Consider the following 72089-nt stretch of genomic DNA (forward strand, 5'->3'; position numbering starts at 1 on the left):
GGACAGCTCCAAATTATTGCGACATACATCACCAACTGTGAATAACCACAGGGATATACAAGCGTCAGAGAGTCTCTATGGACTCGATGGGCTGAACAGCTTCTATCGGCGCTTGAGTGACGCCACACATTGATGCTGCCCCTCTTCCTGTCTCTGGGACAGAGTGGCTGATGGTGAAACTCGGAAGATGGACGAGGGAGATCCAGTGGATGTACTGTACCTGGACATTCAGAAAGCTTTTGATAAAGTCCCACACAAGAGGTTAGTGAGTAAAATTAGGGCGCACGGGATTGGGGGCAAAGTACTAGATTGGATAGAGAATTGGTTGGCTAATAGGAAACAAAGGGTAGTGATTAACGGCTCCATTTCGAAATGGCAGGCAGTGACCAGTGGGGTACCGCAGGGATCCGTGCTGGGACCGCAGCTTTTTACAATATATGTAAATGATATAGAAGATGGTATCAGCAATAACATTAGCAAATTTGCTGATGACACAAAGCTAGGTGGTAGGGTGAAATGTGATGAGGATGTTAGGGGATTACAGGGTGACCTGGACAAGTTAGGTGAGTGGGCAGATGCATGGCAGATGCAGTTTAATGTGGATAAATGTCTGGTTATCCACTTTGGTGGCAAGAACAGGAAGGCAGATTACTACCTCAATGGTATCAAATTAGGTAAAGGGGCTGTTCAGAGAGATCTGGGTGTTCTTGTCCACCAGTCAATGAAGGCAAGCATGCAGGTACAGCAGGTCGTGAAGAAGGCTAATAGCATGCTGGCCTTCATAACAAGAGGGATTGAGTATAGAAGCAAAGAGGTGCTTCTGCAGCTGTACAGGGCCCTGGTGAGACCAAACCTGGAGTACTGTGTGCAGTTCTGGTCTCCAAATTTGAGGAAAGACATTCTGGCTATTGAGGGAGTGCAGCGTAGGTTCACGAGGTCAATTCCTGGAATGGCAGGATTGCCTTACACGGAAAGACTGAAGCGACTGGGCTTGTATACCCTTGAGTTTAGAAGACTGAGAGGGGATCTGATTGAAACGTATAGGCTTATGAAAGGACTGGACACTCTGGCAGGAGGGAACATATTTCCGTTGATGGGGGAGTGCCGAACCAGAGGACACAACTTAAAAATACAGGGTAGACCATTTAAGACAGAGATGAGGAGAAACTACTTCACCCAGAGAGTGGTGGCTGTGTGGAATGCTCTGCCCCAGAGGGCAGTGGAGGCCCAGTCTCTGGATTCTTTTAAGAAAGAATTGGATAGAGCTCTTAAAGATAGTGGAGTCAAGGGGTATGGAGATAAGGCTGGAACAGGATACTAATTAGGAATGATCAGCCATGATCATATTGAATGGCGGTGCAGGCTCGAAGGGCAGAATGGCCTACTCCTGCATCTATTGTCTATTGTCTATTGTCTATTGAAACAAAGTCTCATTGTTAACTCTATTTTCTGCGTTAAACTGTCTGCAGCCCCGCAGCTCAGGGACGTGGGGATGGCTCTCAGTGAGTGAGACTTTCACTCGGATTGTCTTTATCTGGGAAAGTTGGGGCTCAGATATTCACTGCTGCCCGATTGCAGCAAAGAAGCCGATGTTACTGTTACAAAAACCTTTCTGCAGGATTGCTGTGTGAAGATGGATTTTGAACAGCAAACAGGCTGCACAAAAATGCCCTCACATGAATTTACTTGAGGGTAGAGAGTCCGGAGTCCATTTGTGTCTTACCCACCAGCTCAACATCTTTTATCGCTCCTCAGATAAATGATATTTGCAGGAAGCTCCCAATCAAACTTGCTGATTCCCAGCACTTGATGGAACTGACTGTGCCGATGAGAGCGAGCTTTAGAGTGTAACCGCGCTTGCCTCTCCTCACACTGCTTGCCGGTGGAGGGAAATAGCTGAATACTCTGCCGATGGAGACAACTTAGTGCAAACGGAAGGGATAAACAGCACTGTCCCGTGAACAAGGAGATGGAATGACAAGGCGATATTCTTAAAATACTTGGATGCTTAGAAATCCGAGAACAAATTGGGATATAGTTGGACCTGACCGAATCTCAGCTGGTTTGGTGTTGGCAATGTAAGAGTGTCTAGGGCACGATCTTCGCCTAGCAGCTTGTGTTACTACTGGCATGGGAGAATGTCTGACTTCAAATCGCCATCGAGCCTTGGTTGTTTGGTTTCACTTCTTCCCGGTCGACTGATCAACTGTTTGATAAAAGGATGTAAATCATTAAGTTGCACCCTTTGAAATACCTTTGAGTTTCGGGGTCAGAAGTGTCATTGTAGTGGGCATGGCACAGTACCACATGTGGTGAAAGTCAAACAAGTGTTAGAGGATGTTCACCCACAGAACCCCACTCTGAGTAAATCCACCATCTAGATATTCACACAGTTCTGGGGGTGAAACTTCAGGAAGTAGGGACGTGAAATGATTGAAACCAGCGCTGAACAGGTTGATGAGAATGGTGCTGTGTACGAGGAATGTCAACAATAAAGGTCATTTGGAAAGTTGGGACAGGTCTCCTTGGAGAGCAGAAGGCCAAAAGCTGGCCTGGTTAAACCTTTCCAAGATATGAGTGGGTTAGACAGAGGGAATAAGGAAGGGGGAATGCTCCCTACGCCTGAAAGGATCGAGAACGATTCGGCAGAGTTTTAAAGACATTAGTAAAAGAAGAAAAATGTACATGAGGAGAAATGTTTTCACAAAGGGAATGGTTAGAGTCTGACATTGGCAAAGACACAGTTTCAATCGAGTTGTTGAAAAACTAATTCAATGCTCATGTCGAAAGTAAAATGTGTAGAGTTACAGGGAGAAGGCAAGTGAATGATACGAAAAGAGAATCACATTTATCTCTGTAGAGAGCCAGCGCAGCTAAGGTGTTTTGTTACACGTTTGTGATTCTGACTGGAATCACAGTTCGACCAACAGGATGGAGGGAGTTAAACAACGGTGATATTGGCAAAGCCGGGACACATGACACAACAGAATGTTATCCAGCACGTACATGTCACAGGGAGGATGGCGCTGTCTGAAAATCCTGCAGAGTGTCCTGCGGATCAGACACAGGAAATTTCACTATTCGAACTGAATCAGCCCTATGAAGGATAACCAAGGAGCCGGCGGATCCAGCTTCAGAACTCAGTTACTAAAGAAGCTGAGGGTCGAGTCCCCCCACTGCAGTTTCTGTGGCTGTGGCGTGTTCAAATAAAAAGCAGAACCGGGAGTTTGCTTTGTGGAGACAGGCGCCAGTGTCCATCTTGTCATGATCGTGTTTGCGTCCCATACGGTAAATCGTGGGCTCAAGCTGCTTTAGGTTGTAGGCAAGTTGAGGTTTTAACAAATTGGGTATGACTCCTACAGAGTTAACTGTGGTGTGGGAGAGTGCAGATTTTCTCAAAATGTCTGTGCTGTCATGGTAGTGTTCGCCTCCCGCACGGAAAACCGCAAGCAGCTCTACAGCTGCTTTATGTTCCAGGCAGGTTGAGTATTTACAAGAACCGAATGGAGACTGTTATTACATTGCTGTTGTGAAAAAAAAGTCCTGTCGCAGCCGTTACGCTGCAGGGAAAGTCGTCCCACCTTATTCCACCTCGCCCTACGGTCCAAACATTGACGACATCCTCGTCTATATTTGGTCATCAATTTCACGTGTTTTTCTTTACCTTTTCAAGATGTTAATTACGCTGGACAACAACGAGCGATTGGAAACAGAAAGGTGAAACGTAGAATTGCTTCAACTTTCAGTGCTGGATGCCACTGAGCTGCAGTACAGCGACCTCAGCTGGTTTCTGTAGTGTAGTGCTCATCCTGTTCACCGAACAAGCGCGAAGTCCCCAGTTCGAAACTGGGCAGAAACTATTTTGTTCTTCAACTGCAGACTTTCACATGTACAAGAACGGAGCTTTCTTGCTTGCTTTCCCATCTGCAAACCTGCCTTCGAATTTGCTTGAACGAATCTACTCTCGGAGTGAAATGTAAGGCAACTCCATTTAATTACTGTGCAAAGCATTATAAAGTTTTATTCCAACCTGGTTCTGATCATATGCCATTCTGTTTGAGAGTGTATTTGCCGCGTTCTGATCCTTCCACGAAAAGCCGTACCGCATTTGCATTCCATGCGCAGGCGGCCCGGTTCAAAGGCAGGGAAGAAGCTGATGCGCTGGTGTCACAGCGCACCACGAATTCCTGAACTTGTCTGTCAAACGTCCCCCAAAGTCGTCTCTGAAAGGCTTCATTTGGAAGCTGTCTGTCGTTATTCAACGCGCGAGAGTTGGCACCGGAGGTCCTGAATCATGTTTTGGAGCAGTTCGCACGTTAGTGGCTCATTCAATCAGCAACAGCAATGAAAAAAACATACACTCTCAGAGGAACCTCCGGACCTGTGCTGTCATCGCGTCGCTAGTATTAAGGTGCGCCCCGAGACCTAAGCCATGTTGGAACTGAAACGGAGGAATCGACAGAGAGGCTACAGAATGACATCGCATCCATTTGGTTTTCTTTAAATCACTCTAGAGCAGGGAAATGTAAACGGGGAGGGCGAGTGGAGAAGTGAGGCAATTGAAGCTCTGGTGAAACTCCTTCTTTGTGATTCACTCCGCAAACAGAGACGTGAAGGTGACTCAGGCGTGAGAGCTCTTCACATCGAGAACAAAAAGCAATCAAGGGCAGTTAGCACCTCTTCCGGAGTGGGGGTGGGGTGAGGTAATTACCTTTTGAGTTCTGTTACTATGTTCAGAAACTGCCTTTTAGATTGAGGTGAACAGAAACTCCATTTCTAACAAGCACCATGGAATTTAGCAAAATGTATTGAGTCGCTTCTCGTCGATTCCCGCACAGGTTTCCGACTCACTTGGTATCCATGTGGCTCATGTCCAGGAGTGAACATCTCTGCAGCAAATTGCACGGTTAAGGTAAAAGGCACGGAAAGTGTCATCTCGAACAGGCTCCGAGGGCAGAGCATCCTCACAATGTGATCTGTCGCTCTCGGAATGTAATGCGACTTCCGGTTTTAGGGTAGAGAACTTTCTTTGGGACCCTTATTCTGCAAAACAGACACAGTGACTGAATAAATGCTGCACGGTATGATTTGGAACACGGCCTGCTCAGCTTTGTGCATTTTCCCTGTAGTCCGGTGTGTTTCGTGTTCCGTGTAAACATGAAAGTCGCCCTGTTTCGAGCAATGGGATGAAATCATTTAGCAAAGCAAGAATCGAAATTGCAGGAATGTCAAGCAGCTCATGGTTATTTGACCAAATCATAAGCGAACATATATTGTCACGCACTCACAGATACATATGTAGCTGAAAAGAGTCCGAGAAGATAGACTCAGCTTACCATTGATTTTTGTCTGGATTGATGGGCTATCATTATCTGCTGCGACATTGACATTGTCGCCGGGCACATCCCAGCAGCTGTGCGAGTCGGAGAGGGATCATGGAACCCTTTTCATGTGACATTGCATCTGTTCAAGAAGGCTCATAGCATGCTGGCCTTCATAACAAGAGGAATTGAGTATAGAAGCAAAGAGGTGCTTCTGCAGCTGTACAGGGCCCTGGTGAGACCACACCTGGAGTACTGTGTACAGTTCTGGTCTCCAAATTTGAGGAAAGACATTCTGGCTATTGAGGGAGTGCAGCGTAGGTTCACGAGGTCAATTCCTGGAATGGCAGGATTGCCTTACACGGAAAGACTGAAGCGACTGGGCTTGTATACCCTTGAGTTTAGAAGACTGAGAGGGGATCTGATTGAAACGTATAGGATTATGAAAGGATTGGACACTCTGGCAGGAGGAAACATATTTCCGCTCATGGGGGAGTGCCGAACCAGAGGACACAACTTAAAAATACGGGGTAGACCATTTAGGACAGAGATGAGGAGAAACTACTTCACCCAGAGAGTGGTGGCTGTGTGGAATGCTCTTCCCCAGAGGGCAGTGGAGGCCCAGTCTCTGGATTCATTTAAGAAAGAATTGGATAGAGCTCTTAAAGATAGTGGAGTCAAGGGTTATGGAGATAAGGATGGAACAGGATACTGATTGGGAATGATCAGCCATGATCATATTGAATGGTGGTGCAGGCTCGAAGAGCTGAATGGCCTAATCCTGCATCTATTGTCTATTGTTGTTATGCAGGAGCACAATTGGAAATACAAGAAAATGGGCAGCATGGCCATCTGGTAGTTTGCCCGAGCGGTCTAAGACGCTGGGTCTAAATTCCAGTCTTGAACGGGGCGTGGGTTTGAATCCTGCCACTGCCATTTCTGCTGTTTAACCCCAACGCTGCAGTTTGTTAAAATGCTGTTTCGGTCACCACTGCATTGATGCTGAAATCAAAAGTAAAATGGGTTTGCTTCCCCGCGAATTAACTGTGGTCTGGTATAGTACCACGTGTAAAATCGCAAACATCTCTGCCATTCCAGGCAATTTGTGCTTTTACTGGAACCGAATGGAGACTGTTATTTCATCTCTGTTGTTAAACAAAGTCCTGCGGTGACTCGACGACTCGACTCGTCGTTATTTGGTTTTCTGGCCAATGGGAAAATCGATCCAATGAATTTCGGTGTCATATGTTATTGAATTTCTCCCATTTCCTTCATTTCCGTCCTGGAGACATCGGAAGGAAAAAGGTAATCTCATCGAGACTGTGATTGGTGAAATTCACTTTTTATGGCCCCTTCTTATTATGTTTTTTCTTTCTCTCTTTTCAGCATTGTCTGGGAAGTGTTGGTGCACTAAGGCTGCAGTATGTTTGAAAGAGTAGTTTGGAATTGCCCTGTTGTTAGTTGTGAGATTACTTTATGACTCATGCCCTCGGACTGTCTCACATTTAGCATTCATGCATCTCTCTGTCTGAAAATGCATTCGGCATGCCAGTTTTGTTTGTGTTCCGTGTTAAATGCTTACTGTTTTGCGATTCGCTCAGTACATTACGAGTTAACATGGTTTCTGAGGTAACTTCCAGCAGCAAAAATCCTCAACTGAGGGTCTGGGAAAATTTCACGGAGTATGGTCAGTCGGAGCAAAATTAAGGAAGTGGTTCATTTCTGCAGTGTTTCACAATACTACCTTTCCCGTGAGCAGTCGAACAGACTAAACGATTGTGCCACAGACTGCGACGGCAAGCTCTGCTAAAAAGTAATCCTTTAAAGCCGGTGTAAGCAACACAACGTTATTGGGGTACACCGCGTGGAAACAGATACTTCGGTGTATCTCGTCCATGCTCACCACATAGCCAAAGTTAAACAAGTCCCGTTCCCCAGCATTTGGCCCCAATCCCGCTAAACCCATCCTGTCCAGAAACTCATCCGATTACCTTTGCAATTTTCTGAGTGTAATCGCCTCCTCCACTTCCTCTGGGAGCTCATTCCAAACACGCACAACCTTCTGTGTGGGAAATGTGCCTCAGGTCCTTTGTCAATTTCAGCCCACTCACCTTAAACCGATGCTCTCGATTTTTCAACTCACCCCAACTTGGGTAAAACACATAAATACTCAGTTTACAACCCTTCCATAAGATCATGTCGCAGCCGTTATGCTGCGGGGAAAGTCGTCCCAGCTTATTCCACCTCGCCCTACGGTCCAAACAGTGACGACATCCTTGTCTATATTTTGTCATCAATTTCACGTGTTTTTTTTTAACGTTTTCAAGATGTTATTTACGCTGGACAATAACAAGCTATTGGAAACAGAAAGGTGAAACGTAGAATTGCTTCAACTTTCAGTGCTGAATGCCACTGAGCTGCACTGCTGTAGCCGCCGCTGGTTTCTGTAGTGTAGTGGTCATCACGTTCGCCTAATACGCGAAAGGTCCCCAGTTCGAAACTGGGCAGAAATTGCTTTGTTCTTCAACTGCAGCCTTTTACATGGACAAGAACGGAGCTTTCTTGCTTGCTTTCCCATCTGCAAACCTGCCTTCGAATTTTCTTGAATAAATCTGCTCTCGTAGTGAAATGTAATGCAACTCCACTTAATTACTGTGCAAAGCATTATAACGTTTTTCTCTAACCTGGTTCTGATCATATGCCATTCTGTTTGAGAGTGTAGTTACCGCGTTCTGATCCTTCCACGAAAAGCAGTACTGCATTTGCATTCCTTGCGCAGGCGGCCCGGTTCAAAGGCAGGGAAGAAGCTGATGCGCTGATGTCACAGCGCACCACGGATTCCTGAACTTGTCTGTCTGTCAAACGTCCCCCAAAGTCGTCTCTGAAAGGCTTCATTTGAAAGCTGTCTGTCGTTATTCAACGCGCGAGAGTTGGCACCGGAGGTCCTGAATCATATTTTGGAGCAGTTCGCACGTCAGTGGCTCATTCAATCAGCAACAGCAATGAAATAATTTACACTCTCAGAGGAACCTTTGGACTTTCACCAGAGCTGCAACTGCCTCACTTCCCCACTCGCCCTCCCCGTTTACATTTTCCTGCTCGTCAGTGATTTAAAGAAATCCAAATGGATGCGATGTCATTCTGTAGCCTCTCTGTCGATTCCTCCGTTTCAGTTCCAACATGGCTTAGATCTTGGGGCGCACCTTAATACTAGCGACGCTATGAAAGCACCCTTTGTACCTCAGTGTGGTAACAGGCCAAAAATGACCCTCTAAAGAGTAACCCACCCAAACACTTTTCCCGATCATATATCTTCATATTTATTTCTGACTAATACACATATCCCTGAAGACAACGTGCGGTTTAGCATGGCCAGCTCACCTAACCTGCATATGTTTGGATTGTGGGAGGACACCACAGCAAAGTCACATGGACTTGGGGAGAACGTGCAAAGTCCCCACAGTCACCCGAGGAAGGAATCAAACCAATGTCCCTGGCGCTGTGAGGCAGCATTGTTAACCACTGAGGTACCATGTAATCTTATGCAATAAGTAAAATCAGTGAAAGATACGAAAAAATAAGTTTCAAATGAACACTCTCCGATATTGTCAAAGCATGTCAATCTTACATTCAATACGAATAGGTGTGTGGAGACAAAAACAAATCCCGGCAATTCATGTATATACAATAATTAAAAATTTAATTTGATCAAAGGTCATAACAATATTTAGACGAATTGCAATTTTTAATAACAAATGTAGGTAATTAGCTGAATAATGAACACTTGTAAGTGGCATATATTTACTTAACGCTGAAGAAAGCGACTTGTTTTCCCCCTTGTTACACAGCAGAATAACAATGTGTGTGTGTGTGTGTGTGTTCGAAATGTTTGAATCAAGCTCTTTCTAACGAAATAACTGATGACTTACGATCACTTAGCCTTGTCACCTTTAAAACCACAACATTCTCAAATATTTTCCAAGAATTTACAATCAGAACAACTAGTTAATTCCTTTTCATAGGAACCCAAAGAGAATAAGTAGCGGACACTGTGAATTAGTGAGTCAATGCAAGAATTCAACTGAAGACAATATCCCTTCTTTCCAAAAATGTTCAAAATTTAAAAAATCAAAGTTCATTGCCATTGTTGAATGAAAGAATAAAGAGATGCTAATTCTTTTTCATTTGATTTTGCTGCATGAAATATCCGTAAGTCGTACTATGATTACAAACACAATAAATGTGAGCATTGAAGTCAAATGTAATTAATTGAATTCAACTATGTTTCAACAGGTAAAATAAAAATTGATACTTACAATGATTGACAGATTGTGCACTGCAATATCTTTACAGTGGTTCATGTACTGTGCCGTAAATCCACATTTGCGCAACCTACTAGATTGAACAAGTATTATTTTTATTATAAATCAGCAACAATTGAATTATCAAAGTCTGTCAATACATTAATGAATAATGAAAAATCTCTTTTTGCAAGTGATTGAGCAATGTCTGGAAATGAACTGGAATTAATTCAGTGAAAAGTAATTACATTTTCCTGAATTTTAAGGCTGAGATTATCGTGATCATTCAAATGAGCAAACATCAGAGATTTGCAATGACGTTGGATGGGAAGTTATTGGTTCCTTTGTGGGGTAGGTGACCTGAAAAATAAAGGTATTTTCAGACTGTACTATTAGTACTAAGACATAATGAATTAAATCTAAATGTGAATCTCACTATACTTGTTCAAAAGACTTTTTTTAAAAAAAATAATTGTGCCATTATTGTAATGGCAATGACTTGATAATGAATGCTGTCTTTTGAAGAATTAAAATGATTCAATATTTCAAAAGCACTTTGCTGTGATGTTGATTGGATATTTATTAACATCAGTAAACTGAGGTATAAAACATTGTACCTAGATTTATGGATTGAAGAAACATGTGCCATTCAGTGATTATTGAGCAAAATTCTTCTTTTTTAAGTAAAAAATGTACGTAATACAAGAATTGTGAATTTCCACACACCGGATTCCTTGTAGAGATATGTTACATCAATTGATATGATCAATATTATGATCAATGTTTCAAGACTTGTGTCAGAATTAGGAAGAGAATTAGTAGATCATGAAAGTGAGCTTGAAACTGAACAATGTAGTCAATGATATGTGGCATATATGTAATTTTAATAATATTGTCATTTTCGTACAATGATGAACAATGTTGGAATAGAAATGACAAAAAAATCAACATGGTCAAAGCAGTTCTTTTCTTACAATGAAATGAAAACAATAATCATTTTGTAGCATACATGATTTGAAATAGCAGTTTTTTTAATGTGACATATACAGTAAAGACTAACCCTTTTGCAAAAATGTAGGAACTTCACAAATTTAAAATGCAGTATTTGTTCAATTTGTAATAAAAATGGTTATAATTTGAGTTGTCTCTTGTACACACACAACAAAAAAGGAGCTTAAAGATTGTTAGATTGACAAAAATTTGCTTCCCAACGTTATTGTAGTAGAGTCAATATCCGTGATAAAGTAGAATTATTCGTTTAAACAATATAAATCAACATTAACGACTGAGCTGAAATATAGCAAATCAATTGCATTAACTGCATAGAATAGCAAATAAATGCTTACTGTTATCATTTGTCCCAGGAACAATAAGATACTCACTCAGGTTATTCCACTGAATAGTAATCAGCTGATGATGAATATCTTTGTGTCACTTTGTGTGCACTGTTTTGTGTGAACATTGATTTCAATAAATTTAGATATTTACATGAATTAGGAACAGACTGATAACTGGGTGTGAAAGATCTTATTTAAGATGAGACAATTTTTGTGTATTCACTAGCTTTGCTGAACAAAACACTGTTAAGTCATCATGCAATAAACTGGATGAGAGAGAAATATGCAAATTCAATTTTCAAATGAATGCACTCGGATATTTTCACAACATTTAAATCTTACATTCAATATAAATAGATGAATGGAAAACTAAAAACAAATTTCAGACAACTCATAAACAGATCAATAACTAAAAATTGATATATAGTAGGAAGTGGCATTTGTTTATTTAACTGAAGAAGGACTTAATTTTTTTTCTCATATTTATACCTTTGAAGCATCAAGTTCTATGTGCAGTCTGAACTCAGTTCTTCAGAACAAAAGAAAATCAAGGAATATCTTTACTTTGCATATTTCATCTTTGAGTGCAACATTATCAAATATTTTGCAAAGAATATTGATTGAGTGGAATTAGATACATTCTGTTATTAGCGGACTGAAGAAAATATATAGCAGATACAGTGATTATTGGAATGAACAACAAATGAAAACATATCTAATGTTGAATTGAAAGGCAATTCATTCGATTCTTAGATATTTTCTTCTCAACAGTCAGAGCTGCTCTGGCACAGCTCTGTGCAAGATGGGAATTGAAATTGTATCCTCTGGTCTGGTAACAGAGACACGACCAGAGTTGCACAAGATTCCTTCATAACATTCCCAACCAGGCTGGGCAGGGCTCAAAACTAATCAGATGTTTATTGTGATAATTGGATTGGAATTAAATGGTTGGATACTGTGTGCAATCTTCTGAAAATTCAGTAGTAATTTACAATAATGATGGGAGTTAACAAATGTCTTAATTTAACATGATTTTTATGATCACTTGTGGAACGACAACTTGACAGAATTGTGTGATTACTGTGCATTATAAATAAAAATGAATATAATTATTCTATATGTTCATAAGTTCCACATTTTCTGAAATGCAAATTACAATGTTTTTGATCTACATGTAAATTGGAACAAACTGATGAATTGGTCAATCAATGTGTCTATTCAGCTGAAGACAACTTTCATTCTTTCTGAAATATACGATTTCTAAGAAGTCACCATTTCCTGTGGTTGTTTAATGAAAGAAGAGAGAAGCCAACCCTTTTTTGTGTGCTTCAAAAAATTCATGGGGATTTCAATGATTTTGCACGTGAAAAATATTCAATTGTTATTGTGATTAAAAACACAATAAATGTTAACATTGAAGTGATTTCCAATCAAATCACTTCAAAAGTGTTTCCAAGTTTAAAATAAAAAGCAATATTCAGAATGATTGAGTGATTGTGCATTGCAATGTCCTTGCAGTAGTTATTATATGAAAACATAGTTCCACATGTACACCCCTTACCGAATTGAACAATTATTAGGTTTTGGCAACAAATCGATTTGAAATATTTTATTAATGAATTTAAGAATAATGAGGTATCTCCTCTTACTATTCCACTGAGTAACGTTAAGAAACGAAGAGGAATATTGCAGTGTAAATTAACTGGTGTTCTCTGAATTTCAATGGCTGAGAAGACTGTGACCTTTCAAATGAGCAAAAGTCAGATATTTACAAATGATGTTGCAATGGCAATTATTGGTCTTTTGTGGGTGTATTGGCCTTATCAAACAAGTTTTAATATTGTAGCACTCACACTAAGAAATATGGAAGATATTAAAAGCATTTTGTACTTGTTATAAAGCCTAAGTTAAAAGTATTGCGTAATTATTGTAATTGATAATTGTTTCTAAATCCTGATAGATAAATTGACTTAATATTTTGAATGCACTTTGCTCTGATGTCGATTGTATATTCATTAAGATTAATAAACTGAAAATTAAAATATAAAACGTGGCTTTAATAATTAAAAAATCTCAGCAACAATTGAACATCGTTCAACTTTTTTTTGGTTGGTTCATGTCTATTTTGTTAATGTAACTTTTATCATGATAAATGTTTAGATAAATGTCAGAGCTAGGAAGAAAATAATGAGGATGGGAAAGTGAGTATCATCATGAACTGAACATCGAGTTAATGACATTTGGTACAGGAAGTCATTCTGTAGCAAAAAACTAACAATTGTGTGATTATTTTTCATTGACAACTAATGTTGGAAGAAAATAAAACTACCTCAAAATGAAATTAAAATAAATATCATTTTGGAGGTCACATGATTTGAAAACGGAAATTGTCACTTAATGTGACATTTGAGCTGAAGAATCGTTCTTCCCCCCGCCACCTCCACGTGTAGTCCTGTCAATAATTTAAAATTTAGTATAAGTTGAACTAAATAACAAATGGATGTTCCTCCATTGTTTTCTTGAAAACAAAAATTAAGAAAATTAACATGAAAATGATATCGCTCTGCAAGGAATAATTTCACAGATAATAAGTGTTTATATTGAATTAAAATGTCACCATAGCAGTCGGAGTGATTTCCCCTGACAGGGAATGAAGACTGAGGAGATAGGCCGAACTCAGGCAAGTGGAAGATGTTTATTCATGCTGCAATCAGTTAATGCAGGGATCATCCCGCGAGGCCAATCTAGGAAGGGAGGTCCATGACACACTGTAACGTGCACAGTAAAAAACAGTATTTTTACACACCTTCTGTATTACAATGTCCACATGTAATGTGGTTACAGTCCTTCCCTCATGATACAGACACCCGATCCTGTAGAACACCTAATCTTGGATGAACATCGCTATGGATAGCCCGAGCTTCTTATTGCTTCATGGTGTTTTACAGGTGCTATAATCTCCAGGCCATGGGATCTCTGTGCATTTTATTTCCTCACATTACAAAATTAATTGCTGCAGTCCTTTGGGCCTCTCACTCTGCCTTATTCACGATTCTCAAGAATATGTAATTAGAAACTTTTTAAATGTTCCGAGATACTTTAAAATAGTAACTATTTCTGACAATCAAACCCTGTCTGTTTCCCTGACAGCCGCTGTGGAAGTTAGCTGGGCTCTATCCTGCAGTTGGTGTTTATTCATTCACTGGGACAATCATTCTTTCATTAATGAAAGTCAGGGTTGGTTATTTTTCTGTGTGCCTGCATTCTCTTATCACTATCTGGAATATGACTGTCTGGAATGGCATGCTTATGGACTTGGAGTAGGATTGTACAAAATGTTCTTTTTTAAACTTAAGACTGAAACAGACTGTTCGTCTTATTTATCTCCCCTCCACCATTTTGTGTTTTAATTCCAAGGCAGGCTGCTCGGGGCTTCCCTACAGCAGCAAATCAATAAGGATTTCAGCATTAAAATAAAAATCAACATTCGCAACTGTTAGGAAACAGTACCATGCAATATGCTTACGTCACTGCGACTTAATTCCACACTTAAAGCCGACTATACTGATTTGATCAATGATTACATATTAGATATAAGTAACAATTAGTGTTAAAACTAGTCACTGTAAACTTAAAATGATTAGAAATGTCATATTACAATCCGCAACATGTAGAATTGGAGTCTAAAACAATCAGACGTATCTTCATTTGTAAGGCTGAATATGAATCCAATGCTTTCTGTGAACATTCAAATGAGAAGATATCAGATATTTCCAGTCAGTGTTGGATGAGGAATCATTGCTTGGTTTGTGGTTGTGTTGACCTGGAATAAAAGATAATTTTTTCTTTGTAAAATTGGCACTACGAAATAATGATTTAAATTGAAATGTGAATCTCACGATATTTGCTACAAAACCTAAATTAAATTACTGTGTAATTGTTGGACGAACAATGAATTGGTAATCTATTTTAGAACACTGACACATTAAGTGATTCAATATTTCCAAACGGGTTTGCTGTGATGTGGTACTAAGCACATATGCTCTTAATTAAAAATTAAAATCATGGCAATTGAAAGAAAGATAAATACACATACCATGCGCTTATTGTAAATTCATGCAAAATTCAACTGCGGAATATGTTTAAAGCAGTTTTTCCTGAAATGAAAAGATAACTAGAATGATTAGCAGCAGGATGTAATCGCAAAAAAAAATCATTCAATGTGACTATTCAGCTGCAGGCAGCTCCCCTTCCTTACACACATGTATAACTTCCAACAATTCAAAATTTACTCTGATAAAGAAAAGAACATACGCATGTAAATTCTTTTTTCTTATTGACAAAAAGGTCACAAATTTGAAATTTTTTAGCTTTAAAATATTTAACTATTACTGTGATCAGAAATACAATAAATCTTCGTGTTGAAGAAAAATCTAATCAAATCAAATCAAAATACACATCGATATTCACAATAATTGGGAGAGTGAACACAACAATATCTTTCCATCAGTTAATGTACTGAGCCATAATTCCACTGTAATATCCCTTACTGGATTGATCAATTATTAGATATTAATAATAACTAAATTATTAATATGCTATAATTAAACTGAATATTAATGAGAAATCTCATTAATGTTTGAACGAGCAATGTGTCAACATAAAGATTAATTATTAGTGAAATGTCTAAGATATCTCTTCATCGATGAGGCTGAGATTACTTTGATTGTTGAAACGAGTAGCATTCAGATATTTATAATGAGCATTAGCTGCAAATCAATGCTTTTTGGTGTAGACCTGAAAGATTTTGTTATTGTAGTATAGGCAGTAAGAAATTATGATGTGCATCTCACCTTGCTGAATATTTTCAAGTTTTCTAACAGGTTTCTGGTCCAATCTTCAGTTTAACAAGGGTAATGTTGGGTCAGAACATCAATAACTGCAAACATTTTAAACACATCTCCATCAAAGTTGCTAATCTGAAAATTCAGAACAAATATCAAAAAATTACCTCTGTAAATTTAATTGACTATATTTTTAGATTATAGTCAAGTTCATTATCTACTTATTTTCTTCGTATTTCTGACACCAGTGGCTAAACATTGATTAGATTAAATGTCATATGAGATAGACATTAGCTTTCTCTCAAAGATCTGTGCAGCACAGGAATGGGCCATTTGGCCCATAACGTTGTGCTGAACATAATGTAAAAGAAACTCATCCCTTCTGCCTACCCTTGGTCCATACCCTTCCAAATTATCGAAATGAACATTAAAGAGCCTTAATGTATCTGCTTCCACCACCAACCCTCGAAGTTCATTCCAGACACCAATCACTCCCTGTGTACAAAACAAATTGCCCCTAACATGCCCCTTGAACTTTCCCTCCTAACCTTAAACACATGTCACATAGTTTTTGACGCTTCAACTCTGGGAAAAACTTTCTGACCGTCAACCCTATCTACGTATCTCATGATTGTACAGACTTCTATCAAATCTTCCCCCAGTCTCCACCACTTCACAAAAAAGCAATCTGAAATTTTCTCGCCTCTCCAAATCCAGGCAGCATCCTGGTAAACGCCCTCTGTACCCTCTCCAAATCCTCCATACCCTTCCTGGAACATGGCAAACAAAAGTGAATACAATACTTTAAGTATGCCTTAACCAAAATGTTAAAATGTTACAACATGACTTCGTGACTCTTGTAACCAGTTCCCTTACCAATAATGGCAAGCATGCCATTTGCCTTCCTAACCACCTAATTACTTGCATGGTCACTTTCAGGGAGCCATGGTCTTGAACGCCAAGATCCCTTTGAATAATAAAGCTGTTAGGGTCCTGCCATTAACTATCTACTTTTTTTAACATTTGAGTTTCCAAAGTGAAACACCTCACACTTGTCTGGATTAAGTTTCACCTTTAATTACTCTGCCCATATCTGCAATTTATCTTTTTCCTGCTGCATTATTTGACAACACTCAACATTGTCCCCATCTGCACTGAACGTTATATCATCTGCAAACTTATTAACTCACCCAATTAGATTTTAATCTATGTCACTTCTATATAATTGCATCACAAACAGAAGGGTTCCAGTACAGATCCCTGTGGAAAAAAGACAGAAAATGAGGGAAATGCAGAATTCTTGAAGAAATGAGGTTTTTTCAATGACAGAATAATTCTGATGAATAATCTTCTAAAGTGCGATTTTTTAAAAAAAATAAACCCAATATTTTAATTCTGAGTTTATTGATCTTAACGAATATCCAGTACAAACTGCTTTGAAAATATTGTATCATTTTAAGTGTCGCGTTCTCACATTAAATATTATTTAATTGTCATTTCAATTATCACACCATCATGAGATTTACATTTTCGTTCAATCCATTATTATTAGAGCCAGTATCATAATGAAATATTGACATTCTTTTCAGGTCAACACACCTGCAATCAACCAAAGTTCTCTCACCCAACACTCATTTTAACTCTCTCATTCTCTTTCATTTGAATTCTCGTATTAATGGAAGGATCATTAATCAGTCTTATCAATTTAGGAATTGCTAACTATTTTTCACATAAATATTTCATTTTTTTTTCCAACATATTGCACAATTACATCGCAATAAGAGTTTTCTCATCATTCTTAAATTTGTTATCAGCCATTTTAAAACTAATTATTACCAAAATCTAACCGGTAATCATTGTTGAAATCCAAAATCTCTAGCTGTATATGTGGAACTATGTCTCAGTACATCAACTGATACAAACAATATTGCACTCTACAATCTCTTAATCTTAGCAAAAATAATTTTAAGTGTGGAATCTTAGCTGGATTAAATTGGTTGTAAGAAAAAATGCAGTCTGAAGAAAGGTCACTGGGCCCAACTCTCTCCACAGATGCTGCCAGACCTGCTGAGTTATTTTCCAGCAATTACTGAGTTTGTTTGTGATTTCCAGCATCCACACATTTGTTTACATTCTTGTATTGATTGTATTTCACTTCAATTCTAACATTGCTACATTTCTGATTATTACAATAAGAGCTAAGTATTTTTCATGTTTAGCATTATTTAAATTTCACGTGTTCCTTGTGTAAATAAACCAGAATTAACAAATGTTTGTTCTATGCTTTTACAATAAATCTTGAATTCTTAGAAATCACATTTTTTTGAAAATGAGGGAAGTTGTTTTTCGCTGAGTAGTCACATTGAATGACTAATGCTTTATTTCCAATTCATGTGCATTAAAAAGCAGGTTAATTTTAATTTATGCAGATGAATAACTGCTTCAAACAAATTGACTTACTTGATTATCATGAGATTTGTGCTTATTTAAGAACATTGTTGCTTCGTTCCATCATTATTAGAAATTACTAATCCTTTTTATCGGTCCATTACACACTGGAACTGTCTATTACAATCCTAGTCCAATTATAACAATAAATATCTGAGCAGTTTTACTTGTGAATAAACACAGTAAGTATGTGATTATAGTCCTGCCCTTCCTGCATGGGAATATTATGGAGGGCTCTGGTTATGTGTACTAGTAGACCAGGAGCCATGGGTTCAATTCCCACCTTCAACAGAGATGTGTCAAAACACCTCAGAGTTGATTAGAAAATATCTAAGTGTCGACTGAATTGCTTTTCAACCAACACTGTCTCAACTTGTAACTGTTGTTCATTATAGTGATCACAACATCTTGAATTTATTTGCTTCACATCACTGATTAAAGACTGAATGTTATTACGCTGCTTCTAAATACCTCTCAACTTTTAATAACTTTGCAGTCTTAAAGATTCTACAGTGTAAATAATATTTAAGGTAAGGGGGAAAGATTTAAAAGGGGTCTGAGGGGCAACTTTTCCACACAGTGTGTTTCACATATTGGGATGAGCTGTGAGAGGAAGGGCAGTGGCTGGTACAATTACAACATCTAAAAGACTTTTGGACAGTTTATTGGATAGAAAACGTCCAAAGGGGTATGGGACAAACACAGTGAAATGGGACTGGTTTAGTTTAGGAAACCTGGCCGGAATGCCAAGTTAGGCTGAATGGCCTGTTTCCGTGCTGTATCAATCTAGCATTCTACAACTCAAACTTCACTGTGATTGGTAAAGGAAAGAACAAACGGGTGTTAATTCTATTTTGTATCCATAAAAAAGTGACATGAATTTTAAATAATTTTGCTCTTATTGTGATTAGAAATACAATGAATGTGAGCATTGAAGTGAAATATAATTTAATCAATTCAACTGTGTTTCCATGGTTAAAATAAAAATTGAACATTCACAATCATTGTGAGTTTGTACATTGCAATATCTTCACATTACTTCATGTACTGAGCCATTATTACACATTTATACCCCCTACTGAACTGAACATTAATTAGATATTAGCAACACTTAGATTTTCGAAAATCTATCAGTACACTTGTAAGAAGGAGAAATTTAATTTTGCTACATGACTGTGCAATGTGCGGATATGAACAGGAATTATTTGCATAATCTCGTGACTATTTAATGTTAATAAATAATTTACTTCTCAGGTACTGAAGCAGTCCAAGACCAAGTACAACAAGATCTGGACAATATCCAGGCTTGGGCTTACAGGTGGCAAGTAACACACATGCCACACAAATGCAGGCTATCACATATAAGACATAACCTAACCACCATCCCTTGACACTCGATGGTGTTACCATGACTGAACACCCACTATCAACATTATCCTGTGGATAATCATTGATCAGGAACTGAATTGGTCTCACCACATAAACACAGTGGCTACAAGAGTAATTTAACTCCTGGCTCCTGAAATCCTGTCCAAACGCTACCAGGCACAAGTCAGGAGTGTGATGGAATACTCCCCACTTGCCTGGATGAGTGCAGCCCTATAACAACACTCAAGAAACTTGATACCATCCGGAATAAAGCAGCCCGCTTGATTGGCACTGCTGCTGCTGAGCATCAGTGATGGTGAGGGTGGATGATTGTGGATGTCCTAGCTACAATCTCTGCCTCTTCTTATTAACAAAGATAAAAGAATCTTACATTGCTCAACTTTCTCATCAAAACCGAGTACAGTATTCACCCCAGCCCTCTTTTATACCAACCAGCAGCATTTCCACCACCAATAGCAGCTTCTCTTAAAATATTTTGTCAGTAACTTGTAATTAACTGGTTACTACAATTACAACTGAAAATGTGTTGCTGGAAAAGCACAGGTCAGGCAGCATCAAAGGAGCAGGTGAATCGACGCTTCGGGCATAAGCCCTTCTTCAGGAAGGTCCTGAAGAAGCAGTGAATCACATTTTGAAATGATCTTTCTGAACATAATATAGATCAGGTTAAAACTGAAGTAGGTGTCTTACACAACTTGCTGCAAGAACACAGACAGTAGAATCTGAGGTGATCATGAGGATGTGGAGGTGAATGTGGGAGACAAGCTGCGACTGTATTGGAGTAGTCACTGTGAGAGGGAACAAATGCTGGATGGAGGGTTTCAGCAGCTGATGGACTGACACTCAGGTGAGCCATCGGAAACTGAGCAAGTGACCACCATCTAATAGGACAGAGAAACTGATCCATCAGCCTGAAACTGACTGACCACGTGGCTGTCAGTGACTCCAACACAAGTGAATGGAAACATTGCTCAGAGCCTGTTTCTGTAACATTCAACACAACCAGGAAATGGAAAGTGAATAATGAGCTGAAAACAAGGCCACTGCTCTGTTAGAGTCAAAACCATTCAATGTTCAGTTATTGAACATTATTGACTCTCAGACTATTCTAACCTGCAGAATCACAGTAAAAGGGGAAAGTAAACAACATTCTTGGCAAAGACAGAATGAACCAACTGCTTGTATAAAAAACAGCTCAGAACAAAGGGGCTGAATCCTCCACAAACTGACAAACACAGGTACCATCAGATTTATAGATAGAGATTGGAATTCGTGAGAAAAACCCTTCCCTGCTGATGGTGTGTGGTAGACACCATTCTCAGTGAAAACTGCCACTTATTTCCTTTGAAAGGAATCTCTATTTTCCCTCAGAAAAAGCAGGTGTGTCGCGCACTTACAGACTGACTTACAGACAAAGGAAACCTAATCTGAGACTCGCAGGTTAATTAAGCTATTAGTGACAGTCCATTGCACGCAACAAGAGCTTCGACCACAACAGATTCTAGTGAAACCAACAATGCAATGAAAAAGGTGAATTCAAAATTTATAATCATACAGATTCTCTCAATCAAATAATCCCAGTCAACTTCCAAACATTTTAAAACTATTAATACCAATGTATACATATTTATTTCCTTTCCTAATTTCCTCCAAAAATATATCTGACTATTCTCTTCAAAATATATTTTAAATGGTCAATTCATAATCACAATTCATTTCCAATTATTCTTAGTGCAAAACAACCTGCAAACTAAAATAGTTTTCACGTCAATAAAGACACTGGAAAGTTTGTTATGTAGTTTTCCCATATTTCCAAATATTGTTTTGGTTCATTATTGCAGTGTAGCTAAAATTAAAGTCTATTTATTTTCTCTGATATCCTTCCATTACTTTATTCCCTAATAAGAATGCTTATGGTGTAATGGGTGACAAGCATTAAAATAAAATTGAATTTTCAATGCAAGTACTGGAACAAATAACCACATATTATTCAGTTCATTCATTGTCGTTGATTATCAGGTTTATTTTCACGGTATGATCACATTAAATTCACTTAAATAATCACAGTACAATTCTCACCTCTATAGATATGTCGAGTGAATGTCAAACTATTCTTATTTTAAGTTAAACCAAATTTACATTTTGCTCTGTTTTATTCCAGGAATGACAGGATATGTTACATTATTATGGGAAACAGGAACAAGTGAAGGTGTTGGCTCTCAGACGTGAGGCCTTAAAGCCAAAGGGCCAGGTGGTAGTTACAGTGGGGGGGAGTTACCCAGTGCCCCGCTGTCCTCAGAAGGCAGTGAGGATGGTGACACTGACTGGAACGGGTTAGATGGTGACGTGCCCATGTATGGACAGAGGGACGGCAATGGGTGCGATCACCCACCACACTGTAATGCCCAGAAGGCCAGGTCCATGGCACCACTGGGCATCAAAGGTCAACTTGGACAGACAGTAGGGAGCAACAAAGGGAACTGACAGAAACCAAACATGAACAGTTCACCTGCTGAATGACAGATGCTGGTGTGTTCACACCCAGCCTGATAGAGAAATGGTAGTAATGGACCTTATTGGGAGAATATGGATGAATTAGTTGAGGTACAGTCTCACTGATGATGGTGTTAGGCCAAAATCTCTGAGGCCAAGATACCCTGACGTGTACAGCAGAACCTGTCTCTGCAAAGTGAGGGTGAGGGTGTGAGCCGACGCCCCCCCAGTGCACAGCCGATGAGTGCCTCCAGGCATTTACAGATACTACAGGGATACACTGGGGAGGGGACAGACTGAATGGGCTAAAATCACCTTGATGACCCAGGGACCCAAGGGTATTATCGAGGATCATACAGAGAGGAAGCCTGAGGTGTGTAAGGACCATGGGGGAATACCAAACCCCAACCTGTGATGATGAAATCGGTTTGATGTATTTAAAAGATGACATGGGACCCTATTTAATTGTAATTATAAACATGGGACTCCCAGTGGGAGATCATTCTAACCACATTCTGAATTGGGACATGAGAGCTGAGAAAAACTCAGAAACACAGGGAGGGTAGTATTGTATAGGGAAGGTACTGCAGTACAGGGAGGGTAACCAGACTCACAATGTTACAAGGGAAGCAGGAAAGGGCACATAGACAAGGAACGTAGGCAAAGAGAGGGAGATAGATCTTCACATTGTGTGTGTACCTGTGCTCACGTAGGCACATGACGCTGTGTTTGGGAACCAGCAGAACAAATATTAATAAAAGGAGCATCTATATCAGTTACCGACATGGATTTGCCCCTCACCCCTCAATTACTAAAATGAGGACAGTTGGAGAGGGAATCAAGGAAGCTGGATGAAATAAATCTGTCCCAATGCAGATCATGGACACGGCAAAATATATTCAGATATGGGAGTGGGACACTGAGGAAGGGACCATTCTGGGAGTTCCCATTTTAGAACAGTTCAGAGCAACTATTGATGTAGAGGCACAAACTCTAATATGGGAACAATCTAGCCAGGCCCAGGACAGGAAGCAAAGGAGAGGCGACATCTCCAGAGTAGTTACCTTGCAGGGAGACTGGAACAGTCAGGGAATCTGTGGAGTTATAGCTAGGACCCAAACAGCAGGGCGGGTAACTCAAACAGGAATGCGGGTTAATATCTGTAGATCCTGTAAAGATCGAGGGCCCTCTCACTCCCCACGCAAACCGGATCCCATTAAAGCTGGGGCTGAGGAGGCAATAATTGTGACAGTAACAGATTGAGAGAAGCAGGGAATAGTCAGACCAACAGTATCCCAGACTAACTCACAGAAGCCAAACGGCTCATCCCACCTCACTCTTGATTACACCTCCCTCAGTAAATCTGCCACTAAAGAGTATCCTACAGTAGTGAACCACACCACTTTATTTAATGGATTAAAATTGCAACAATATACAGTCTCAGCCTTTGATATTGTGAATGGGTTCCTGTAGACCTAGAACGGTCAGGAAAAGCTAGTATTTACTGTCTGAGGAAAGCAATAGACCTGGATCCAGTTACCTCAGGGACCTCATAATATTCCAGTATATCCCACCGATACATGGCTGATGGAGTGCTTCGATTTAATCTTACCAACACCTCATTACCTCAGTTGGAGAGAAAGAACACATCCGGATATTACACAGAGTATTGGGTCAGGTCAGGCAGGCCAGGCTTAAAATTAACCCACAGAGCATGGGAAGGTAGGGAGAGATGTACCTGGGACATCACATCAGGAAGATCAAATCAGGAAGGGAGGGGGACAATCCCAGTGGAACGAAAGACCATGATTTCAAAACTATTCACCCCCACACCAAGAAGGGGATAAGGCAAACTTTAGGATTGTTTAATTATTGGAGGACTTTTGTGGAGAATTACCCAGAAATGGCAGAACCATCACGAGCCCTGACAGAAGCGCGGACATTAGCCAGGGGTCAGGCAGTCAGCATATACACAGACAGACAGCATGCCTTTGGTATAGTTCATGACAAAATGATAGCCTGGGCTCGGTGAGGGTACATCACCCTGTCTGTGGGCACGTAGCACATGAAGGACAGGTCAGAGAGTTAGTGGAAGCAGCTAACTTTCCCAGTGAAGCAGCAATAATGAAGATTAGAGCTCACAGGGAAGTAGAAACCCCACACCAATGGGGCAGTGAGTTTGTGGGTAAGGCAGGTGAATAGACAATAGACAATAGGTGCAGGAGTAGGCCCTTCTGCCCTTCGAAACAGCACCACCATTCATTATGATGATGGCTGATCATCCTCAATCAGTATCCTGCTCCTGCCTTATCCCCATAACCCTTAATTCCACTATCCTTAATAACTCAATCCAATTCTTTCTTGAAAGCATCCAGAGACTTCGCCTCCACAGCCTTCTGGGGCAGAGCATTCCAGACACCCACCATTATCTGGGTGAAGAAGTTTATCCTCAACTCTGTTCTAAGTGGCCTACACCTTATTTTTAAACTGTGTCCTCTGGTTCAGGACTCACCCATCAGCGGAAACATGCTTCCTGCCTCCAGAGTGTCAAATCCTTTAATAATCTTAGATGTGAAATACTGACTGAAACAGGGCAGACATTTGAGGAGATGGCAATGGTCGTAGCTACAGAAGTGAGAGAGGAAGGTTTAAAGATATTCCCAGAAACAGTCCTACAACAGGAGAAACAGGAATGGGAAAAGGGTGGGGCAGTAATAGGACACAACAGAGTCTGGATGATCCAGCAGTGCCACTACACTGTATAAGACAAACATTATTAAAAACATATCATGGGCTGGCCCATATTGGGGAGGATAAAATGCAATATCAGATGATCCACTACAATCCTTGCCTGGAACAGGGAGAAATACAGCAAGGTTTTGTCGAAAGTGTGTAGTCTGTTCAAAGTGTGAGCCAGGGGAAAGCAATAAAATGGAGGCAGCAGCAGGGACCCAGGGGCCCATAGGAACAATTACAAATGGATTTTACACACACACATCCCAATCCCAGGGAAGGAAATCCTGCTGGGTTTCAATAAATAGGTTTACTCAGTGGGTGGAAGCATTCTCCTGCAGATTCTGAACAAGGGACAAATCTTACAGGGAACATAGCTAAAGAGCAATGTGCCCTGTTTGGTACTGAACAGAAATCCCAACCCCCATACCACCCCCAGAGCTCTGGGACAGTAGAAGGAATGACGCAGACACTGAAAGCTAGTCTGATGGAGGCTCTCTCAGAGACAGGACAGCGATGGGTTAGAGTACTCCCCACCAGCCTAATGAAACCGAGGACAACCGCAGCAATGCGGATGGGACTGTCCCCCTTTGAATTAGTGACTGGATGGACTATGCAGATGCCACAGGGTATGGTAGTGGGAGGGCCGGAGATGTGTGGTAGTGGGAGGGCCGGAGATGTGTGGTAGTGGGAGGGCCGGAGATGTGCAATGACAAGGATAGGGTTAAAACATTTGTGAAAGAACTGGCAAAGCAGCTGCATGAGCTGAGAGAATCAGAGACTGGGAAAGGAAACATGGAAATATCCGAGCTGACATTCCAAATCCTGGAGTTCAGGTCAGGTGGAAAATATTACTGGAACATATGAAGTAAACACATCAAAATGCTGGACTTATCTGGGGGAGCCAGAGAGGGACCCCTCCCATCATGTATTAGTAAGGAGCTCTGAATAAACGTTGGTCGTGCTGCTCAACCCAGAACTCAAGGCTCCTCTTTGATATTTCTCCCAGCAACAGTTGTGCAGGGGCATGTTGCTGGCTGGAGGTCTATGGCTAGTGCTGTTCCACAAGGATCAGAACTGGAACATCTGTTGCTTGTAATGTATATAAATGAAAAGTTTGAAAATGTAAATGTTTTAATGAGCAAGTTTGTAGATGGCACAAACTGTTGAAGTTGTGAATCGTGAAGAATGATGTCAAAGGATACAGCAAGAAAGAGATGAGTCAGAAAGTTTTGTGGAGAAATTGCAGATATATTTTAATTCAGACAAGTGTGAGGTAATGCATTTTGGAAGACACAAAGCAAGAGGAATGTATACAATAAACGGAAGGGTCCTGAGCAGCCCTGATATACAGAGGGATCTTCAGTTGCAAGCTGAAAGATCCCTGAAAGTGGTGAAGGAGGTGAATGGCAGGCTTGCCTTCTTCTGTCAGGGGAGTGAATATAAAACTATAATCAGGCCACCTTTGGGGGATTGTGTGCCATTTTGATCACCACATTACAGGTAGAATGTGAAGGCTTTTGGGAAGGTGGAAACAGGTTTACCAGGATGTTGCCTGGATTGCCTGGAGCGGTTAGAAAATCTTGGATTGTTCTCTTTGGAAAGTCAATGGCTGTGGGGTGACCCAACTGGCACAGACAGAGTTTGTAAACCATGGTTTACTACAGAAATTGTATCTCTTGTGAAGAAGAAGAAAGAGGCTTATGTGTTGATGAAGCAATAGAGAGTTACAGATCAGCTAGGAAGGATTTAAAGAGAGAGTTAAGAAAAGCAAAGGGAGGACACGTGCAGTCTTTAGCAAACAGAATAAAGGATAACCCTGAAATTTTCTCTTGGTGTGTGAAGAATAAAAGGGTGATTAGGGTAGGAATAGGGCTAATCAAAGACATAAGTGGGAAGTTGAGTGTGGACCCTGCAGAGATCGGAGAAGTGCGAAATGAATATTTCTCATCGGTGTTTACACAGGAAAAGGAGAATATTGTAGAGGACAAAAATGAGGTACGAGATATTAAACTAGAAAGGATTGAGGTTAGTTACGCAGAGGTGTTATCAATTCTAGAAGGAGTGAAAGTAGACAAGTCCCCAGGACGGATGGGGTTTATCCGTGGATTCTCTGGGAAGCTAGGGAGGAGATAGCAGAGCCTTTGGCTTTGATATTTGAGTCATCATTGTCTATGGGTTTAGTACCCGAGGACTGGAGGATTGCAAATGTTGTGCCCTTGTTCAAAAAGGGCAGCAGAGATGACCCAGGTAATTATAGACCAGTGAGCCTTATTTCCATTGTAGGAAAGTTTTTGGAAAGGATTATAAGAGATAACAGTTAGAATCATCTAACAAGCAACAATTTGATTTCAGATAGTCAACATAGTTTCGTCAAGGACAGGTTGTGTCTCACAAAACTCATTGAGTTTTTTGAGAGGGTGACCAAGCATTTAGATGAAACTAGGGCAGTTGACGTGGTATACATGGACTTCAGTAAAGCCTTTGATAAGGTTCCACATGGTAGGCAGATGGAGAAAATGCAGAGGCATGGAGTTGATGGTGATTTAGCAGTTTGGATTAGAAACTGGCTTTCTGAAAGAAGGCAGCGAGTGGTGGGTGATGGAAAATATTCAGTCTGGAGCCCAGTTACTTGTGGTGTTCCACAAGGATCTGTTTTGGGACCACTGCTGTTTGTCATTTTTATAAATGACTTAGACGCAGGCATAGGTGGATGGATTAGTAAATTTGCATTCGACACTAAAGTCTGTGGAGTAGTAGACAGTTTGGAAGAATGTTACAGGTTGCAGGGGGATTTAGATAAACTGCAGAATTGGGCTGAGAGGTGCAAGTGCAGTTCAATGCAGCTAAATGTGAGGTGATGCACTTTGAGAAGAATAACAGGAAGGCAGAGTACTGGGTCAATGGAAAGATTCTTGGTAGTGTGGGTGTGCAGAGGGATGTTGGAGTCCATGTACATAGATCCCTGAAGGTTGCCACCCAGGTGAATAGTGCTGTTAAGGCGGCATATGGCATGTTAGGTTTCATTGGTAGAGGGATTGAGTTCTGGAACCGCAATATCATGCTGCAACTATACAAAATGCTGGTGTGGCCACAGTTTTAATATTGTCTACAGTTCTGGTCGCCCCATTACAAAAAGGATGTGGAAGCATTGGAAAAGGTGCAGAGGAGATTTATCAGTATCATGCCTGGTGTGGAGGGAAGTTCTTATGAGGAACGGCTGAGATCTTGGATCTGTTCTCATTGGACAGAAGGCGTCTAAGGGGGTGATTTGATAGAGACATACAAGATGATCAGAGGATTAGATATGGTAGACAGTGATAGTCTTTTTCTTAGGATGATGATGACAGCTTGCACAAGAGGGCACAACTACAAATTGAGGGGTGATAGATTTAAGACAGATGTCAGAGGCAAATTCTTTACACAGAAAGAGTGGTAAGTGTGTGGAATGCCCTACCAGCTAAGGTAGTCAACTCAGCCACATTAGGGAGTTTTAAACAATCCTTAGATAAGCTCATGGATGATTTTGGGATAGTGCAGGGGGACGAGTTGAGAAAATTCCACAGGTCGGCGCAATATTGAGGGCCGAAGGGCCTGTTCTGCACTGATATGGCTTTGTCTAATTCCTATTAAATATACTGTCTCTGTGGGTAAGGCAGAGATTTGTGAAGAAGAGTCTCTACAAGTAGACACTCAGCTACTTTAGAGACACTTTGAAACTCTCGCCGGCTGTCCAATAATAGATCTACTGCTGTTGTGCAGAAAACTTGCATCGTCTGGATTTGTGGAACAAAATAGGCATCAACAATGAAGGATCTGAGTGATTTTCAGACTGCGATGTACAGACTTACTGGAGTGGTTCACTGATGAAGAAAATGCAGTCACTGGATTGATTTGAAGAAATTGTGATTTTCTTTGAAGTGAAGAAGTTAGATATGTTTTTGATAGAGCTGTATAAGATTATAACAGACCAAGATATAGCAGACAAAAATATCTGCATTCGATAGGTGATGGCACAAGAGATAAGGTCAGATGTAAGGTTTTGAGACAGCGGGAGATGAGCAAGTGTTTCTGCTGGCTGTATTGGCTGGAAATATGCAGAACATGTTGCCTATTATGGTGGTGCAAGGAGAGAAGATCAATGATTGATAAAAACAATTAGATCAGTTCGGAGGGAAATAAACTTGCAGAGTTTGGGGTACGTATGGGAATGAGAATATTGGATTCTGCAACAGAGAGCCAGCTTGGATTTGATGGGTCTCTTTCTGTGCTTAATGCATTTTATTTGGACTTGCTTAACTTGCTCTGGTCACCGATGAAGTTATCATTTAGGTAAATCTGCTCAGTGTTCCTACTCAGACCAATACAGGCTGTCCCTCCACAGCAGGAGATAATGTTTACTGTTTTATACTGGGTTCTTTGGGGGGGGGGGGGGCTAACGGTGTGTGTAACAGTCTGCTAACATTTATCTGAAATGGCAAAACCCCAGTGCAGCCAGACTAGGGACAGACCCTGGAAATGTGGGGAATGCCAGAAGGGAATTCTTTACCCATCCCACCTGGAAATTGGCCAAACCAGTCAGACTGGGGAGTTGTTCACCTTCTGTGTGTATGGGGGGGGGGGGGGGGTGGAGAGGGGGGGGGGGCGGGGAGGGGAGATGGGATTCACTCAGGCATCCATCCTGCTGGGACACCAGTCAATTTACTGATAGCCACAGTTGAAGGATTTTTTTCCTCTTTTTCACGCCAAGTAATGAACAATGGTTTTGGCAGCTCAAAAAGTTGTGCACAGAGAGATCTTAGCTTTGGAAATGTTCACAACATTGTTGAACATGTATAGATTCACACTGGGTACAGATTTTTATTTTCCTTTATTCATTCACAGGATGAGGATGTCGCTGGCCCGGCAGCATTTACTGCCCATCCCTAATTGCCCAGAGGGCAGGTAAGAGTCAACCACATTGCTGTAGGTCTGAGGTCACAATGTAGGCCAGACCAGGTAAGGATGGCAGCTTCCTTCCTGAAAGGGCATTACTGAACCAGATGGGTTTTTCTGACAATCGATTAATGGTCATCATTAGACTCTGAATTCATAAGTTTTTTTTTATTGAATTCAAATTCCCCCCTATCTGCTGCAGCAGGCTTTGAACCCAGGTCTCCAGAACACTATCTTGGGTTTTAGATTAACTGTCTCGCGACAATACCACTCGGCCAAGACTTCCCCACATCGCTGTCCATCTGCACAGAGTGAACAGTGATTGTCTGGTTCATCAGAACTGGGTAATCACACATACGTTTGCTCAATGATTGCAGGAGTTGGATGTTGATTGGCTGTTGACATCCATCTCCGAACCATGTATTCTGGGGTTTGTTTCTGATGATGATTAGAAGCATCATCAGTCTTGTTATCTTTTGGGGATAAAACCAGTTTCAATTAGCTTTCTGTTAAATGCATGGCAATCAATTCTATCTCACAACTCTCAGGCAGATTCGTTGTTGTAGAAGAACTCTCCTTCTCCCCAACCTCCTCCACCCTCACCTCCAACAGTACAATAATCTCATTGTCTCACTCATAATCATAAAGAGACACTATCTGATTAGCTGCTTCTTTCCCTACTCATATGTCAAGTTGGATCTTAAACTCCCCTTACTGCAGTTGTGATCCTGCATTATTGTACAATGTTGCTCCTATTTCATGTTTTGGCCTATCAGTGTTCATGAAACTGCATGTCGTATATGGGGCCAACAGTGTAAGAGTTTAGCTCTTTCCATCCAACAACAGCAGTCGAATTGTACTCCAACAAAACTTACAGAATCACGGCCAAGCATATCCCCCAACTTATCTCTTACCATCAAACCAGAGTATCAATCCTCATTCAACTGAGAGAATTCAGGAGGGCATGTCAGTAACATCAGCATGAATACCTAAAAATTAGGTGTTAACCTGATGAAGTTACCAAAGAAGACTACTTGTGTGCCTAACAGCATAAGCGGCAAATGATAGAGAGTGAAGCAATCCAGGAAACAACAGAACAGATCTTAAATCTGCAGTCCAGCCACATCCAGTTGTGAATGAAGTCAGCGCACAGCTGGAATTCTGAGGACAGTTCTCTTCAAGATATTAACCAACAAGAATGTCAGACTGGATTAATCATTATAAAATTCCAGTCCGTTTGATATTCATATATTTACAATCAGTGTTCAATTCACCAAATGTAGCTGAATGTAAAGATAATCTTCAAGTGACTGTAACAGTGGAGACATCTGAATACTTGATCAGCAACTTAAAGCCTGTTGTGTTTAGATAGTAATACTTTTTAAAATCACTTTAAAATTAAGGTGACTTCAGTATAATGGAAGAAGTTGATTGGTGGGGAGCTGATAATCTTGTTTTAATCTGAAGTTAATTGAGGATTAGTTAACAAATAAACACATGGTAGGGAATCCCAGCCCCATGGAGTGCACATCCAGTTCCATGTGGGAAAACCAGGACACTTCTTGTGTGAGTGACAACCACAAGAACACGGAGGTGACATGGGAAATGTCAGGAACACTCGTTTGACTGCGGTTCAATTACTGCACACACTTCTGATCCCCTTATTCCAGGGTTGATGTGATCACACCAGAGAGGGTACAGAGGAGATTGATCAGAATGTTTCTACAATTGGAAAATTTCTGCTCTGAAGAAAGGTTGGATAGGCTGGGGATGATTTCCAAGGAGGATGAGCTGAGATTTAATTGAAGTGATAAAATGCTGAGGAATCCAGATCGAGTGGATAGGAAGGAGCTATTCATTAACTGAGAGGTCAGAAACTGGAGGTTTTAGATTGAAACTAATTCCCAGAAAGAAGGGGAGGGGAGAATTCATTTCACTCGGAGATGGAGGCGAGCAGGAACTCACTGATGGGGTGGCAGAGGCAGTAACCAGCATCACATTAGAATAAAAGGACATGGATCTAACTGAGATGCTGGAACATGCAGGGCTGTGGACTAAAGTCTGCAGAATGGGATCATTGTGATTGATTTAACATTTCTCAAGAATATTAAAGTCAAGTCCAATTTGAGAATTTATGAACATCATCCGACCTGAATTCCAAATGTCAGAATAAATTTATCAGAAAGTTACAGCACAGATCGAGGCCACTTGGCCTATCCTGCATGTGTTGGCTGTAATAGAATGACCCAGGCTTTACAGCGTTCTGTACTCACCAATGAGAGCAACAATTTCAGACTGTGTACTCTGCCCTCTATGTTGTTATAATCTGTTTTCTCAATGTATTTCTTTGACAGCTGCTCACCTTGTTTCCTGGTTTCTTTCCCAGCCCTAACTCCATTCCCCATGGCCTTGAGGGACTACCATTTCTGCAATTTAATCTCTCCTGCCTTCCCCCGTGTGACAGACTGTCTTTTTGTCCTTGTCTCACCCCCACCTTGCTCACAAGCTGTTACATTTCTGATGGTTCCCAGATCTCTGTGACTTCACTGCGCATCCTGGGTCAGAGGCACGAGTTTTGAATTCTCTTCATGAGATAATTGGAAATCTGTCTGGCTGCAATTTCCCCCAGATTTTATTTTGAAAAAAAAAGAGGATTTGCGTCAGAGTCAAGTATTTGTGAGCCTTCATCCACAATCCTGAGCACTTAGACATAATATGTGACCCTCCCACAGATGTGCCAGTTTGATGGATTGGCCGTGCTAACATGGCCTGTAGTGTGTAGTTTAGGTGGGTTGGGTTAGCCATGCTAAATGTGGGGTTATGGAGGTAGGGTGGGACAGCAGGTCATTGCAGACTCGATGGACCAAATAGTCTCTTTGTGCACCTGAGGGATTCTGTAATTCTAACTAGTTGTGATTGTTGTCACATTTTCCTAAGTCCAGGTTCATTCAACTCAGGTATATGCTGCCTTTTGTGTTTATGTGTGCACCTGTAGTGTTAGGTAAGGGGTAAATGTAGGGGTATGGGTAGGTTGCGCTTCGGCGGGTCAGTGTGGACTTGTCCACAGTCTCCATGATTGTGCAGACTCAGTGGACCAGCCATGGGAAATGCAGTGTTACAGGGATGGAGTGCTCCAGGTGGGATGTTCTTTGGATGGTTGGTGGGGTTTGATGGGCCAATGCTCTGCTGCCACACTGTTGGGATTCTATTCTATGATTGAGGATAAAGGCTATTCTATGATTGAGGATAAAGCAGGGTGTCCTTGGAGAGGCGGTAATAACTGGAAAGCTGAATCCAAAAATCACCACCTTCACCAAAGGAGATTTTCGGAAAATGACAGATAGTCAGGTGGATTAGCATTCCAATCTTAGATAGTGAGGAAGCGTGTAGGAGATAATGATTTTGCAATTTTAAACTGAGGGGAGACAGTGATTTATGGTTTTAGATTACGTCGTACATTCGCAGTGTCCAGAGTACGTTGTTGTGAATATCCATCCTGTACTTTATTACAAAGCCAAGGTCACTGACAATGAAAACCAAAACACCCAGGAAACATCGCCTCACCTCGTCATCTGATAAAAGAATTCTGATAAGTCTGGTTGACCTCAGAACAAAGATGGAAAGTTGGAAGATTGAATCCAATCCCAAGATCCAGTGCTTAAACAAAAGGAGACTACAATAGGATGAGGCAGGAGTTGGCTAATGTAGACTGGAAACAAAGACTGTATGGTGGGAAAGTTGACGGACAGTGCGGGAATATCAAAGACATTTTTTGAAGTGCTCAGCAAAAGTATATATCAGTGAAAAGGAAGGACTTTAGGAAAAGGAATAATCTGCCGTGGGTGGCTCAGGAAATAAGAGTCTATCAAACTGAAATAGAATGCATACAAATTGGCAAAGACCAAGGAGATGAGAAAAACTTTAAAGATCAACAGAAAGCGAGATGGGATTGGGGGAGAAAAGTGATTAATAGCTATCCCCAGGGCTGGAATAACAGTTTATACTACTGGAGGGGAACATGTTGTTTGGGGAACATATGGCCTCTAATTGTTGAAGCACTTAACTGTTACCATAGAGATAATCCTGATCAAGTTAAAAATCACAGCACACTCCAAAAACTTGTACTTCCAAATAATCCTGTTGGACTATAACCTAGTGATGTGTGGTTTTTAACTTTGTCCACCCCACCACCAGCTCCTCCACATCAGAATCCCGACAGTCAGCCCCACTGAAACTGAAGCGCCTGTCACATACTTGAGGGAGCCACGGGGGCGTGGGAGAGGGGTGTGTGGTTTAACCACAAAGTGCTGAACTGAATTAGACTTTCTAACTAGCGTTGCCATGGAGATAATACTGAGAGACAGTCTCTATTCAAAGTTCCAAACCATAAAGATATAAGAGTGGGAGCGGCACATCGGACAGGCGGGGAGTTACCTGATGCTTCCTGGAGGTGTTCTGTATGTACACTATCCAGGTAACTGCCATGTCTCATCAATAAAGACTCAAAGAAGACCTCGCAGAGTTCTGTGCCCAGTTATTCCTATCCTGCAGGGTTCAGGAATATGAGCACACAGCAGTCAGTCTTCACAGTGGAGGATACGAAGAACATGCCAGTAATTGATAAGGAGACTGAGGAAGGTGAGGACCGAGATAATAACCATTATCGTGAAAGAGTTAGAGCTGGGCAAGTTAATGGAGCTAAAGGTAGACAAGTCTCATTGCCCTGATGGAATACATCCCAGGATACCAACAGAGTTAGTGGGAGAAATAGCAAATGCACTTAGAGTAGAGTCTGACAGCAGAGACAGGCCTTTTGGCCTAAACTGGCCCATGCCGACCAGAATGTCCATCCACGCTAACCCCATTTCACTGCACTTGGCCCATTTGATTCTGACCCTTTCTTATCCATGTATTTGTCCAAATGCCTTTTACCTGTTGAAAGTGTTCCTGCCTGAACCACATTCACTGGCAGCTCCATCCATATACATACCACCCTCTGTGTAAAACAGTTGCCCCTCAGCTTCCCTTTTATTCTTTCTCCTCTAACCTTAAACTGATCCAATCAAGCCGTCCAATCCTAGAGTTCCTGGGAAAAAGACTGAGTGCATTCTCCTTATCCATGCCTCTCATGGTCTTATACACTTCTAGAAAAGAACCCCCTCAGTTTCCTCTGCTCTAAACATAAAATCCTCGCTTGTCCAACCTCTCCCTATAACTCAGACCCCTGAGCCCTGGCAACATCCTTGTAAATTGTTCTGCACTTTTTACAGTTTAATAACTGAAACCTCCATTACATTCCTCATATTTCCAGTGTTTCCCCGCGGGGCTGGAACCGATGTGACAATGCCAATGGATTACAATCCATGATCGAGAATGAACCCCTTTACAACAATCCCGTTTTCATAGTGTTTCCCATGGTGCAGGTATCCTTGTGTCTTTCTGGTTGTATGGTTAATTAAAGACCTGTCCTTCTACAAAGCAAAGTTGTGGCTTAATTGTTCCTGGGAAATGTGCCATGATTTCAAAAACAAAAAATCAGAATTTCAAAAACAAATGAACTCTCTCTCCACACTCACCATGCTGACATGGACTTGGCTGTGTCTCAGTACTTTCCCAGTCACACTGAGATTTGAAATATTCGCCCACGGACAGAATGCACACCTTTCCTTCCAGATGAAAAGGCCAATGATATTCAGATCAGCACGGATCAAGTAACTATCAGATCTGAACATGAAGTTCCATTTGAATTTCTCATCCGCAAATCCACCCTTTCAGTACCATACAACAGAGCACACAAGTTACCACTGTTAATACAGGATGGAAATTCAAAAGCCAATTGTAGTATTAAACTGTAGTTTCCTTGTTCCCCCAAAGCTTTAAAACACAGTCTCACAATTTCTCTCTTCTGTGAACTGAAATCCAAACCAATCCCCCCACTCCTTTCCTCCACACCCAGTTCTCACACACTCTCTCTTCGAATTCAGTTTCCTAGCTCCTGATGAGAACCATCCTGCATACACTGCTTCCTGCACACTCTGGCCAAGACCCATCTGACTAAAATGAGCCAAATTAGAATTCTAATTGCAGGTCCATCCTTGTCCCTTTCCATAACAACCCTGAATCTTCACAAAAGAGTTCTGATAACTTTCTGCAAAACACTGCCCCACTGATAGTCTGATCACATGTCAGGGTAGCAAGAAAGGGGTCATTCCTCTGGGTCCTGCTCCCAGAGGGATGAAGCTGCTAATGAAAGATTAATCCCTCACACCCACAGCCTCCTTCCCAGACACTGACCTATGCTGCACATACTCCCACAATTGGTCAGCACTGCGCCCGTGCACTTGTCTCCCCTCCTACAGCACGTGCTCCCGATCATACAGGAGTCCGGGTGATTGACAGCAGCTGCTGCCCAATATATGAGAATCCCGACAGTATGGAAACAGGCCCTTCGGCCAAACAAGTCCATACCGACCCTGCAAACAATAACTTACACAGACCCATTCCCCTGAACTAATGTAAATAAAACTCTGGGCAATTTAGAATGGTCAACTCACCTGCCCTACACATCTTTGGATTGTGGGAGGAAACCGGAGCACCCGGAGGAAACCCACTCAGACACTGGGCGAATGCGCAAATTCCACACAAACAGTCGCCCGTGGCCGGAATCGAACCCGGGTACCTGGTGCTGTGAGGCAGCAGTGCTAACCACTGAGCCATCTCTATCGATGGGAGGGGGCGGGGCTGGAGGACAGGGACAATGGAATTGTGAACAGTGAATGAATATGGTGACCCCTGGGGGATGGACAGGTCAGTGAGGGACAGGATCAGTGCAGCAGCAGGAGGGGATCCTAGACAAACTGAGCAATGGGAGAGTCTGACAGGAGAGAAACTACAGGAACGTTCTGTTTGGAGACTCAGGCAGGGACAGCTGGGAGACAGTATGGCCTGGTGGCTTGGGCAGGTTTACTAATCAGCCTCTTCAAAGATGCTGTTTCTCAACTCTGAGCCTGATCCTCCTAGTCCAGAGGTAAGGACACTTCCACTATTTCCTGGTGGGTAAGGGATACAGGGACTACCTTTCAAAAGGAACTCACCTGTGTTGGTGACATTAACAAGACTCAATACAAACTCACTGACAAAATGCTGGCGTACTTGAACTTCATCCAGAATGTTAACACCTACAACTGGGCAACGCAGACCCCAATGTACAGAGTTAAATCCTGGATACTAATAACAGCCTTGTGCATGGGAAATCATATCTCATTAATTTGACTCCGTTTTTTTGAAGTAGTAACAAAGAGGATTGCTGAGGTCAGAGCATGGACATGATCTACATGGACTTCAGTAACGTGTTTGACAAGGTTCCTCATGGGAGACTGGTCAGCAAGGTTAGATCGCATGGAGTACAGAACTGGCTCGAAGGTAGAAGGCAGAGGGTGCTTTTCAGGCTGGAGGCCTGTGACCAGTGGAGTCTCACAAGGATCGGTGCTGGATCCACTACTTTTCATCATTTATATCCATGATTTGGATGTGAACATAAGAGGTATTGTAAGTGAGTTTGCAGATGACACCAAAATGGGAGGGGTAGTAGACAGTGAAAAAGATTACCCCAGGGTACAAGAGGATCTGGATCAGATGGGTGAATGGGCTGAGGAGTTCAGTTTAGAAAAATGCGAGCTGCTGCATTTTGGAAAAGCAAACTTTAGCAGGACTTATACAGTTAATAGTAAGTTCCTGGGGAGTGCTGCTAAACAAAGAGTCCTTGGACTGTAGGTTCATAGTTCCTTGACAGTAGAGTAGCAAGTAGACAGGATAGTGAAGGCCACAGTGGTCTGCTTGTCTTTAATGGTCAGAGCATTGAGTATAGAGGTTGGGAGGTCATATTGTGGCTGTACAGGACATTGCAAAAGTTGCCGAATCAATATTCCATATAATTCTGTTCTCCTTCGTATCAGATGGATGTTCTTAAACTTTAAAGAGATCAGAAAAGAATTATAGCATGTTGCCAGGGTTGGATAGGCTGTTTTCCCTGGAGCGTCAGAGGCTGAATGGTGACCTGAAAGAGATTTTTAAAATCAGGCTGGGAATGGAGAGGGTAAATAGACAAGATATTTGCCCTGCAGTGGGGGGAGTACAGAACTAGGGGACTGGGAGGGAGGGTAGGCAGACAGGGGGTGGGTGGATCGAGAGGGGTGAGACTGAAGTGGGTGGGGAAAGAGAGGGGGGACAGAGAGGGGTGGCACAGAGATGGGTGGGGACAAAGAGTGGGATGAGAGGAGGGGAACAGGCAGGGGGAACGGGGCGGTGGCAGGGGTAACAGGTCGACAGGGTGGGGGGTAGGGACAGGCTGACGGGGGGGATGGACAGAGTGGGGGGAGACGGGGGGGGGGGAAGAGAGGGGGAAGATAAAGAGCTATTTTATAGATCTAAAACTCAACCCTGTTCCTGTTTCCTCCTCCTCACCTTAATTCCGTCTGAAGGGCTCAGAATAACTGTATCGTTCTTGGAAAGTAGAATTTCAGGGAGATCAGGTGCTTAACGTGGCATTTTGGGACACGAACATTTAATGGAATGTGCTGATCAATAAATGTACTCTGGTTCGATTCCACTGTCTGTGTGGTGTTTCCACATTCTCCCTGTGTGTCTGCGTGGGCTTCCTCTGGGTGCTCTTAATTTCTCCCACAAATCCAAAGCCATGCAGGTTAGCTGGATGAGCTTTGGGTAATGGTAGGTTACAGAGTTTGGGTGGAATGCTGTTCCGATGGTTGGTATGGTCTCATGGGCCGAAAGGCCTGCTTCCACACTGTAGGGATTCTGTCACTGAGTATAGGGATTAGGAGGGCACGGTGTGGCTGAGTAGGGCATTGGGGAGGCCAGTTTTAGAATACTGTATTCAATTGTGGTCTCCCTGATTTCAGAAAGATGTTACCAGAAAAGGACTCAACCTCTTAATGACAAGTTCCTGGGAAGTGTTGACAAACAAACAGACCATGCAGTGTGGGTTGATAGTTCCTTGAAAGTGTGGTTGAAGGTAGACAGGTCGGTGAAGATGGTGTGCGGTATGCTAGCTGTTATTGGGCAGTGCATTGAGTGTAGGAGTTGGGAGATCATGTTTCGGTTGTACAGTTTATTGGCTCGGCCACTTTTGGAATCCCCAGACAGCTTTCAATTCCAGAATCCCTGTTACAGGAAAGTTGTTGGGAAACTTGCAAGAGTTCAGACAAGTTTTACTAGGGTGTTGCCAGTATTGGAACATTTGAACCAAAGGGAGAGGCTGAATAGGCTGAGGCTATTTCCCTGCAGCACTGGACATTTTAGGTGACTTTATCGAACTTTATAAAATTATGAGGAGCAATGAAAGGGTGACTAGTCATGGTTTCTTTTTTCCCAGGGTAGGGGAGACCGAACAAATGTGAATCTTTTTTCCAAGGAGGAAATGACAAATTCTAGAAGAGAGATGGGATGTTTAAAGGAGATGAAAACCGAACCAACTGAAGATGCTGTAAACCAGGAAGAGAAAGAGAAGTTTCTGGAAAAGCTCAGCAGGTCGAGCAGCATCTGTGAAAAGAAATTAGAGCCAACGTATCTGAGGAAGGGTGACCAGACCCGAAACTTGAACTGAACTTTCTTCACAGATGTTGCATGACCTGCTGAGCATTTCCAACAACATCTGTGCAAGTTTAAAGGGAGTTGTTTGGAGTATATACCTGCGAGTAACTTTAAAAAGTGCGAGTGAGACCACATCTGGAGTAATGACAGAAGTTTTGGTCCCTTTATTTAAGGAAATACATCATTCCATCAGAGGCATTTCACAGAAGATTGACTGGGATGAACCCTGGTTTGCAGGGATTATCTTTTAAGAAAAGGCTGAAGAGGTTGGGACTCTACTCACTGGATTTGGGAAGAATGAGAGGTGGTCTCATAGTAACATGTAGGATTCTTAAGGAGTTTGACACGGTAAACAGTGGGAGGATGTTTCCCAACATGAGGGAGTCTGGAACCAGATTCTGGGTCAGTCACGGAATCACGGGTTCAATTTTGGATTCGACAAGTTTAAGGCAACACCGACACGGGTCAGGGGTTTCAGTAGCAATGGAGCTGGGGTGAGGTGGAGACAAGCAACATTTTAAGAGATTGGAATTCCTGGTGTTTGTGATTGTGTAGATGTCTGATCAGAAGGTCACCTTGGGGTCAGATATGAGAGCAATATTGTCAAGAGTGTGGTTCTGCCTCAGACAGTTCCCAGGGAGAGGGAGGGGCTCAGCAGTAAGGGAAAGTAATTTGTAATACTAACTGATGGCAATGGGTTTAACCGTTGCAACGTTCCGTTGCAGGAAATTGCAGCCAATCCCGTAGTGGGAGTGTGATGAGCATTTTGATAACTGAGTAATGGAGAGGGATGATGGGGAGGGAGAGCTGGGCATTGTCAGTGTACATGTGAAACCGAACACGGTGCTTTTGGACAATGTCACCTCCTGGCAGTATGTAGGTGAGAAACAGGAGGGACCAAGGAGAGATCCTTAAGGGACACCAAATACAAGGAATTCAGAAAGGAAAGGGAGAGTCAGGATGGAGTAGGTTTTTCAAACAATGGTGGGTTCAAATATTAGTTTGTAGCAGAATGGGACAGAAGGACATAACCAGAAAAGACAGACAGACAGAACAAGGAACAATATCTGTGATTTGGGGAGGGGGGGGGTGATAAGGAGGAGGAGCAGCCCAACTCCAAAAGCATTATTTCTACACTAGTGACATCACCCAACTCCACCCTCGTCTCAGCTCATTTACTGAAACACTCGTCCATCCCTGTGTTATCTCCAGACTTCATTATCCAAACACACTCCTGGCCAGCCTCCCACATTCAACTTACATGTAATCTCGAGAGTTATCTAAAACCCTACTGCCTAAGTGCTCGCTTGTACCAAAACTTGTTGATCTATCAAAAGGCTCCTATTAACAAGCAACAATTTAAAATTCTCACCTTTGATGTAATTCCTGGCTGTGAACAGCCCTGTCTCCCTGCACCACACAACCTGTGAGACCCCGACAACTCATTTTCTTTCAGACTCCCAACGATGAGTTTATTCATTGCTTCACTGCTCTGGCTGTTTCTACTGTTGCCAAGGCAACACGGTCTGGAATTCCCACGCTAAGCCCCTCAGACCTGCTTCCCTCCTTCAAAGGTATTCCTGAAAACCTGCTTATTTGGCAATTCTTTTGATCACCTGACCTAATATCCCCATCTTTGGCCTTATGTCAGAAGTTCTCAATAGTATTTCTGTGGAATTATAAACATGATTCAAAAAAACAAACTGTTGTTGATTTGCACACACATTGTCAACTCTTCACTGTCGCTGAGTGAATAATCTATAACAGCTCTTACCCAAACACATTGTGGGAACACCTTCACCACACGAACTGCAGCTGTACAAGGAAGTCAAACACCACCTTCTCCACAGGTAATGGGGCTTTGGCACTGATCACTGGTATCTGAGGAGGGAGAAACACACAGTTGATATTTCAGGGAGTGCAAAATGCATTGTAGGGAGGGAAAATGGTGCAGAATTTGGGATATTCAAATTTGTGTTTTACAATGTGCACTAAGTTCTGTAAAACCTCACATCCCATACCATGAAAATTTCCTTCTCTTCCTGGTCAATATGTCTTTCCTTGCCCCTGCCCTTCACCTTCACACATTTCCAATGCCTTGGTCACAACAAAACTGCTGCCAGTGAAGTTTATGACATGGTTGAGTATTGTCCCGCCCCTCATTCACTCCGATTGGTTGAAGGACCAACTAGCACCTCTAGCCCCGTTCCCCAACTCTTATTGGTCCTGCGCTGACATCAATAATCCGAGGCCCATTGTGGGCTGGAGCATGCTCAGTGCTTCCTGCTTTTGCTGTTCATCAGGTCTGAGAGAGAGAGGGCACATCCCTGTTTCTCCTGATGTCAGACAATAACAACTACCTGCATTGTATGGAGCCTTTCACATTGACAAATCTCCTAAAATGCTTCACGAATGATGGAAACGTTGATTAAAGAGAACGATTTTTAATTACATCTTTAAGGCGGACAGAGGGGTTTAGGGAAGATATTCCAAAGTTTGTGTCCTCGGCACCTCCAATCGTGGAGTGATATAGGTTGGCAACAGCTTACAATGGAGACAGTTAGTGGCTAACCATAAGTTAACAACCTCATGTCATAGCCCCCTACCCCACACACCAGGCCCTGTTCTCACAGCCTGCCATGACACACTACCTATGGTTAGCCACTAACAGTCTCCATTAACAGCGAATGACCCTCCCCCAGCCAGATCGTTATCTACTCCTTTATCCAACCACTCTTCTCACTCTATCCCCACCTATCCTTTACTCCTTTTATCTTCCCCCCACAGTAACTTCTGCACATAAACTGACCTTTTTTTCTCAGTAATATTTGTTCTGTGGAAGGGACACTGGGTCTGAAACTTTAACTCTGATTTCTCTTCACAGATACTGCCAGACCTGCTGAGCTTTTCCAGAACCTCCTGGTTGTTGTTTCTGATTTACATCTTCTGCAGTTCTTTTGGTTTTAATTTACCGGGAGTTTGTAATTCAGGTCCCACAGCCTCTGTCCCAGTCTCTGCTGTCTCTCCCAACCCCAAACAGTGACACTGCACCTGCACAGCTCATGGACATGTGTTGTCTTGCTGGCCACACCCCTCATTCAACCCCATTGGCTGCAGGACCACACAGATTCTCCTCCCATTGGTCTGGAGCTGCCATCAATCAGCCGGGCCCCATTGTGATGAGAGTGGAGGGTTAATCCCTCTCTCTGCCCTGGGATGAGCTTCATCATTCACAGTGAATGGGGCAGTATCACAGAGCACAGGGCCTGGGGGCTATTCAGCCAATTGGGGCTGTACTCTCTCCCTCTGGAGATGCTGCAAATCTGTCCCAAGTACCCTCCCATGTGCCCATAGTCCCCCAAATCTTTCCTTAAAAAGTAAAATTCTAAGTCTGTTTCAGAATCCCTGCTGAATCTGTGTCGTTCAGACTGTTCCAGATGCTCAGAACTTACTGAATAAAATAGTGTTCACATTTTCACCTTGTATTATTTGCCAATTACTTGAAAGTAGTTACTAAAAATTGTGACAGTGTGAACAATTCCTCTCTCTCTCTCTGCAAATTCAAGACCTTGGAACCAAATCTGCACCAGATCGAAATCACTGCTTCACCTTCTCAGCTCCAAGGATAATTATCTGTGTTTCAGCTAGCTCTCCACAAAAGAGAGGAATGCATCTTAATTTATTAAGATCAAACAAACAGACCTTCGGTCCAATTCGTCCGTGCCAACAAGGAATCCTAAACTAATGGATTGCCATTTACCAGCTATTGGCCTGTATCCATCAAAGCCCTTCCTACTCATGTACCCAATTGGAAGCCTTTTAAATGTTGTGATTTTTCAGCCTCCACTACTTCATCTGGTAGCCCCTCCCATACACACACCACACTCAGCTTGAAAACGTTGCCATTTAGATCCCTTTTAAATTGTTTGCCCCCTCAACTTAAACCCAGGTGCTCTAGTTTTGGACCCACCTAACCTGAGGAAATAGGACCCCGGCTGCTCACCTTATTCACACCCCTCATGATTTTATAAATCTCCATGAAGTCACCTCTCAGTCTTTGACTCACCAGAGAAAATAGCCCCAGCCTATTCAGCCTCTCCCTGTAGCCCAAATCCTCCAATCCTGGCAACGTTTTTGTAAGTCTTGTCCAAACCTTTTCAAGTTTCACAACATCCTTCCCAGAACAGAGTAATTCAAACTGAAAACAAAATTCCAGAAGTGGCTTAATCAATGTCCTGTCCAGCCACAATATGGCGCCCCAGCTTCTGTATTCAATGCATTGACCAATAACGGAGAGCGTTAATGGAGTCCCATTTGCCAGCGGTTCACCCTTATCCCTCTAAATCCTTCCTCTTCATGTACCCAATCAGATGCCTTTTAAATGCTGCAATTGTACTAGCCTCCACCCCTTCCTCTGGCAGTTCATTCCATACTTGCAATGCCCTCAACATGAACAAGATGCCCCTTAGATCCCTTTTAAATCTTTTCCCTCTCACCTTAAGCTTGTACCCTCTAGTTCTGGACCCACCGAACTTGGAAAAAAGTCCCTGACTGCTCACCTTATCCATGCCCTTCATGATTTAAGATCACCTCTCAGCCTCCAACTCTCCAGGGAAAATAGTCCCAGCCTATTCAGCCTTTCCCAATAGCTCAAACCGTCCAATCCTGGCAAAGTCCTTGCAAATGTTTTCTAAACCCTTTCAAGTTTCTCAACATTATTCCAAGAACATGGAGATTGGAACTGAAAACAGAATTCCAGAAGAGCTGTAATCAGCGCCCTGTACAGCCACAATATGACGTTACAACAGCTGCATTCAATGCATTGACCAATAACGGGGAGCGTACCAAATGCTGCATTCACTACCCTGCCTACCTGTGACTCTACTTTCAAGGAACTAGGAACCTGCATTCCAAGGTCCCTTTGTTCAGCAATGTTCCCCAGGACTTGACCATTAAGTGTATAAGTCCTGCCCTGATTTGCTTTTCCAAAATACAACAGCTCGCATTTATCTAAATTGAACTCCGTCTGCCATTCCTTGCTCCAATGACCCATCTGATCAAGATCCTGTTGTATTCTGAACTTACCTTCTTCACTGTCCACTACACCTCCAATTTTGGTGTCTTCTGTAAACCTACTGACCATATCTCATATATTCACATCCAAGTCATTTATTTAAGGCCCCAATATCCATCCTTGCAGCACATTGCTGCTCACAGGCCACCAGTCCGCAAAGTAACCCTCCATCATCCTCTGTCTCCTACCTTCAAGGTAGTTTTGTAATGGCTTGCTCTCCCTGCATTCCATGTTATCTAACCCTGTGAACCAGTCTGCTTTGTGGAACCTTGTTGAATGTCCATATAAACGTTCACCGCCTGGCTTAATCAATTTTCTTTGTCACTTCAAAACACTCACTCAAGTTAGTGAGACACAATTGTGCATGTACAAAGCCACATTGACTCTCCCTGATCATTCCTTACCTTTCCAAACAGATGGATATCCTGTCCCTCAGAATCCCTTCCAACAACTTGCCTGCCACTGACTTCAGGCTCACTGTTTTCTTGTTCCACAGCCTCTCCTTACCACCTTTTAAAAATAATGGCACCTCACCTGTCGCTATCAACGATACAAATACCTCAGGAGAGGCCCAACAATCAGTTCCCTAGATTTCCAGAAAGTTCCAGCATACACCTGATCAGGTTCCAGGGCTTTATCCACCTTGATGCGATTTAAGACATCCAGTACCACCTCCTCTGTAACATGGACACTTTTCAAGTTATCACTGTTTATTTCTCCAATCTCTCGAGCTTCCATATACTTCACCAGTAAAAATGAAGTGAAATATTTGCATATCTTTCGCACCCCCTGTAGTTCCATGGACAGCCTTGTTGACCTTTAAGGGGTCCTATTCTCTGGTCCAGTTAATCTTTTGTCTGTGATAAATTTGTTTAATCTCTTTGGATCCTATTCCAGGACATCCCAGAAAGGCCTACTTCAAGGACCGTAATTTTCCTCTGACTTGATCAACAATGCCCTCCAACACATACCCTCCACTTCCCGCACCTCCGCCTTTACCCCACCCCTCCAGCCACAATAAAGAATATAACCCTGCAGTCTTCACCTTCTACCCCACTAATCTCCAGACACAGTGCATTAACCTCTATTATTTCTGCTACCTAAAGTCAGACCCCACCACTAGAGACATATTTCCCTCTCCAACCCCTATCTGCGTCCCGCAGAGAACATTCCCGCTGCACTTCCCATGTTCGGTCCACACCCTCCCACCAACCCACACTCCACACCCTTGACCCTCCCTTGCCGCCATGGGAGATGTAAAACATGCGGCCATACCTCCCTCTCACCTCTGTCCAAGACCCCAAAAGGATCTTTTCACATCAGGCAGAGATTTGCCTGCACATAGTGGGCGGCACGGTGGCACAGTGGTGAGCACTGCTGCCTCACAGCGCCAGAGACCCGGGTTCAATTCCCGCCTCAGGCGACTCTCTGTGTGGAGTTTGCACATTCTCCCCGTGTCTGTGTGGGTTTCCTCCGGGTGCTCCGGTTTCCTCCCACACTCCAAAGATGTGCAGGTCAGGTGAATTGGCCATGCTAAATTGCCCGTAGTGTTAGGTAAGGGGTAGATGTAGGGGTATGGGTGGGTTGCGCTTCGGCGGGGCAGTGTGGACTTGTTGGGCCGAAGGGCCTGTTTCCACACTGGAAGTAATCTAATCTAATCTAATCTAATCCCAAAACCTCATATACTGCATCTGGACACTATGGGAAATTTAACGTGGTTCATCCAACTAACCTACACATCTTCGGACTGTGGGAGCAAACTGGAACACCCGAAGGAAACCCTCACAGATACAGGGGAGAATGTGCCAACTCCAACACAGGCAGTCACCTGAGGCTGGAATCAAACCCAGGTCCCTGGTGCTGAGGAAGCAGCGCTAACCACTGAGCCACAATACTGTGGGATCTTTGGTGCTGATGTGCTGCCCCACTGATACCTCAGTCACTCACCCTGCCTCATGTCCTGATGACAGAGTGAAACTATCGCTAGACCGTTAATCCAGAGACCCAGATAACGTTCTGGGGACACGGGTTTGAATCCCATCATGGCAGATTTTGGAACGTGAATTCAATAAATATCTGGAAAAAATAATCTAGTGACCACAAGGAATCCATTGTCAATTGTTGGAAAAACCAATGTGGTTCACTCACGACCTTTAGGGAAGGAAAATGCCATCCTTACCTGGTCTGGTCTGCATGTGACTCCAGACCGATAGCAACGTGGTTGACTCTTAACTGCTCTCTGGGTAAACGCAGCAATAAATGCTGGCTGAGCCAGTGACAGCCTCATCCTGTAAATGAATAAAGAAAACAGGTCAGGTATTGTTTCTTCTCTAGTAGGTACATCCTACAAACTGAATTTGAAATGCTCTCGTACACACTGAACAAATACCTTTCCATCCAAGCCCTTAACACTACAGCATTCGGAGGCCATTGGTAAAGTTAACATTGGTAAAGTTAAAACCCCTCCCAGGAATATCTTCCCGAAGCCCAGCCATAATGTTATCCCGAATCAAAAACACCTCTCTCCCTGCTCTGTTGGCCCCTTTCTATCCTTGCTATAGCATCTATACCTTGGAACATTAAGCTGCTAGTCCTATCCATCCCTGAGTGATGCCTCTGTAATTGCTGTAATATCCCAGTGCCATGTTCAAAACCATACCCTGAGCCCACCTGCCTGACCTGTAAGGCCTCTTGCACTGAAATAAATGCAGGGCAACTGGTCCGTTGCACCTCATTCTGTGACTTGCTCTTGCCTGCCTTGACAGTCTGACTGGTGAACAGTACCAGCCTCAGACTCACCTCTTTTCCCAATCTCTCTTTAGGATTACCTCGACTCCCTCACTGGTTTAATGCCTCCTGAGTGGCACTAGCAAATCTCCCTGCTTGTCAGGACCCCAGGCTTTCCCCCTTCCTATGCCATTGGTACCAATGTACAATGTCCTCCCACTGGTTATTTTCCCTTTTGAGAATATTCTGCTCCCTCTGTGAGACATCCTTGACACTGGCACCAGGGCAGCACCACCCCATTCTGATGTCTCACTGTCAGCTGCAGAAAAGGCAGACTGTGTCCCTGACTAGAGAGTCCCCGATCACCATCGATCGTGTGGAACTGGATATACCTCACAATATGTTAGAAGCCAGTCTCAGTACCAGTAACTTGACTGTCAGTGCTACATTCCCCTGAAAGTCTATTACCACCTACATTTTCCAAAACAGTATACTTGTCTGAGATGGGGATAGCCACAGGAGACTCCTGCAGTACCGACCTACCCCTCCTAGCTTTCTTGGAGGTAACCCATCTACCTGACTGGATCTGCAGTATCCTGCATTCCTGAGACTGCCACCTATCACACCGCTCGGCTCCTGTCAATTCCGCACTGCCTTTAATCACTCATCCACCAATCCATGCGATCCAATAGGATTTGCAATCACACTTGTTGCAGACATACTCATCAGGGTCATTGAAACTCTCCCTAATCTTCCACATCTGACAGGAACAGCACGGCACTCTACAACAGGCCATCTCCCCGCCTTAACAATCTACAGACCAAGACAAAGGCACAGTCTTACTGCTCAAAAAATACTGCCCGAGAATAACTTAATGCTTACGATTTATATCTTAAACATTTAATCAAGAGACCGTAAGACATTAAAAGAAATCCTCACCTGACCCACTATTGTAGATTGAATAAAATAAAACGGACTAAGATTGATATTTGAAGAGACTGAAACTCACTGAGCTGATCCCCGACTCTGAGTACTTCCAAGAGTGAGGTCTCTCTGAGGGCAGCTGTGAAAAGTCACTGTTTCTCTTCTCTGCCCACTCCATTTCCAGAGAGGTTTTTAACTTCACAGCAAGTCAGCTCAGAGAGGTCACTGCTTGGTTTTATTCACTGGGGGTTGCCTTTGCTGCCCAGACCAGTATTTATTGGCCACCTTTACTTGTCTTGGAGAAAGTGGTGGTTAACCGCCTCCCTGAAATGCTGCAGTCCATGTACACCACAGTGATGTTTGGACAACAGTTCCCCCTCTGGCCCCACAACCCTCCCTGTCTCTGTAATCCCCCTCCGGCTTCAGAAATTACATGGCCGTGGCTTAAGATTTTTATTTAGATTCATTTTTGTTTCATAATCTGGCCCAAAAAAGTGAAATATTTCACCCCCAAACAAATTTCTGTTGATTGACCTTTTGGAGAGGCTGACACATGGACGTTGCAGTATTTTATCTCACATTGTACAAGTAGAATGATGGAACTTTCTTTTAAACATTGCTAAAAAAAAGGGAGGCAATGGCTTAATGGTATTCCTGCCAGATGAGTGACGTACAGTGTTCTGAGGATTAGGGTTAGAATCCCAACATGGCCGATGGCAGCATCGGAATTCGATACAATCTAGAACGAAAAGGCAAATGATGACCATGAAACTATTGTTGATTGTTAGAAACCCATCTGGTTCACTAATGTCCTGTAGGGAAGGAAACTGTCCTCCTCACCTGGTCTGGCCTACATGTGACTCCAGACCCACAGCAATGTGGTTAACTCTCAACTGCCCTCAGGAAAAAATACTTTAAAAACTGTTAACAAATATTCCGCAGGTATCACTTAAAAACTGGCTGCTTCCATTGGGACTGTGAATTTCTGAATGGCCTGAACTAAAACGGAGTTTCAGCTTCACCTTCTCCCTGTCTCACCTCACTCTGTTTACACCCAACTCCAAAACACTCTCATTGAGCCAAGCAGCCCTCACAGTGCAGCCCTGTCATTTTCATTGTCTGCTCATACCTGCACTGCCCTCAGCCTCCTGTACTGTTCCAATGCATCTCAATGGGAGCTCAGGGACAGCACCTCATCTTTCAATTCAGCCCTTTGTAACCCCAGAGTCAACATGGACCTCAGCAGTTTCTGAATGAACAGACAGTTGTCAGAAGCTGGAACATTCCACCTGGAAAGGTACTGGAATTTGAGTCCAAAATTTTTAATGGGAAGTTTGCAGGTAATTGAAAATATGAAGTTTGCAGGTTAACATCATGAAGTGGGTGATTGGGTCTAAATCTGAGAGTTCTTACAAAGAGACGAGGTGTAATTTGGATAAATCTGTGCTCCCTCTCAGGCCACTATCTCCTTCCTCTGCTGCAGGGCCCGGAACAGAGCACATACCCAAAGGGTGATCCAACCACGAATTTGTACATCTTTCTGCTTAACAAAAATATTGGAGATATTTTCCCACAAACAGATCCGACAAACCTTTCTCCTTCCACAGCTAAATGCCAATGATATTCTGATCCTGATTTGTTATCATTGACTGGAAAAACTTGCTTTTGAGATCCCAGCCTCAATCATTCTGATTTAATATCCTATGAAATGAATTCACAAAACAAAACTCACAGTCAGTGCAGGAAGAATATAAAGACATACTTTTCTCTTGGTATGTGCTTGACGTGTAAATGCCTCTCTTCAAATCGCACCACCCCACCCTATGAAGGGGACATGCACATACGCCTCACTGTACCTTGCCCCCAATAAAGATGGCGGCCATATCCCAGGGCCTATCACCGCCTGACGGCCGCAGCCATTTTCCCATCTGCTGCAAACGCGGGACTAAGAATTTCTAATTCAGATTTACGAACCACACAGAGTGTAATTAAAATTTCCCAGTCTAAAGTGACTCATTATCTCCCTGTCTCTGAGGCCACTCTCCCCTTCCCTGTTTGCGTCTCCCACATTCACCAACTGCTGAGTCACGTGGCACTACATCGGCTGAGTTACTGGTGACGTGTCATCCCAGTGGCCACGCCCCTCATTCACTCCCATTGTTTGGATGACCAGCTGGTTCCACTTGGTCCACCAGTCCCACCACCTTTTCCTATTGGTCTGAAGCTGCCATCAATCAGCTGGACCCCATTGTGAGGTCAGTGTTGGGATCCTCCCCCTGTCTGAATCAAACCTGGACGGTGTATGGATGGGGTCAATCAGGAACAACAAGCAGAAGGTGCTGGGAAATCTCAGCAGGTCTGGCAGCATCTGGGAACAGAAACCTGTCCAGTGGCCCTTCCTCAGATCCGATGGGAGCTGGGAAAATTAGAATCTTGACAGCATGGAAACAGGCTATTCGGCCCAAAATGTCCACAGCGTCCCTCCGAAGGGTATCCCACCCAGACCCATTCCCCTACCCTATTACTCTACATTTCTCCTGACTAACGCACCTAACCTACACATCCCTGAGCATTATGGGAAATTTAGCTTGGCCAATTCAACTAACCTGCAGATCTTTGTATTGCAGGAGGTAGGGGTTCAAGTGTAAATAACAGGGAGGGACAGAACCCAAAGAGAGACTGGAACATTTGGAAAGACAAAGGAGTGGATTACGATCTAGCTGTTAATGGAGGGGACAGGAACCTGTGTCTGGCAGCATCTCAGTGGAGGTGGCGGAAATGGCGACTGATGATCTATGTCTGCTGCAAAAATAGACCCCGAGCTTCCAGCTGCCTGCCACTTTAACACACGACCTGTTCCCTGGCCAACATCTCTATCTCATGTTTACTGCTGTGTTCCAGTGAAGCCAGAACATACCAAATGGCCCCGTATTTCAAGGACTGCAATTTCCCCTCCCAAGTGGTCAATACCATCCAATGTATCTCCTCCACCTCCTGCACCTCTGCCTTTGAAACCCACACCTCCAACTGCAACAAGGATAGAACTCCCCCCCACCAAGTCCTTACCTTCCACCCAGATACAACACATCATCCTCTGCCATTTCCACCACCTACAATCAGACCGCACCACCAGATTCTTAAGGGGTTTGACAGAATAAATACTGATGTGTTTGAAAGTAATTACTGAGAGGGGAGTCTGAAACCAGATTCTGAGCCAGTCACAGAATCAAGGGTTCTGCTTTGGATTCTTCAAGTTTAAGGCAACACAGATACGGGTAAGGGGTTTCAGTAGCAATGGAGCTAGGGTGAAGAGGAGATAAGTAACGGTTTGGAATTCCTGGTGTTTGGGATTGTGTGGATGTCTAATCAGAAGGTCAGCTTCACGTCAGATATAACAGCAGTATTGTGAAGTGTCCAGTTCTGCTGCATAGTTCCCAGTGAGAGGGAGAGGCTCAGCAGTTAGGGAAAGGAATTTGTCCGGCAACGGGTTAAACCATTACAATGTTTCATTGGAGGAAACTGCACCTAATTGAGTAGTGGGAATGTGGTAAGCAGTTTGATAACTGAGTAACAGTGGAGTAATGGAGAGGGATGATGGGGAGGGAGAGTTGGGCATCGTCAGTGTACATGTGAAACCCAACATGATACTTTTGCACAATGCCACCTCCTGGCAGTATGTCGGTGAGATACAGGAGGGGCCATATCCCAGGGCCTATCAAAAAACCTCATTTCATTTAATAGGATATTAAAACAGAATTCCTGAAATGGCTTAATCAATGTCCTGTCCAGCCACAATTTGATGTCCCAGCTTCTGTACTCAATGCATTGACCAATAAATATAAGCGTACCAAACACCACCTTCACAGTCTGACTACCTGCAACTCTACTTTCAAGGAACAATGAACCTGCACTCCATGGTCTCTCTGTTCAGCAACATTCCCAAGGACTTTACCATTAAGTGTACAAGTCCTGCTCTGATTTGCCTTTCCAAAATCCAACAGCTTACATTTGTCTAAATTGAACCCAGTCTGCCATTCCTCACTCCAAAGGCCCATCTGGTCAAGATACTGTTGCATTCTGAACTAACCTTCTTCATTGTCCACTACACCTCCAATTTTGGTGTCTCCTGTAAACCCACTGACCATATCTCATATATTCACATCCAAGTCATTTATTTAAGAACCCAATATCCATTCCAGCAGGACAATGCTGCTCACAGGCCTCCAGTCCGCAAAGCAACCCTCCATCACCACCCTCTACCTCCTACCTTCAAGCCAGTTTTGTATCCAAATGGCTAGTTCTCCCAACATTTCATGTTATCTAACCTTGCTAACCAGTCTGCTTTGTGGAACATCGTTCAGTGTCCATATAGACAACGTCCACAGTCTGCCTTCATCAATCATCTTTGTCACATCTTCAAAAAAAAAACTCAATCAAATTAGAGACAGAGAATTTCCCACATACAAGGCCATGTTAACTATCCCTAATCAATCCTTGTCTTTCCAAATACATGTAAGTCCTGTCCCTCAGAATCCCTTCCAACAACTTACCTACCACTGACATTAGGTTGACTGTTCTCTTGTTCCCTGGCCTTTCCTTACCACCTTTTTTAAATAATGGCACCCATCTTCCAGCACCTCACCTGTCACAAACAATGATATAATTACCTCAGGGAGGGGCACTGCCATCACCTTCCTAGCTTTCCACAAATTTCTGGGAGACACCTGATCAGGTCCCAGGAATTTATCCACCTTGCTACTGTTTAAGACATCTAGTACTTCCTCCTCTGTAATATAGACACTTTTCAAGTTATCACTATTTATTTCTCCAAACTCTCTAGAATAGAATAGCATAGTATTTCTCCCACCTCCTGTTGTTCCATAGATGGCCTTGTTGATCTTTAAGGGGTCCTATTCTCTGTCTGGTTATTATTTTGTCCTTAATGTATTTGTAGAATCTCTTTGGATTCTCCTTAAACTATTTCCTAGAGATATTTCAAGTCCCCTTTTTGCACTCCTGATTACCCTCGAGTATATTCCTGTAAAAACGTGATCCTGTACTCCCAATTCCTCTGCCTCTGCCATATCTGCTCCCAGGAGAAGCAATTCCACTCCAGGACATCCAAGAAAGTTTCCTCTTTCAAGGACCGGATTTCTCTCTTACTTGATCAACAATGCACTCCAACGCATATCCTCCACTTTCTGTACCTCTGCCTTCCCCCCACCCTCCAACCACAATAAGAATATAATCCCCCGGTCCTCACCTACCACCCACTAATCTCCATTAACCTCTGCTATGTCCGCTACCTACAGTCAGACCCCACCACTAGGGATATATCTCCCTCCCCAGGCCTTTCTATCTTCCACAGAGACCATGGGATCTTTGGTGCTGATGTGCTGCCCCACGGATACCTCAGTCACTCACCCCGCCAAATGGCCAAGTGAGATTATCACTAGATGGATAACCCAGACACCCAGATAACGTTCTGGGGCCCAGGGTTTGGATCCCGTCACAGCAGACAGTGGAATGTGAGTTCAATAAAAATTTGGAATTAAGTATCTATTAAAGACCATGAATCCATTGTTGATTATTGCGAAAAAAAACCTCATCAGATTCACTAATATCCTTCAGGGAAGGAATCTGCCATCCTTACCTGGTCTGGCCTACATGTGACTCCAGACCCACAGCAATGTAGTTGACTCTTTACTGCCTTTTGAACCCAGCCAGTGACACCCTCATCCTGTGAATGAAAAACAAAGAAGGTCAAGTCTTGTACACAACCATACTGTTCTTACAGATAAGTGATCTCTTAGTAAATTTGCTTCTCAACTCCCTGCTGACTATTGGGGAAGTGGGGGGCGGTCAATAGTACCATCCCAATAAGGAGATCATCCCTTTCTTATTTCTCAGTTCCACCTGTATAACCTGCCTGGATGTACTCCCAGGAATACCCTCTTGAAGCCCAGCTGTAACGTTATCCCTTATCAAAAATACCTCTCCCCCTGCTCTGTTGCCGCCTTTCTATCTTTGCTATAGCATCTATACACTGTAACATTAAGCTGCTGGTCCTATCCATCATTAAGTCATGCCTCTGTAATTGCTATAATATCCCAGTGCGATGTTCAAAACCATACCCTGAGCTCCTCTGCCCGACCTATCGGGCCTCCTGCATTGAAATAAATGCAGTGTAACTGCTCAATCTGTGCCTTGCCCTTGTCTGCCTTGACTGTTTGACGTCTGAACTGTACTAGCGTCAGACTTAGCTCTTCCCTCACTCTCTCTCTGGGTTTACCCACATTCCTTCACTGGTTTAATGCCTCCTGAATAGCATTAGCAACTGTTCCCTTCCAGTGCCAGTACAATCCATCCTTCTGATGGAGGTCAATTCTACCCCACAAGAGATTCCAATGATCCAATAATGTGAACTCTTCTATTCCTATGTCATTGATACCAATAAACAACAGCCTCCCCTCAAAATGGTTATTCTCCCCTTTAAGAATATTCTGCTCCCTCTCTGAGACATCCTTATACAAAAATTACACATTCGAGTAATAAACCTTACACTCATCAGGTCATCATAAAAGGATTACATGACACATTGAAGGTTTGGGGAGACCTTTTGAGAGAATGCGATGATTCAAAGGAGAATTTTTAAGCAGCAAATGGGATTGATCTGGAACACAATACTCACACACACAATGCGAATATCCAGATCCTGACATACTGAGTAATTCAATCAGAGTTTAGCAGAATATTTACTGAGATTACCATCTGAATGTCCACCTATAATATCCTGTAATACAAGTATATAAAATCTGTCACTATCAGTTCAAGTTAGAAACTCACAGCATCCCCTCCTCGTGGCCCAGGATTACTGTATATATTACCCTTGAGGACATCAGCAGTCAACTCAAAGGGAAATCTGTGGGTTTCTAGGAGATTCCAACTTGAGATCTCATGTGACTGAACACAGCTGTTCTTTGACACATTGGAGAAAATGATCCAAGCGTCAGTGAGATATGGGGAACAAGAATTACTTTCTTTTCTTTCATTCCGTGCTGCCGCTCTGCCTCATCAATAAGACACGGGTGTGAAAGGCTAATGCCTAACGATGGGCACGTTGTCTCCATCCTGACCAATGGGTAGGAAGATCCTCTCAATCACTCCAAAGCGTATCCCTAAAAAGATAGTAACACTGTCTGCTTCCCACTGCCCAGTGCTCCCAATAAATGTTTGAAAGAATGGGAAGGGGGGATATCTCCTAGAAAAGGCATAACTGTAAAGGTCTAAGAGGATTATGAAAAGAGAGAGATGCACAGGAGAAGGGGGCAACAAGTTGTCAGATGGGGTGTAACTGGGGAAAATGGGAAGTTGCTCATTTTGGAGGAGATAATAAAAGAACAAAGTACTATTTAAATGGTGGAAACTGTAGAAAGCTGCACCACAAAGGGACCAGGGGTAATTGTTCAGGAAACACAGAAAGCTACCACACAGTTACAACAGGGAATCAGGAAGGGGAATCGAATGTTTGTTTCAAATGTTTTCAGTATTAGAGTTTGGAGTCTCTACCTGAGAGTAACGTGTAGGAGTGCTGGTGAGACCACCATATCTGCAGTAATGAGAGCAGTTTTGGTCCCTTGAGATAAGGAAATGTGTCACTTTATTGGGGGCATTTCAGGGAAGATTCAATGAGATGATCCCTGGTTTGGAGGGATTATCGTTTAAATAAAGGCTGAAAAGGTTGGGACTCTACTCACTGGATTTTGGAGAAAGAGAGGTGATCACATTGAGACAGATGGGATTCTTAAGGGGTTTGACAGGATAAATACTGAGAGGATGTGTCTGAGGGTAAATACTGAGAGGGGAGTCTGAAACCAGATTATGAGTCACGGAATCAAGGGTTCTGTTTTGCATTCAAGTTTAAGGTGACACAGATGCGGGTAAGGGGTTTCAGTAGCAATAGAGCTGGGGTTAGGTGGAGAAAAGCAACGTTTAAGAGACTGGAATTCCTGGTGTTGTGATTGTGTGGATGTCTGATCAGAAGGTCACCTTGGGGTCAGATATAACAGCAATATTGTGAAGAGTGTTGTTCTGCCTCAGAGAGTTCCCAGTGGGAGGGAGGGGCTCAGCAGAAAGGTAAAGGTAAGGCAATAGGTTTAACCATGACAATGTTTCATTGGCTGAAATTGCAGCTAATTGAGTAGTGGGAATGTGATAAGCAGATTGATAACTGAGTAACAGTGGAGTAATGGAGAGGGATGATGGGGAGGGAGAGCTGGGCATCGTCAGTGTACATGTGAAACCTAACACGGCGTTTTTGGATGATATCACCTCCTGGCACTATGTACGTGAGATACAGGAGAGACCAAGGATAGATCGTTGAGGGACAGCAAATGCAAGGAATTCAGAAAGGAAAGGGAGAATGGAGATGGAGCAGGATTTTCCAACAACGGTGAGGTCAAATATTAGTTTTTCACAGAATGGGAGAGAAGGACATAACCAGAAAAGACCAACAGACAGAACAAGGAACAATATCGATGAATTGGCGAGGGGGAGTGATGAGGCGGCAGCGGAGGAAAGAGAGTTGGAAAGTGAGTTTAGCGAGATTAGGGTAAAGGGTCAAGGTGAGCTCTGATAAGGCTTGACAAGAGACTGGAGAAAGATGTAAGTTGGGACAAAAACCAGGAACACCACGTGAGGCAGTTTGGCTCAGTGGGCTAGTGGGAGGGAGAGAAACAGCAGATCGGATTATCTCAGTCTTAGTGACAGAGAAACTCCATGTGCTCCTCACTCGTTGTTGGAGGGGAGGATGGAGGAGACAGGATGATGGACAGTGTTTTACAAAGAAATGAGTGAACAAACCTGATTTTATCCAGAATATTAAAACAAACGGCTGAAGTCCTGATTCGAATCCCATCTTGGCAGATGGTGGAATCTGAATTCAAGAAAAAAAACAACGTATTAGGAATCTGAAATCCATGAAACCATTGTCAATGGCGAAAAAAATCCTGCCAACCTGACAGTGGCCCAGCCAGCTACTCACTGTACTAATCACTGCAAAGTCTCAACACAGGAATGAAACTGGATGGACCAGTTGGCAACTAACAAGGCACCAGAAATTACAACCACAGAATCAGCCCCCTCGATGGTGCAACGTCCTCCTCACTAACATACGGTTTTGGTGCCAAAACGTGGCGAGCTGTCTCACAGACTAGTCAAGGAACAGCCTGACATAGTCATACTCACGGAACAAACAATGACCAGACACCACCATCACCATCCCTAGATATCGAGAGTGTGGTGCTGGAAAAGCACAACAGTCAGGCAGCATCGAGGAGCAGGAGAATTGACGTTTCAAGCCTAAACCCTTCATCAGCCTGACCTGCTGTGCTTTTCCAGCACCAGACCATTGACTCTGATCTCCAGCATCTGCTGTCTTCACTTTCTCCTGAAATCTCTGGATATGTCCTGTCCCACCGGCAGGACAGACCAGGCAGAGATGGTGGCACAGTGGTGTACAGACAGGGAGAATTTGCCCTGGGAGTACACAGCATTGGCTCCAGAGACCAGTAGGTCTCATGGCTCCTGCTGATTACCACGTACCGTCCACCCTTGGCTGATGGATCAGTTCTCCTTCATGTTGAACAACACTTGGAGGAAGCACTGAGGAAGTAAAATGGTGTCAAACGTACTCTGGGTACAGGATTTCAATGTCCATGATCGAGACTTGCTCTGCAACAGAATTACTGACTGAGCTGGCCAGGTCCTAAAGGGTATAGCTGCTCAACTGAGTCTGCAGCAGGTGGTGAGGGAACCAACAAGAGTGTAAAACATACTTGATCTCATTGTTATGAATTGACCAGCGGCAGATCCATCTGGCCATGACAGTATCGGTAAGAGCGACCATCACACATTCCTTTTGGAGACAAAGTCTTGCCTTAAAGTTGAGAAAAACCTCCATTGTGTTGAGTGACACTATCACCGTTCTAAATGGGACAGACTTCGAAGAGATGTAGGATCTCAAACTGGGTATCTCTGAGGCACTGTGGGACATCAACAGCAGCAGAACTGTACTCCAGCACAATCTGTAATCTCATGGGTTTGTAAATCCTGCTCTCACCCATCACAATGGACAGTAAAGGAGGGCATGCCATGAGCAGCACCAGGCAGACTTATAAATGAAATGCCAACAGCTACCAAACAGAACTACCTGCATATCAAACAGTATCAGCAGCAAGCAACAGAGCTAAATGATCCAACATCCAATGGAACAGATCAGCAGTAAAGTGATGGAAGATGTCATCAACAGGGCTACCAAGCAGCAGCTGCTCAGCAACAGTCAGCTGAGTGACACTCATTTTAGGCTCCACCAGGGCCACTCAGCTCCCGATTGTATTACCGCCTGATTCACAATCTGGCAACCAGCTGAATCCCAGAGGTGAAGTGAGTGTGACAACTCAGTCCCACTCCAAGATCACTAATTCTAGCTGATTTTCAGCTCATTTTCTCTCATCCGTTGTGTGTTATCTCCAGACTTCATTTTCCAAACACACACAGGGCCAGCTTCCCACATTCAACCTCCCTGTAATCTCAAGAAAGTCTAAATCTCTGCTTGTTGATTCATCAAAAGGCTCCTAATTAGAATCAACAGCATACAGCCATAAAGATGTACAGCAAGGAAACAGACCCTTCCGTCCAACCCGTCCATGCCGACCAGATACCCCAACCCAATCTAGTCTTACCTGCCAGCACCTGGCCAATATCCCTCAATTTAAAATTCTCACACTTGATTTAATTCCTGGCTGTGATAATCCCAAGCTCCCTGCACCACACACACAGACCTCGACAACCTATTTTCTTCGAGACTCCCAACCATTTGTTCATTCATTAGTTCATCTGTGTGGCTGTTTGTACACTTGCTGAAGCAGCATGGTCTGAAATTCGCAGCCAAAACCTCTCAGGTCTGCTTTCCACCTTTAAGACATCCCTCAAAACCTGCTTTTTGGCAATGCTTTTGGTCACCTGACCTAATATCTCCATCTCTGGCCTTATGTCTAAAGTTCTCAATAGTATTTTTGTGAAATTATAAGCATGATAATAGAAATACAAACTGTTGTTGATTTGGACATTATTTTCAAATCATCACTGTTGCTGAATGAATACTTTGTAATGTCTCTTACCCAACCACATTGTGGGAGTACCTTCACCACACAAACTGCAGCTGTACAAGAAAGTCAAACATCACCCTCTCCACAGGCAGCAGGGCTTTGGCATTAATCACTGGTATCTGTGGAAGGAGAAACACAGTTGATGTTTCAGGGAGTACAAAATCGATTACAGGGAATGAAAATGGTGTAGTATTTGATAGTCAGAAATGGAAGGAAAATACACTTGCTTGTTGGAAAAAAGAATTCTTGACTGTCAAAAATATTCAAGAAAAAAGTAATCTGATAATAGAGCAGTACATGGTCAGGGGCTGGGCCACAGTGAAAAACTCATTTACAAAGGGTCTATAAAAGTAATAATACAGTAGTAAACAGACCAAAAATACAGACTGAGACTGAGGAAGCTATATATTGACAAAGTGGTCATGAGGGAGCCCAGAGGTGAATCAGAGCAGTATTGGCTGCAATGATCACAATGACGCGATACGAGAGAAATGCTGCACATGCGCCTGGCTGCACCTTGCCCCCTACAAAGATGGCGGCTCCGCACGTGTCCAGTGAATCGTTGTCCCGAATAAAGATGGCGGCGCTCACGCAGCCGCGCTGAGGCAATTCCCCATTTACTGCAAACACGGGACTGGGACGTTCAAATTTGTGTTTTCCGACGTGCACAATTTGTTTGTAAAACCTCTCCGCTCATAGCAACACAGTTTTTCTCCCGTTTCCCTGTTTATTTCTTTCCTCACCGTATCCTTTCTCTCCATAACTTCCCGAACATTCATTGCATCGACTCTGCGCACGCGCGAGGGTGATCGCATGGTTTAGTTTAGCTCCGCCCTTCATTTACTTTGATTGGTTGGAGGATCAACCTCCGGCTAGGTCCTCCACATCCGCCCACCGACCTTTCATTGGTCCGGTGCTGACATCAATCACCCGCGGGTCACTTTGTTGGCTAGAGCATGCGCAGTGCGTCCTGTTTTAGCTGATATGCTGGGTAATGTGATGGGAGAGTTTACTGAGGGGAAGGATCCCTTTGTGTGAGCTCTGCAGTAGATTTCCTTTATTCATGGAGGGAGTTGCCTTCCTACTCATGACTGTATAGCTGTGATTGAATCAGTACATAAACATCCCATTTTCACTGCTTTTCACAACATCTGAGATCTTTAGCACATTGTATCACACTCTTCTTTGGAAACAAAAAAATCATGAAACGGAGCCTCAAGGAATCGGAGCAGGAGTGGGGCATTCATCGCCTTCAGCTTGTTCCCCCATTCTATCAGATCATGGCTTGGCCAACCCAGACCTCAACACCTCTTTTATGCTTGATCCGCATAGCCCCTCAACTGCTCAATATTTCAAAAATCTGTCTGCCCTCTTTTAAAATAATTTGAGATAGTCGGGAATCTATAATTCTATGTGGAAACAGGCCCTTCAGCCCAACAAGCCAGAACAACCCTCCAAAGAATAACCCAACCATTCCCTTCCTACATTTAACTTTCACAATTGTTTGGGCGAGAAAATTCTAGTCATTCACTGAGGAAAAAAAAATCTTTACTTTTTCTAAAATGAATGTTCCCTTATGTAATGTCCCCTGGTTTGAGACTTCACTGGTGCTAGAAGATCTAGTCAACATCTACCCTGTCAAGCTCCTCAGAATCTTGTTTCCATAAGATCACCCCTGCTTATCTATTCTTGATAGGTCAACCCTTTTGTCCTCAAAGCAGCTAAGTGAATCTTTTTTGAATGGTCTCCGATGTTAGTTTATCCTTTATTAAATATGGGAGCTAACATTGTATACAGTACTCCAAGTGAGGACTCAGCAACAGCCAGTGTGGTTAACCAATCCTCAGTCCATACTAATACATTACCCCGATACCATGAGCTCCTAAATTGTGCAATTAACTTTTAGGTAGCACCTCATCATTTACATTTTTAAAATCCAAATACAGAGCATCATTGGATTGCCCTTTATCAGCCCTGCTTGTTATCTCAATGAACTGTCGTAAATTTGTCAAATATAGTTTCTTGTTCACAAAACCCAGTCTACCATGTTTAATGATAAGCTTTTCTAAATGTCCTGCAATTTCTTTCTTTAATATTCGACTCTGTAGATTCTTTCAGTACATTTGCTAAGAATGATTCCCCTCTCTTAAATCCATGTGGACTCTGTCCAATCCTGTCACTTCAGTCAGAAACTTGACTGTACTCCAATATAGTTAGTAAATATATCTATTTATTTTTAAAAATTGATTACTTATAAATGCTGGACCCATGCAATATCAATGAATTAATGACTCTGAATTTGGGTTATAATGTTTTTTTTTGTAAATTCCTTTTCGTACTGTGTTATGCAGACAGCACCAAGTGATCACTCTTAAATGTGAGTAACTTTGAAAATAATATATTTTTAAAATAACATTCCAAAATGCTACCTCATTATTGTGCAAGGAGGATCTTGCATTCAATAGTTTGCAGATAAAATTGAACAGATTTTTGCTGCAATTTGGCCAGACTGCAGGTTACACCAAAGTGGCAACTCTGCTCTCAAATTCTTACTTGACACTGCCCAAGGCGATACTGATGGGACTTCACTTTGCCATTCTTGTTCACCAGTTTTATTTCCAGGTTTAATTCTATAATCATCTAGAGCTTGTAATTTTAGACAACTTCTCTTTAAGGTACATATGTAAATATCATACTGAAATGTTGCACTGAAAGGTACCAAATCTGAAATTAGTCTCTAATCTGATAGTAACATGCTCTGACCCTTCTACATATGTATTGGCATAAGTCTATGCCAGTAATTTTTCTGAAACCTGTGATTCCTGATGAAGGACTTATGCCCGAAACATCAACTCTCCTGCTTCTTGGATGCTGCCTGACTTGCTTTGCTCATTGGGGAAACTTGCAGGATCTGTAGAAGGAACATGTGTTTCAGAGTGTATGCAATAAACCTGAACATTGTTTTTTTTTCACAGAGCTTGTGACCCTATTGGAGCAGCAATGAAGCTCGTATTGTTTTTTTAAATTTCCGAGCTTGCCAAATTATGGTTGGCAAATGCAGGTGACTTTATCAAAGCACATTTCACATGCCCCAGCTAGGAATTTGGTCCCAATTCTGTCAGTCCATCCATTCCTATGGATAACAGGTATTTTAAATGTGAGCACTCCATTTAACTATTTGAATTGAATACTTCAGTGGTTACGTCCTCTTGGATTCTGAATTTCAAATTACTTAATGTGATTTTTTTGTCCCCCCTGAATTTGCCAAGCATTGGGCAGTTCTGGAATATTCCAAACATTTACAATAGATGCATTTACACTATTGAAGGCAACCTGGCAGATTTGAATACCATTCAGGTAGTCAACAACAATACATAAGTAACTTTATGGATTGCTTACTGTACACCAACAATGCAAGCCAAGTATTAGTGAAACCACAGATTGTCTCCCATGGATTCCCAAATCTAAACAGTGCATTCCAGATATGCTCACTATCACCATCTGGGAGCAGTCTCCCAAAGTGCTCCCAGAACTTAGAAAGCACACACACTGCCCTCCAAAGATAAATCTGCTCTCACAGGCTTCACTCTTATTGCATACAATGACATTTATTGTCCAGTTCTATCATGTGACAAATGATTTTACAAACAATTTATAAAATACTTTAAATCCTGAAGAAATGTGATGTCAGCCCTTTGTAGAAGTGAATGGAAAGTGTGATGTTTGCTTGACCTTTGGCTCTATGTATCAGACTGAACTGAACCTTTAGCAAGATGTGGGATGTTTCCCACACACTTTGTTTAAAGAAACAAAGATTATGCTCTGAGATTTAAATGTTCAATCAGGTTTAATAAAAGTTCTTCCAAAAATTGAGAGTTTGATTTCAGCTCCTTTAAAGAGACATGCTCTTGGCCTTCAATTTTGTGACATGTGATCATTCTTTGGTAAAGGTGGCTGTGTGCAACACTGCAGGATGTTGTACTGAAGTGCCTCATTGGGTGGATGAGCTTTATTACTGGTGTAACTTGGCTAATTTTGAGATGGAAAATTATTTTGAGTTAAATCTTGTTTTTAAACTGAGACGTGTTTGTGTAACTCAAGTGTGGAAACTATGCTCATGTTTGCATTGAACCTTTCACTTTTGGAGATTAGTATTTTTCCGATCTGTTTTGTAAATAAAGTTCACTATAGAAAGCACAGTGCTGGAGAACCGCAGGTCCAGCAGCATCTCTGAGGGGTATAAAACATTGGAAGCTCCAAGTCTCATGACTATTTGTCCGTTCAGACGAAGAGTCACTGAAATTGAAATGTAACGTTATTTTTCTCTTCACCGATGCCCTCAGAACTGCTGAGATTCTCCAGAACTTTGTTTCTGGGGTTCAGATCTCCAGCACCTGCAGTTTATTGTTTTGTTATTGATCCAATGATTTGACTTGGGGAGCGAGAGGCAGCAACTGTGATCAACGAGAATAAAACTCCCCAACCATGAAAAAAAACCATAGTTCTTTATACTTTGCAAAACACAACTGTAAATAAGAAATACAATTAAGCTAAGTACAAGAAGGCATACCACCTGCCTTGTCTCAAACTTGCTACTCATCTTTGAGGACTAATCTGTCAGAATTGTGTTTGCTCGCTTCCTTTGAGATCACAGTCCACAAATGTCCCAGTTCCAATTCCTGGGCCGAGCCCAGTTACCACATTGCAGTGGGGTGGGCAGCTTTGTGTCAGCCTGAACTTTTGTTAATAACAACATTGCAGGTTGAAGTTGAATGTTTTGACGAATATTGCGTCATCAAACTTGGAGGAAGTCCTTCCGAATGTATTGATATAACTGGACTGAGCCTGTTTACATGCAGCCCTGTTAGTAGTACTGTAATATTCTCAGTTAATAATCACACAACACCAGGTTATAGTCCAACAGGTTTAATTGGAAGCACACTAGCTTTCGGAGCACCGCTCCTTCATCAGGTGATTGTGGAGGGCACAATTCTAAGGTACAGAATTTATAGCAAAACTTTAGTGTGATGTAACTGAAATTATACATTGAAAAATACCTTGATTGTCTGTTGAGTCTTTCATCTGTTCGAATACCATGATAGTTTCATTTCTTTTATGTGTAAATCACAAAACCTTTTTTTAAAAGTTGCATTCCTGACAGTGGCCCATCAAATCACTCATTGTATTAATCACTGCACAGTCTCAACAAAGGAATGAAACTGGATGGTCCACATTACATCTACCAAGGCACTGGAAAATATAACAACACAATCAGCCCTCTTGACCCTGCAACTTCTGTCTCACTGTGGGCCAACAGCAGCAGCAGAACTGTACTCCAGCCCAATCTGAAATCTCATGGCCTGGTATATCTCCCACTCAACCATTAACATCAAGCCAGGGGAATCAACTCTAGTTCAATGGAGAGTTCCGCAGGGCATGCCAGGAGCAATACCAGGCATACCTAAAAATGTGGTGCCAACCTGGTGAAGCTACCCAACCTGCATGCCAAACAGCACTAGCAACACCAAATAGAACTATGTGATCCAACAACCAATGGATCAGATCTGAGCTCTGCAGTTCTGCCACACCTAGTCAGGAATGGTGATGGGCAACTAAACAACTCACTGCAGGAAGCATCACAGATATCCCCACCTTTATTGATGCAGGGGTCTCACACATCCATGCAACAGACAAGACTACAGCATTTGCAGCAATTTTCAGCCAGCAGTGTCAAGTGGATGAGCCTTCTACATTGGTCCCTGACATTACAGACGTGAATCAACTTGGTTGAAAACTTATTTTAAATCAGATCAAGAAATGGAGAAGTAGTGTAAAGGCTGTCAGCCCTACCAACATTGTGGCAATAATACTGATGGCTGTGCTCCAGAAATTGCTGCCCACCAAGACAATTACTGCACCAGCACTGGCACCTACTGACATTGTGGAACATTTCCCAGGGATGTTCAACACAAAAACGCAGGACAGAGCCAACCCAGCCAATTTCCCTCCATCAGTCGACACTCGCTCAGCAGTGAAGTGATGGAAGGTGTCATCAACAGTGCTGTCAAGCAGCTGCTCAGCAATAACCTTCTGTGACACCCAGTTTGGGTTCTGTCAGGGCCACTCAGTTCCTGATCTTGTTCCAGACTTGATTCACAAACTGACAAACAGCTGAATGCCAGAGGTGAGGTGAGGATGACAGCCCAGTCCCACTCCAAGACCACTATTTCGACTTCAGTGATATGACCTGACCTCACCACAGTCTCAGCTCATTTACTGAAACTCTCATTCATTCCTTTTGTTGACTCTAGATTTCATTATCTAAACCCACTCCTGGTCAGCATCCCACAATCACCCTCCCTATAATCTCCAGAATATTGAAAACTCTACCGCCCAATTGCTCACTTGTACCAGAACTTGCTGATCCATCAAAAGGCTCCCATTTATAAGCGACAACAATTTACTTTCACACCCTTGACTGAATTCCTGGTTGCAATCATTCCTATCTTCCTGCACCACACACCCTTTCATATTTCAATAACTCATTTTAGTTTAGACTCCCAATGATGTGTTTATTTTTGAGTTCAGCTGTGTGACTGTTTCTATAGATTCCAAGGCAACATGGTCTGGAATTCCCACCCTCTAAGATCTGCTTTCTTCCTTTAAGGCATTCCTGAAAAATTGCTTATTTGGCAATGGTTTTGGTCACTGGACATAATATTCTCCAGCTGTGGCCTTATGTCAAAAGTTCTCAATATTTTTGTGAAATTAAAAACATGTTGATTTGTACAGATATCGCTGAGTGAAGAACCTGTAATGTATCTTACCCAACCACGTTGGGGAGCGCTTTCACCATTCAAACTGCAGCTGTATAAGGAAGTCAAACATCATCCTCTCCACAGGCAACAGGGCTTTGGCAATGATCACTGGTGTCTGTGGAAGGAGAAATACACATGATGTTTCAGGGTGTGCAATATGAATTATAGGGAATGAAAATGGTGCAGAATTTGACTGTCAGAAATGGAAGAAAAATCCACTCACTATTGGAAAAACGAATTCTTGACTGTCAAAGATATTGTGGAAAAAATAAGGATTTGATAATGGAGCAGCATACGGTCAGGAGTTGGGCAGCAGTGGACAATCCATTTACAAAAAGGTCTGTGAACGTAGTAGTAAAATATTAAATATGGCAAAAAGACACTCATGTGAGACTGAGGAAGCTAGATAACGAACAAGTGGACATCAAGGAGCCCAGAGGTGAATCAGAGTAGTGTTCACTTTTATGATCCCACAGTCAGAGATGTCTAGCACAAAAACAGACTCTTCAGTCCAACCCATTTATGCAAACCAGATATTCTAACCGAAACTATTCCCATTTGCCAGCACTTGACCGACATCCCTCTGAACCCTTCCTATTCAAATGCCTTTTAAATGTTACAATTTTGGTTGCCCTTTAGGCTCCTTTTGAATTTTCCCCCCTCGCCCTAAATCTAAATCCTCTAGTTCTGGTCTCCACCACCCCAGGGTAAACACCTTGTCTATTTACGCTATACATGCCCCTCACAATTTTATAAACCTCTTCAACATCACACCTCAGCCTATGACACTCCAGGGAAAATGGCCCCAGGCTATTATGCCTCTCCCTGCAACTCAAATCCTCCAACCCTGGCAACATCCTTAAAAATTAGTTCTTAAACTTTCCATGTTTCAGTGCCTCATTCTGATAAGATGGAGACCAGAATTGCACACAATATTCCAAAAGTGGCCTAACCAATGTCCTGTACAGCTCCTTTCCTGAATGCTCTGACCAACAAAGGGAAGAATCACAAACAATTTCTTCACTATCCTATCAACCTGTGACTCGACTTTCAAGGAACTATGAACATGCATTCCAAGGTCTCTTTGTTCAGCAAGACTCTCAAAGATCTTACAATTCAGTATGAGTCCTGCTCTGATTTGCTTTTCTAAAGTGCAGCACCTCACATTTATCGAAATTAAACCCTATCTGCCACTCCGCAGCCCATTGGCCCATCTGATCAATATCCCATTGTATTCTGAGACTACCTTTATCACTGTCCACAAACCTCCAGTTTTGGTGTCATCTGCAAACTTACAAACCGTACCGGCTCTATTTACATCCAAATCATTTAAATGGATGAAGAAACAAATCCAGAAAAAAAAACATCCATTTCTCTGGGTTTGAATGTTCTCTGTGTAAATCCTGCCCTGTGACTCTCTACCAGGGAGGGCTGCACATACACACCTCTGAACTTTGCCCCCGACAAAGCTGGCAGCCGCGCACGTGTCCAGTGAATCTTTGCCCCGAATAAAGATGGCGGCGATCACACAATGAGGTTATTTTCCAGTTTACTGCAAAAACGGAACTGTAAGTTTCAAATTTGTATTTTCCGATGTGCACCAAATGTTTGTAAAACCTCTCAGCCCATACCAACACCATTTCCGTCCAACATCCTGATGTTTATTTCTTTCCTTACCAACAGTTCCCCATCCACACGTCCCGCACATCCACGCCCACTGTGAGGATGATCACGTGGTATAGTCTAGTTCCGTCCCTCATTTACTCTGATTGGTTGGAGGACCAAATGCCCCGCCAAGTCCTCCAGTTGTGCCCCTGCCTTTCCATTGGTCTTCCGCTGACATCAACCACCATGGGCCCATTGTTGCCTGGAGCATGCGCACTGCTTCGTGGCTTTTCTTGCTGTTGAATCAGTTCCAAGAGTGAGACACAAAGTTAAAAAATCACACACCCACCTGATGAAGAAGCTGCAAAGCAAGTGCTTCCAAATAAACCTGGTGTTCTGTGAATTTTAATTTTGTCCATCCTAATCCAACACCAGCACCTGAAAGTCAAGAGTGTGGGAGGAATGCAAAATATAACAACAAAAGAACTAGGAACAGGAGAAGGCCGTCCTGCCCTTTGAGCTTGCTCTGCCATTCATTAAGATCATGGCTGATCATTTTGTGGACACAGAACCATTTACCAACGTTCTCACTATATTCCTTAATTAATTCGTTATTTCTTTAAAAAAAAGTTACCTTAGTTTTAAAAACGTTTATTGAACTAGCATCAACTACTTCCCTGGGCAATGAATTCCATTGAGATCAAGAAGTTCCTCCTCAATTCAGTCCTAAATTTGCTTCCTCTCATCCTTTGGTGATGCCCTCTTGTCCTGGCTTCATCTACCAGTGGAAACACTCTCTCTACTTCTATTTTATCCACTCCATTCATTATTTTATATGTTTCCCATTCTTCTGATTTCCAATGAATATAATCCCAATCTACTCAGTCTCTGTTAAGGCAACCCCCACAACTCCGGAATCAACCTAGTTAAACTCCTCTGCACCCCCTCTAGTGCCGGTACATCCTTGAGCAAGTAAGGAGACAGAAACTGCATGCAGTACTCCAGGTGTGGCCTCACCAGCACCCAATACAGCTGGAACATAACTCCTGCTTTTAAACACGGTCCCTTCAGCAATGAAGGCCAAAATTCCATTTGCTTTCTGAATTGTTTGTTGTACCTGGTGACCAACCATCATGCACAAGGATACTCAGGTGCCCCTACATAGCAAATGATGCAACTTTTTAAAATTCAAGTAATAATCCCTTTTTTAATGTTACTCCAACCAAACAGTAGGACTTTACATTTATGAACATTCTATTCCAAATGCCAGCCCATTGCCCACTCACTCAATGTATCTCTGTTCCTCTGCAAAGTTTCACAGTCCTCCACACACTTTGTTCTGCTACTCATCTTAGTGTCATATGCAAACTTTGACACCCTACATGTGGTCGCCAACTCCAAATCATCTGTATCAATTCTAAATAATCGCAGTCCCAACACTGATCCCTGAGGCACACTATTAGTCACTGATTGCCAGCCAGAATAGTACTGATTTATCCCCACACTTTGCTTCCTGTTAGTCAACCAATCTTCTATCCATGCTAATACTCTACTCCGAAAGCAATGCAACTTTATATTATGCCACAGCCTCTTGCACAGCACCTTGTTGAAGGCCTTTTGGAAATCCAGGTACACTGCATCCACTGGGTCCCCGTTGTCCACCTTGCTCGAAATGGCTTCATAGAATTCCGAAAGATTTGTGAAGCAAGACCTGCCCTCCATGAACCCATGCTGTCTGTCCAATGGGACAATTTCTATTAAGATTCCCTGCTATTTCTTCCTTGATAATAGACCCAAGCATCATTCCCACTACAGAGAATAAGCTAACTTGTGTATAATTCCCCACCTTTTGCCCACCTCCTTTTTAAAAACGTGGCATCACTTTTGCTGCTTTCCAATCTGCTGGGACTGCCACAGAGTCCAGTGAATTTTGGAAGATTACTGCCAGTGTATTTGCCATTTCTCCTGGCATCTCCTTTAGTACCCTGGGATGTATTCCATCAGGGTCAGAAGACTTTTATGTCATTAGCTCAATTAACTCCAACAGTCCAACACTAGCTGTTCCGTAATAATGATGGTTACCAAATCCTCACCTATCTTTGTCTCTTTGCTAATTATTGGCAAGATATTAGTTTCCTCCACTGTGATATCCCATAATTAAATGTTCCTTCTCATTTTCCAAAGGACCAACATTTACTTTAGCCACTCTTTTCTCATTTAATATAAAATTTTGCTATCTGTCTTTATAGTCTGTGCTAGTTTATTTTTCTCATGTTCTATCTTACATTTCTTTATAGCCCTTCTGTGGCTTTCTGTTGACTTTTAAAGTTTTCCCAGTTCTAGTTTCAGGCTGTTTTTGGCCACTTTGCATGCCTTCTCTTTCAATTTGATCGTTTTCCTTAGATACCCATCGCAGAGTATGCCTTTTCTTCCAGTCCTTCCTTTTCACTGAAATATGTCATTGTTGAGCACTTTGTAAAGTGCCTTTGAAAATCTTCCACTGCTCATCAACTGTCCCACCATAAAATCTTTGTTTCCAGTCTACTTTATCCAGGTTCTCCCTTATTCCATTGTAGTTCCCTGTGTTGAAGCACAGGACCCAGGTATTAGATTTTATCTTCACACTCTCCATATGTATTCTAAATTCAACCATACAGTGTTCACTTCTTTCACGAAGATCCCTAACTCTGAGGTCATTCATTATCCCTGTCTCATTGCACAGGGCCAGATGCTGGATAGATTGCTCCCTTGTCAGTTCCATTTCATACTGTTCAAGAAAACTATCATGGATACACTTAATAAACTCAAGGCTACCCTGACTGAGCTGGTTCGACCAAACTACATGTAGATTAAAATCACCCATGATAATAGCCATACATTTTTACAGGCAATAGTTATTTCTTTGTTTATTGCCCATCCCAATGTGATGTAATTATTTGGTAGCCTGCACACTACACCTGTCAGTGATGTTCTTGTTAGAATTTTAGAATGCATCATTCCTGTTTCACCTAATGTATACCAATAACAACTACTTGCATTGTATGGAATCTTTTACAATGGCAAATCTCCTAAGGTGCTTCATGGATGATCAAAACGTTGATTAAAGAGAATGATGTTGAAATACATCTTAAAGGAGGATAGAGAAGGTTAGCGAGGGTATTCCACACACTTCTGCACTTGAGAGCGCCATTCGTGGAGTGATGCAGGTGGGATGGGTTGGAAAGGGAACGTGCAAAGGGGAAATGGAGGAGCACAGGCAGTGCATAAGGTCTTAAGGACAGAGAAGGTTCCAGACTGAGTCTGTCTGTCAGAGAGTATGACTGTCTCATGGAGTTTGAAGCTCTGCATGTCACGTTAGTCGAGGAGTGTATAACGGTGGCTGAGAGAACTTTTGATGAGGACTAGTCTCCTGAGGTAGTGTGGGCTGAGGTTAGAAACAGAAGAGAAGAGGTCACACTGCTTGGATTTTTTTTAGAAATAGGCCTCTGCAGAATTCCAGGGAGGTGGAAGAGAGGATTAGCAAAATTATTCTGGATAGGAGTGAAAGTAACAGGGTGGTCATTATGGGGGACTTTAACTTCCCCAAAATTGACTGGAAATGCTATAACTCTAATACGTTGGATGAATCGGTTTTTTTCCCAACGTGTACAGGAGGGTTTCCTGACACAGTATGTTGAAGGGCCGACAAGAGGGGAGGCCACATTGGATCTGTTGCTTGGTCATGAACCGGACGAGGTGTTTGATTTAGTTGTAGGTGAGCACTTTGGAAAGAGTGACCATAATTCAGTTAAGTTTAGTTTAGCGATGGAAAGGAACAAGTACATGCCACGGTTCAAGAGTTATTGATGGGGCAAGGGCAATTATAATGCTATTAGGCAAGAATTAGATGCACAGAATGGGGGAGCAAAATGCAGGGGATTCAGACAATGGAAATGTGGAGCTGGTTTAAGGAACAGATATTGCGTGTCCTTGATAGGTATGTCCCTGTCAGGCAGGGAGGAAGTGATAAGGTAAGGGAACCGTGGTTTACTGCGGAAACTGCATCTCTTGTTACGAAGAAGAAGGAGGCTTAGGTGTTGATGAGGCAAGATGGTTCAGATGAGGAGATGGAGAATTACAGATCAGCTAAGAAGGATTTAAAGAGAGAGTTAAAAAGAGCAAAGAGAAGACATGACCAGTCTTTAACACATAGAATAAAGGAGAACCCTAAAGCTTTCTATAGGTATGTGAGGAATAAAAAGATGATTAGGGTAGGAATAGGGCCAATCACAGACAGAATGGGAAGATGAGTGTTGACCCTGTGGAGATCGGAGAGATGCTAAATGAACATTTCTCATCGGTTTTCACTCAGGAAAAGGAGAAT

The 72089-nt window shown here is 42.6% G+C and overlaps 1 long non-coding RNA gene across 1 annotated transcript; it reads right to left on the minus strand.

Moving 5' to 3' along the window:
- Positions 1-10548: 10548 nt before the first annotated feature.
- On the minus strand, positions 10549-60087 carry LOC140456911 (uncharacterized). Its single transcript, XR_011953186.1, has 9 exons — positions 60047-60087; positions 59316-59422; positions 56998-57070; positions 53789-53875; positions 46664-46772; positions 41185-41291; positions 15813-15938; positions 15056-15116; positions 10549-14782 (listed from the first exon to the last, which is right to left on the minus strand). It is a non-coding gene; the product is annotated as an uncharacterized lncRNA (long non-coding RNA).
- Between the last annotated feature and the right edge of the window lie 12002 nt (positions 60088-72089).

The sequence above is a fragment of the Chiloscyllium punctatum genome, chromosome 31, assembly GCF_047496795.1.
Source record: "Chiloscyllium punctatum isolate Juve2018m chromosome 31, sChiPun1.3, whole genome shotgun sequence".
NCBI classification, from domain to species: Eukaryota; Metazoa; Chordata; class Chondrichthyes; order Orectolobiformes; family Hemiscylliidae; genus Chiloscyllium; species Chiloscyllium punctatum.